This window comes from Silene latifolia, chromosome 3, assembly GCF_048544455.1.
Source record: "Silene latifolia isolate original U9 population chromosome 3, ASM4854445v1, whole genome shotgun sequence".
Classification (NCBI taxonomy): domain Eukaryota; kingdom Viridiplantae; phylum Streptophyta; class Magnoliopsida; order Caryophyllales; family Caryophyllaceae; genus Silene; species Silene latifolia.
The window spans coordinates 15,626,577-15,698,665 of record NC_133528.1 but is presented as its reverse complement, the minus strand read 5'-3'; the positions used below and the strand labels follow the sequence as shown (position 1 = coordinate 15,698,665).

Below are 72,089 nucleotides of genomic sequence, written 5' to 3'. Positions count from 1 at the left end.
ATCAACCAATTACACCAATTACAACACAATCACCACACATTATGTAAGTAATACTGAGTAGGGAAACCCTACCTGGAAAGCACAATAATCAGACGATCTCACAGCTGATATCAAAAAGCTTCCTCTACGAATCCTCCTCCTAATTATACAAACACATAATCACTACTATGCATATGACACAACAAAATCCCCAATTCCCAATATTAGGGTTTAACTAACTTTGGAGAAATATAATAAAAACGGAATAAAGGTCTTACCCTCGACGCAAGGATCACAACGATGTAAAGAAAGGTGAAATCCGACCTTCCAAGCTCCGGGATTTGCTAACAATGCGATTAAGGTGATGAACGTACTTGCTTTCTCTCTTTGACAGTAAATTAGGTTTTTGAAAAGTGTTTAGAATGATGACGGAAAAGATTATATACCTTAATCGCATAATTAACAAAACCCGAGAAAACAGCCCCCGTAAACCGGCTACTCGATCGAGTAGCTAAGGTACTCGATCGAGTGCCCCCTTACTCGATCGAGTACCCTAGTTACTCGATCGAGTACCCAACAGGTCAGAAACTATTTTATTTCGCAAAACTCCCTTACTCGACAGAGTAAGGCCTACTCGATAGAGTACCCCAAGACTCATAAATACGTAGTATTACGGTCTTCCCTCCTTAAAAAGAACTTCGTCCCCGAAGTTCAAACCACAACAAAACAAAGACACACACTACGCATTCCCGACTCAACAACCAAAACAAAACTCAACATAAAACATGTCTCTAACCCAAACTCAACCCGACTCAACGGTATCAACCATGCCGACACAACATAAAAAGGGTATAGGACTCATAAAAACTCTTTGCGATCATCTCCTACCCCCTAAAAGAAACAAGGTTACGTCCCCGTAACCATACATACCTGATCAAAAAGGAAAGGGTAGCGCTCTCTCATGCTATCCTCTGCCTCCCATGTAGCTTCCTCAGTCCCGTGGTTAGACCAAAGGATCTTAAGCAAAACTGTCTCACCATTCCTAGTCTTCCTAACCTTCCGGTCAAGAATCTGCTTAGGTACCTCAAGATATGATAAAGACTCATCGAGCTCTAAACTCTCTGCCTCTAACACATGTGACGGGTCACTCACATACTTCCGCAGCTGCGATACATGAAACACATTATGCACTTTCTCCAATGCAGCAGGTAAAGCCAGACGATAAGCAACTTCCCCAACTCGCTCTAAGATATCATAAGGACCGATGAACTTCTGACTCAGTTTGCCTTTCTTTCCGAATCTCATAACCCCACGCATAGGAGACACTTTCAGAAGAACCTTATCCCCAACCTGAAACTCTATATCCCGACGATGTAGATCTGCATAACTCTTTTGTCTATCTGTCTTTGCTCTCATCCGTTCCCTGATCATCTTAATCTCTTCAACCATCTCATGTACCATCTCTGGTCCTAGAACCACTTTGCCTCAAAGACTGTCGTCCCAACAAATCGGACTCCTGCATCTCCTCCCATATAAAGCCTCAAACGGTGCCATGCCAATACTAGTGTGATAGCTGTTGTTGTAAGAAAACTCTATCAAATCCAACCTCTGTTCCCAGCTACCACCAAAGTCCATCACACAAGCTCGTAACATATCTTCAAGAGTTTTGATTGTTCTCTCGATCGACCGTCTGTCATTGCGGGATGAAAAGTCAGTACTCATCTTCAAAGTTGTTCCCAAAGATTCCTGCAACTCTTTCCAAAACCGTGATATAAACCTCGCATCTCTGTCAGACACTATGTCCTTAGGGACTCCATGTAACTTTAGCACATCTTTCGATAAGCCATAGCCAATTGTGCTTTAGTCCATGTATCTTTCATTGGAACAAAATGAGCTGACTTGGTCAGTCGATCCACTATCACCCATATCATGTTATTACCCTGTTGACTCTTTGGTAAACCCAAGATAAAATCCATAGAAATTGATTCCCACTTCCACTCAGGTACCTCTAAAGACTGAATCTTACCTTGTGGTCGTCGCTGTTCCCCTTTAACTCTCTGGCATGTCAAACAACGGGCCACAAACTTAGCTGTTTCTTTCTTCATCCCAGGCCACCAAAACGTGTTCTTCAAATCCTTGTATAGCTTGTCACCACCTGGATGTACTGAATACGGTGTACAATGTGCCTCTGTCATGATTGTCTTTTTCAGCTCCTCATCATTAGGGACACACCACCTACCATCGAACCTCAAACTACCATCTGTATGAATAGAGAATCGAGACACTGTCCTTTTCTCTACTCCAGCTCTCAACTCAACCATCTTAGGATCTAAAGCCTGTTTACCTCGAATATCATCATAAAGATCAGGCTGCACTGTCAAATCTCCCACGGCATCTCCTCTCTGCATCATATGTATCCCAAACTTCCCCACCTCGTCTCTCAGCCTCATCAAAGATAGAGCTGTACACAGGGAGTGTACACTCTTCCTACTCAAAGCATCTGCAACGACATTGACTTTCCCTTCATGGTAGATAATATCCATGTCATAATCGCCAATCAGCTCCATCCACCTCCTCTGTCTCATGTTCAACTCCTTTTGAGTGAAGATGTACTTGAGACTCTTGTGATCTGAAAATACCTTAAAGGTCGCCCCATAAAGGTAATGTCTCCAAATCTTGAGAGCAAACACCACCGCACCCAACTCTAGATCATGTGTAAAGTAGTTCTCCTCATACGGCTTCAATTGCCTAGAAGCATAGGCAATCACCTTACCGTTCTGCATCAACACACATCCCAACCCATTCTTTGAGGCATCTGTATAAACCTCAAAGTTCTCAATCCCTTCAGGCAATGCTAAGATAGGAGTTGTGGTCAAACGCTCCTTTAATGTTTGGAATACTTTCTCACAACTCTCATCCCAACGAAACCTGTTCTCTTTCCTCATCAAAGCTGTCATAGGTCTAGCTATCTTGGAGAAATCTTTCACGAACCATCTGTAGTATCCAGCTAAACCCAAGAAACTTCTAATCTCAGCGACATTCTTTGGTGCTTCCCATTTTGTCACTGCCTCAATCTTTGCCGGATCCACAGCTACTCCCTCCTTAGAGATCACATGCCCCAGAAAAGCAACTTTCTCTAACCAGAACTCACCCTTGGACAGCTTAGCATACAACTCATGCTCCCTCAAAGTCTGCAACACGATCCTCAGATGCTCATCATGCTCTTCCTTAGTCTTAGAGTAGACTAAGATGTCATCGATAAACACTACCACAAACTTGTCCAAAAACTGTCTGAAGATTTTGTTCATCAAATCCATAAACACGGCCGGTGCGTTAGATAACCCAAACGACATCGCCACATACTCATAATGACCATACCTCGACGTGAAAGCTGTCTTTGGTATGTCCACCTCTCTAATCTTCACCTGATGGTACCCCGATCTCAAATCAATCTTAGAAAAGACTGATGCACCACTCAACTGATCAAACAGGTCAACTATCCTTGGCAAAGGATACTTGTTCTTCACCGTCACTCGGTTCAGCTCTCTGTAATCTATGCATAACCTCAAACTCCCATCTTTCTTCTTCACGAAAAGAACCGGTGCTCCCCACGGCGATACACTAGGTCTAATGTATCCCTTCTCTATCAGATCATCTAACTGTTTCCTGAGCTCCTCCATCTCTTTAGGACCCATCCGGTACGGTGCCTTATAGATTGGCCCCGTCCCCGGTTTCAACTCAACGGTGAAGTCTATCTCCCTCTTCGGTGGCAACCCCAGAATCTCCTCTGGAAAAACATCTGCAAACTCTCCCACCACCGGTATTTGATCAACTGTCGGACTCTCTATCCGGTCATCTCTCACATGGCACAAGATCAAAGGACATCCCTTCCTCAGATAAGACTTCAAAGTGACAGCTGCAATCAACTTAACTTTGGGTTTGACTAGAAACCCAGATAAGACACACTAACACCCTTAGGCCCTCTCAAAGACACTTTCTTTTGATGACTGTCTATCTTAGCTTTATACTTTCCCAACCAATCCATCCCGACTATCAGCTCAAAACCGTTAAAAGGAAACTCTAGCAAGTCTACAGGTAGATCAACTTGCCCAACTATCATAGACACATCTCTAAACAACCTCCCACAAGATACAGACTCTCCCGAAGGTATAAAAACTTTCTCACTCACAGACTCATATACACTCAAACCCAACCTTTTAACATGACTCGACGATACAAACGACTGGGAAGCCCCCGAATCAAACAAAACAAAGGTATGAATACCGTTAACAAGAAAGGTACCAATGATAACATGTGCATCCTCCTCAGCTGCTTTCTTATCCATCATGAACAGCTTTCCACTGGTCTTCTGACCACCTCCCTGGACAGTACTGGCTGATGTGGTCGGCTTAGCACCCGACCCTTGAGTGTTGTTGTTGTTCGTAGCTGGCTTCTGGTAAGAATTACCGCCATTGTGGTTACCTCCACTCTGATAGCTCTGACTTCCCCGATTAGACCATGACCCAGACGGTCTATTGCTCACATAGCTCTGAGCAGGTCCCTGGGAATAGCTCCCCCGAGCCGATCCCTGAAAAGCTCCAGGCATACTCGTACACTCATGTCTCTTGTGGCCTACTCCGCTACAGCCATAACAGGTCATGCCCCAACTACCACTACTACTCACACGGCCATGCCCAAAGGAAGCCCCAGCACTGAACCCTGACCCAGAAGAAAACCCTTTAGTTTGGTTGTGGTTGCCTTTCTTGTGACTAGATTGGCCACCACCCTCGCTCTCAGCCTTTGTTTTCTCAACACCTGCTCTCTCCTGAGCCATCTCTACTAACCTCTCAGCTCTCCCAGCTCTCTCATAAGCTTCCTTAACATCAGTAAGGACTCCTACAGGTAGCTTATCCATGATCTTAGGGGTCAACCCCCTCTTAAACCTCAGCGCTAGGTTCTCCTCACTCAAACCCATATCCTCAGCATACCTCGACTTCTCATTAAACTGCTTGTAGTACTCAGCCACAGACATGTCAGATGTCATCTTATACCCATCGAACTCTTCTCTCAGCTTACTTCTTACATGCTCCGGCACAAACTCTTTCCTCATGGCCCTACGGAACTCATCCCAAGGTATAACAGGTAAGCCTTGGTAGGCATACATCTCTCTAGCACTCACCTTCACCTTATCCCACCACTCACCAGCTGCTTCCCTCAGGTAGAACGCAGCTTGCTCTACTCTCATCTCATCAGGACAGTGAACCAGGTCTAGTATGTTCTCCATCTCACGATGCCAGTTGTCAAGAAGGTTTGGTTCCCCGGTCCCCTTGTACTCTTTTGGGTTGAACCTATCTATGTAAAGGCTGATCTTAGAGTGATCAACCTCCTTATCCTTATTCACTTTCTTTAAGGCCTCAGTAAGAGCATCTTGGTGCTCCAACATCTTAACAATATCATCTATATGTAACATTCCGTTTTGATGGTTGATCTTCTTTTGTGGATTGTCTTGGTATTGAGTGCTACTGAGTGTTATGGAAGTGAGACAAGATTGAAAACATTATTTTGTGGTTATTCGATAATGTTATGGAGTCTATACCGAGAGGATATGTTATCTAGTAAGCGTGGTTAGTGGAGCTGGTGTTAGGTGTCCATGTTTTATAGGTTGGGTTGGAACTTCGGGGACGAAGTTCTTTTTAAGGGGGGAAGATTGTAACACTACGGATTTTGTTAAGTTGTATACTCGACCGAGTAGAGCCTACTCGGCCGAGTAGTGTTAATTGTGGAGTCTGTTTTGATTCTGCCGAGTAATACTCGGCCGAGTATGGAGAATACTCGACCGAGTAGATGATACTCGGCCGAGTATAGCTTTACTCGACCGAGTATCCGGTCTGGCGAATGTTATTTTATCGGTTTGATTAGGGAATGTTAGGGTTATTTTATATTCGACGTCGGTTTTAAAACATCACTTCCAACCCTAATCATTCTACGATCTCTCCCTAATCACTCTCTAATCATCCTCATATCTCGTTGTGTGTGCAAATCGTCGTGATCCTTGCGTGTAGTCTCTTATTCTCTTTGTTGGTAAGTTTCATTCCCTTGTCATTTGTATTCTTTTGGGGTTACTGTATATATGGAATTGGGGAAAATGGGATTGTGCAATGTGTAATTGTATTATGTGATTATTGTTGTAGGTGACGATGTGATATTTGTTATGCATTTGTATGGTTGATTGCAGCATAGCGGATTGCGAAAAGGTAGGGTTTCCCCCCTACTCAGTACTGTTAATTGATTGAGATTACTATTGTATTGTAATTGTTGTTATCTGCTAATCATCGGAGTATGGGTGTTGTGGTGACGGTGGTGAGGTGATTGTGTTGTGACGGTTGTGGTGTTGTGACAACTGTGATGCTGTGGTTTGTGTGATTGTGGTGGAGTCACTTGCGGGAGTGGCTTCACACCCTAGTTCGCCCTCCGTGGAACCCGCCATGGGAGGGGATGTGCACATTAAGGGACAGGGGTTGTTAGTCGCTCGTTGATGAGCTGGACTAGGTGGGGATGGGCTGCGGTCACCCACTGGCGGCGAGGATTACCTGTTGCGATGGGTAATCTGGCAGGGCTACACACTTCGGTGTGTAGTCGGTTACTGTGCGTGAGATCGATGATCAGCTGGTGGTAATGTTTGTTGTCTTATATTGATTGAGTAGTACTGACCCCGTGTTGTTGTTTTGTAAAACCTGCGGTGATCCATTCGGGGATGGTGAGCAGATTGTGATAGGTGATACATTTATTGAGCTTGGGGGCAGTCATGGGAGAGTCACCACGCTGGATTAGATGACACCATCACGAGCTTTAGTTATTGTTTTGGTAGTTGTTGCCCTTTTGGATATTTCGTTTATTAGATTTTGGAGACTATGTAACTTTTATAATTACCGTACATTAATAAATGTGTTTGGACTGTTGCTTTTGATATATATACTAACCTCGGGCAACCGAGATGGTAACAACCTTTCATGCTGGGGTAGTCCTGGTAAGGTACCTTGGTATGAGGGGGTGTTACAAAGTGGTATCAGAGCCGACGATTCCGGAACCTAAAACAAATGAACCCAATGAACTTAGGGAGTCTAAATAAAATGAACCCGGGGAGAGTTGTTTGGGGCTGCCGCAAAGACTTGGGAGACGTCCCGAAGTCGCATTAAGGCCCTTACGATCTCAAGCCGGTCACATGGGGGGAAATTGTTGTATGTTGAGTCATGTGTGTTTGATACCTATAGTTTGAATCTTGTGCATGGTTGGATGAAATGATGAAAGAAGTGGAATGTGATGGTTGTCGAAAGATGTATCGAGGATTTGTTGATGTTAAACTTTGAGCATGGAATATGTTGGCATGTTAAGTGTTGAAAAACGGTAAAAATATGAAGGGTGAATTGTGAATTGTATCTGGTTGATATTGAGCATGAAGAATGTGATCATGTTACCTGTTTAATACAATGTTGAACATGAAGTATGGTAGTGGTACATGTGCATATGAACATGATGATTTTAATGCTTGATTGTTGGTAGAAGCATGTGATTAAGGTCATGCATCTATATATGTGAATGTCGTGTTTAATTTTCATGTGAGTATGATAAGAGTTCACTTGTGTACTGGTTTCTTGGAGTTTTGAGTTGTTGTTGTTGCTTGATGCATGTTCCAATTGTTTTGGTTTAAGAAATTTGATTAGTATGAAGATCGATTACGGAAGGGTTGTCTTAAAACTGTCATAAGTCGAGTTCTAGAAAAGATATTATTGTGATTCTAAGTTGAGGTGATAGCTTGTCCTCTTACGATTCTAACGATAGGTCACACGCCCAAAATGACCAAGTAACGAGTGAGATATGACTGTTTTACGAAAACTGGACGGTGCTGAGAACTGCGCCGATACTCGACCGAGTAGTCCCTACTCGGCCGAGTGTCTTTTATACTCGACCGAGTATTCCATATTCGGCCGAGTAATCTCTCTGTGATAATACTGTTTAGCGTCTGGAGTTGTGAACTCGGCCGAGTATTCTCATACTCGACCGAGTAAGGTCTACTCGGCCGAGTATTCCCAATACTCGACCGAGTAATCCTTCTGCGACAATTGAGTTTGCTTCTGAGTCGAAAACTCGACCTAGTAATATAGTTACTCGACCGAGTACCTTGTACTCGACCTAGTATGTTATGTACTCGACTGAGTACCTCATTGGGCGGCCACTTTGAGTCGGTGGCTATGTTCTTACTTTTGTTTTGAGTCGGTGGCTATGTTCTTACTTTTGTTTTGAGCCGGTGGCTATGTTTTTACATTGTTTTGAGTCGTAGGGTATATACACATGTATGTTTTGAGTCTTAACGCATTCTTTTATATGTGAGACGGTCTTGATACGTAAGTTACCGGAAGTTATGACATGGAGAATGACGGCTTATGAGAGACATGTGTTGGGTAAGGAAGACATGTGTTAATGTGGTTGTGAAGGATAGTGAAAAAAAAAAAAAAAAAAAAAAAGGGAAGAATGATGAGCTAATCGAGGTAAAGAGCATGTTTTGTGAGATATGACGAGTGATATAGTCGTGTGTTGAGTAGTATAAAAGTAAGTGTATATGGGCAAGGGTGATGTAAGTGTAAAGAAGCATGAGAATGAAAAATTGAGATAAGGGATACGAATAGTGGCATATTTGGATGTGTAAGGATTTATGGAGGAAGACAGCTAGGATAGAGTTGCTTAAGGATATATGTAATGGAAAGTTGTTGTAAAAAGATAGGAAAGAGAGGTATATAGTGAACTTAAAGGAAGTTATGTCGCGATGTGGATTTGTAGATAGTGGCTAAGTTTGGGAAGTTGGAATATCAAGGGGTGAGCCCAGTGTGTAATTCTTTGGACAAACGGTATGAAGTGAATGTTGGTTTCTAGAGATGCGAAAGGGAGATACGACTAATTGAGGAGTAATCGCTAGTGCGTGGACTTGATGGTGACAAGGGTGAGGGTGAAGCAAGATGAGAGATGATGAATGATAAGAAGAATGATAAGATATTGATATGAATTAATGGAATTAGAGTTGTGGAGCTATGGAAAATAAACAAATGACTAAGAGTTAGGTAGAAAGAGAAAGGAGATGACTTATTAATTGGCATTATTGAGTAAAAGGAGGGAAAGAGGGATGGAAGTAAGTTGAGAGAACGTTGACCGGAGTTAAGGAGCATGAAGGTAGGAAATTATGAAATGTACGATATCCCCACTAGAGGGTGTGAGTTAATGGTTATATAGGAGAGCAGGACGACGTGTTAGCCGTGAGTTTCGAGGTATTAAGGGAATAAGCGACTTGTGGAGTGTTGCAAGATCTGAGATTTTAGTGGAGAGTTAGGTAGCGATATGATAAAGGATAGAATTGGGAATAATGTTGAGGTATGTTTTGTTGATGGATTGGATGTTCGTATTTGGGATGATAACCAAAGAGAGGAAACAAATTGTTATATTAAGAAGTGATAGTAAGAGAGTAGTCACATGAAGGATGTTGGTGTCATAGTAGTGTCACTAGTGGCTGAGAATGATGTTACTTTAGAGAAGTTAGTTGTTCTAATGAGGTTGATTTTGTGGAAGTGGTTAGTATGTTTGGTTGTGAGGAAGTATAAGATGTGGATATACGAGGTGTTCGCTGGAAGTTGGGTACTGATGTTATGGCTACATTTGCTTGGATGAGTGATAATTGTGTGTATGAGAGGATATGTTATGAAAGGCACCTGAGTTAAGTCCGGATGAGAGGTATTCATTGTCAAGTGGTAACTTACGTGATCAGGATTGACTAGTTGGATGTGATTACGGGTCTATGATATGTGTAAATGTTTGTGTGAGGTTCTGACCTCACAAGAAGTGGTATGGTGTGATAATTATAAAGTTGTTATATGAATGTTTTGTAATTTATGTTGGGTGCGGTATACTAATGGAATGAGATTCAAAAGGTAATAATTTGATTGATCTGGCATGAATAGTTAAAATTGTATGTCATGTTATCCCGTGAAATGGTAAGGATGATGTTCATGAGATTCTTGTCAGTTTATTCCGTATAATATGATGTGTTATAATCTAGTAAAACGGTTTTGAATGAGTTTTCTTGTTCGATATGTCATACTGAGTCAGTGTTTATGGGAATTATATGTGGTTGTGATGTTTATCGATGTGGTTGTTGTGCCTCGGGTGGTGATCCGGGCATGGTACTTCGTATTGTGATGCTTTGGCATTTTTCGCTGCTGTGCGCGGCTGTTGGTTGCGGTGTTGCGATGCCGTCACCGTTTGTGGGTGAGTATACGGGGTGGTTACGATTTGAGTTTCGAAAGTCTGAGACCGTTATGCACAGATTGTTGTTTTGTTCTTTGTTGTTTCTTGTGAGTTTCGGTTAGACATGTAGACTCGTTATTTTGTTTGTTGATGTTTCTTACCGATTTCGGTTTGGGAATGAGGGTAGAGGATGATATAAAAGAGAGTTGTATATGTTTTCGTTGTTATCATGGTATAGTGATATTCATTGATGGGACACAGTTGTGATAGGTTGTTCTGATAATTTTCATCTTGTTCTAGATGAGGCTGTGGTAGACATGGTAATGATCTGATATATGCAAGTGATTCGTAGAACATGTGTGGTAATGATCTGATATATGCAGATGGTTCATAATCCTTTGTTGAGACAGTGAGTGTAGGGTGTTGGGTATTTAGTGTCGTGTTAAGCTATGTATGAGTCTTGCGGTAATGAAAGAAAGGAATTTGAGGATCTAGTGTGAGTGTACGTAACAAGTGTGGATCGTGAATTATGCTCTTGGCGATAAGAGTTTTATATAGTTATATAGAGAGGTATGTCGTGTTGCGGTAATGTGGAAGAGTTAGAGTGTTTGTCGTGATCAGGATTGTGTGGTATTGGTTAGATGGAGTGCAGAATGAGTTGAGGTATGAGAATTGTTTAAGTAAGAGAGCCTTGGATATAGTAAGTGTTTAGATTATAGGCGGGTATCTTGCACATGTGGTAGTGATGGGGATAATGAGAGGTATAGCTAAGGTTCTAGTATTAGTGAGTTATGAGGACGTAACATGTGTCTTAAGAGGAGTAGGATGCGGCAAAGAGCGTTTGAGGGTCGTGCATGTCGTAATATTATTGGACGTAGAGTGTTGGTGTAGCATAAGGAATGGATGAGTGCTATAGTGGTTGATAGTGTTAAAAGGCCATGGATGTGCTTGTAGTAGTTCGATGTTTAGGGAGTGTGAGAATTTTTCGATAGTGTTGATAAAAGTGGATGATGATATTTATGAGTTCGAGAGTTTTGGCAGCTGGATGATGATGTTGATGAGTGTGAGTAAACTTCGAGGACGAAGTTCCTTTTTAAGAGTGGTAGAATGTAACATTCCGTTTTGATGGTTGATCTTCTTTTGTGGATTGTCTTGGTATTGAGTGCTACTGAGTGTTATGGAAGTGAGACAAGATTGAAAACATTATTTTGTGGTTATTCGATAATGTTATGGAGTCTATACCGAGAGGATATGTTATCTAGTAAGCGTGGTTAGTGGAGCTGGTGTTAGGTGTCCATGTTTTATAGGTTGGGTTGGAACTTCGGGGACGAAGTTCTTTTTAAGGGGGGAAGATTGTAACACTACGGATTTTGTCAAGTTGTATACTCGACCGAGTAGAGCCTACTCGGCCGAGTAGTGTTAATTGTGGAGTCTGTTTTGATTCTGCCGAGTAATACTCGGCCGAGTATGGAGAATACTCGACCGAGTAGATGATACTCGGCCGAGTATAGCTTTACTCGACCGAGTATCCGGTCTGGCGAATGTTATTTTATCGGTTTGATTAGGGAATGTTAGGGTTATTTTATATTCGACGTCAGTTTTTAAAACATCACTTCCAACCCTAATCATTCTACGATCTCTCCCTAATCACTCTCTAATCATCCTCATATCTCGTTGTGTGTGCAAATCGTCGTGATCCTTGCGTGTAGTCTCTTATTCTCTTTTGTTGGTAAGTTTCATTCCCTTGTCATTTGTATTCTTTTGGGGTTACTGTATATATGGAATTGGGGAAAATGGGATTGTGCAATGTGTAATTGTATTATGTGATTATTGTTGTAGGTGACGATGTGATATTTGTTATGCATTTGTATGGTTGATTGCAGCATAGCGGATTGCGAAAAGGTAGGGTTTCCCCCTACTCAGTACTGTTAATTGATTGAGATTACTATTGTATTGTAATTGTTGTTATCTGCTGATCATCGGAGTATGGGTGTTGTGGTGACGGTGGTGAGGTGATTGTGTTGTGACGGTTGTGGTGTTGTGACAGCTGTGATGCTGTGGTTTGTGTGATTGTGGTGGAGTCACTTGCGGGAGTGGCTTCACACCCTAGTTCGCCCTCCGTGGAACCCGCCATGGGAGGGGATGTGCACATTAAGGGACAGGGATTGTTAGTCGCTCGTTGATGAGCTGGACTAGGTGGGGATGGGCTGCGGTCACCCATCGCGGCGAGGATTACCTTGCGATGGGTAATCTGGCGGGCTACACACTTCGGTGTGTAGTCGGTTCTTCGTGCGTGAGATCGATGATCAGCTGGTGGTAATGTTTGTTGTCTTATATTGATTGAGTAGTACTGACCCCGTGTTGTTGTTTTGTAAAACCTGCGGTGATCCATTCGGGGATGGTGAGCAGATTGTGACAGGTGATACATTTATTGAGCTTGGGGGCAGTCATGGGAGAGTCACCACGCTGGATTAGATGACACCATCACGAGCTTTAGTTATTGTTTTGGTAGTTGTTGCCCTTTTGGATATTTCGTTTATTAGATTTTGGAGACTATGTAACTTTTATAATTACCGTACATTAATAAATGTGTTTGGACTGTTGCTTTTGATATATATACTAACCTCGGGCAACCGAGATGGTAACAACCTTTCATGCTGGGGTAGTCCTGGTAAGGTACCTTGGTATGAGGGGGTGTTACACCATATTCATGGTTTCAGCTCTCGCATAGTACGCGTTTCTCTTGGGCGGCATCTTAAAGCTATATATAAGAAAGGGTAGACGTAAACACACGCATTAAACCTCAAAACACGAAAACAGGGTGCCCAGGTGACACTCGATCGAGTACCCCGAACCTACTTGATCGAGTAAGAGGCTACTCGATCGAGTGCCCAACATACTCGATCGAGTGCCTCGACTCCAGAACCCAAACAGACCTTCTGACCTCCAACATACTCGACCGAGTAGCCAGGCTACTCGATCGAGTGACCCCCTACTCGATCGAGTACCCCTACTCGATCGAGTACCCTAAAACTCGATTCTGGTTGCAAAATCGTCAATTACCCACTCGATCGAGTTAAACCCACTCGACCGAGTATCTCACCTACTCGATCGAGTACCCCCCTACTCGATCGAGTCATGCTAACTCGCATAAACTACCCGCATGTTATTCCACATCTCCCAACATAATAAACAACATGACAAACGCAACATGTGATATAACTAAGCATGCAATTCTATTAAGCTTTTCATATAATCAACGAAACATTGACGTCATATTATCAAACGCCACATAGTAATCATCCAACATGCTTTTCTATTCCAACAACAATTCTATACATCTCATCTATCTTTCATTCATATATCAATCCTCTACTCCAAACATCCAACAATTTCAAAATACTTCATCACATCCACACACACAAGTTGACAAACAACACATACGACTCAACATACAACCCCCATGTGACCGGTTCAAAATTGTAGGGCGATTTCGCGACTTTAGGACGTCTCCCAAGCCTTTGCATTAGCTCCTACAACCTTTACCCCGGGTTCATTTTAATTGACTCCCTATATTAATTGGGTTCATTGGTTACAGGTTTCAGGATCGTCGCTCTGATACCATTTTGTAACACCCCCATACTCCAAATGCCTTACCAGGACCACCCAGGTATAAGGACGTTACCATCTCGGTTACCCGAGGCAATGATAATCAAATAAACAATGAAGAAACAACATTTAAATAGAAATACTTAGTGAAAGGTTACAAACTCGAAACCAAAACCAAAAGTACAAATACATGTTCTCAAACTGACTGTTTACTGTTCTAACTGAAATGCTATGGAAATACTAAGCTACAGCGGAAGACTTCTATCATCATATCGTGGCAATCCCAGCTATCCCAGTACTCATCTCATACCTGCTCAATATCTGCTCACCATCCCCGAATGGATCACCGCAGGTTTTAAAAACATTAAACCGGGGTCAATACTATTTACACAAGTTATATAATCAACAGTACATCAACCAACACAGCTCAGGCAATCATACACAATCAGGCACTCCACTCCATCTCCGTCACCGACTGTCCACTGGACCAGCCCTACCAGTGGGGGACCGCAACCGTACCCACCAAATCCCCGCTCATCATACCGAGCGATAACCTTGTCCCATTAATGTGCACATCCCCTTCCGTGGCGGGTTCCACGAAGGGCAAAACTAGGGCGTGAAGCCACTCCCGTAAGTGACTCCACTCAGCCGAGAACGCATCTCGAGAACACAGACAAACAATCACAATCACAATATCAACAACCGTCTGAATCAACCAATTACACTAATTACAGCATAATCACCACACATTATATAAGTAATACTGAGTAGCGAAACCCTACCTGGAAAGCACAATAATCAGACGATCTCACAGCTGATATCAAAAAGCTTCCTCTACGAATCCTCCTCCCAATTATACAAACACATAATCACTACTATGCATATGACACAACAAAATCCCCAATTCCCAATATTAGGGTTTAACTAACTTTGGAGAAATATAATAAAAACGGTATAAAGGTCTTACCCTCGACGCAAGGATCACAACGATGTAAAGAAAGGTGAAATCTGACCTTCCAAGCTCCGGGATTTGCTAACAATGCGATTAAGGTGATGAACGTACTTGCTTTCTCTCTTTGACAGTAAATTAGGTTTTTGAAAAGTGTTTAGAATGATGACGGAAAAGAGTATATACCTTAATCGCATAATTAACAAAACCCAAGAAAACAGCCCCCGTAAACCGGCTACTCGAACGAGTAGCTAAGGTACTCGATCGAGTGCCTCCTTACTCGATCTAGTACCCTAGTTACTCGATCAAGTACCCAACAGGTCAGAAACTATTTTATTTCGCAAAACTCCCTTACTCGACAAAGTAAGGCCTACTCGATAGAGTACCCCAAGACTCATAAATACGTAGTATTACAACGGGTCTTATTAAGGATGGGCTTCGACGGACAATGGGTACAGAGGGCGATGGCTTGCATCTCTTCCGTCTCGTTTTCTGTGCTTATTAATGGAGCTCCTTCGACGGAATTTCGGCCATCCTGGGGACTGAGACAAGGTGATCTGCTTTCTCCATATCTATTTATTTTATGTGCGGAAGCCTTGTCCAACATGTTGCGAAGGGCTACCGAACGGAATGCTCTCCATGGGATTCAAATTGCCAATGGGGCACCTCCTATATCTCATCTCCTTTTTGCGGATGATAGCATCTTTTTTGTTAAAGCGACACTTGATGAGGCAGCTGTAGTGAATAGTATTCTATGAAAATAATATGAAAATGCTTCTGGGAAAATGGCAAATTTGGATAAGACTACGGTGTCGTTTAGTAAGGGCGTGTCAAAGGAGAGGAGAAGGGTGGTGGCGGGCTGTCTTGGGGTAACGGTTGTAGAGAAACAAGCTCGATATCTTAGGCTACTAATGGTTGTAGGGAGGTTTAAGAAGGTTTTGACGGATATCATTCGCGATAAAATTTACAAAAGACTACAACGCTGGCGTGGGAAGTTGTTGTCGAGGGCTGATAAGGAGATTCTTATAAAGGCGGTTGCCAATTCACTCCCTACCTATGTGATGAGTGTGTTTAAAATTCGTGCGAACTTTTGCAATGAACTTCGCTCGATGGTATCTCGTTTTTGGTGGGGACATGAGGAGGGGAAGAGGGGCCTGTCATGGGTTTCGTGGAGGTCTATGAGACGTCCGAAGGCTATGGTTGGACTTGGTTTTCGCGATTTTCAAGACTTCAATCTCGCAGTGCTTGGCAAACAAGCTTTTGGCGGCTGGTGGTTAACACGGATAGCTTATGGGTCCGTCTTATGCGAGCAAAATACTTCCTTGAGGGGGAATTCATAATGGTATCCATGGGACACACCCCGAGCTATACCTGCAGGGGTATTATGGAGGCAAGGATTGTGATGGAATGAGGTTTGCGAAGACGGATTGGCAATGGGCTGACCACGAAAATATGGGGTCATGCTTGGATTCCGGGCACGCAGTCCGGAAAGGTTATATCACCATGTGGACCGGGGAGGGAAAACATGGTTGTGGGGGATCTTATTTTTTTTTTTTTTTAGCAGCTAATTGCCGAGAGCTTCAACAGTCCCAAACAAAAAACGATTTGATAAAACCAATTGCAATTTAAACCTAATCCGTATAGAATTAAAACTACAATTGTCAAAACCAAAACATATTGCTAAAAAGATCAATTATAATAACAATATGCATAATCAAATCGAAAACAAAAAAAAAAAACAAAAGACCGTCTGATCAGACAGTAAGCCGTATGCACGGCTTCCAATGCACAAAAAAAGAAAAACAGCTGTGTAAAAAAATACCAGCCGCACGGTTTTTTTTTTTTTTTTTTTTTTTTATGCAAAATCAAAATCGATTCAAATCGTTTTATGAAAATCACAATGAAAAATTTACGTGGCCTCGCTCTGATACCACTTGTAGGGAAATATCCGTAAAATTCCCTTAAATTTTAGGACTATAACGTATCTTTAACATGTGATTATTGTCATAAACGAAAAACAAGAGAAAAACGATAAGAGAATAGAATCAACCTTGGGTCCTTTGTGAATTCGGCCTAAGAACAGAAATCAAAGTAGATTTCCTCCTAATTGTCGCACCCAAGACCGTCTGAGACTATGCCCCTTGTGCTAGAATTGCTCTCTAATTGCCTTGCAATATTGAGAGAGCCTTTTGTGAAGTTTTGATGAGAGATCTAGGATTTTCAGAGAAAAATGCTCCCAAAACCCTAATTTTCTTTCAAATGAATGAATTAGGTCAAAAGGAGAGAAAACTCTCCTTTTGTTCTCATGGGTTCGGCCGTGGGTATGCATGGGGAGGAAGTGGGCTTTCCACTTTCTCCTTATTCTTAACTCGTGGTCCGACTCGATTTTCGCTAAATGTATATGACGGGATTTTATTATAAATCGTCATCGGTTATCGGTTATTAAAATATCGACTAGTAACATAGATTAGTCGACATATTAATATTTGTCCGACAAAGACAATATTGTATAATTAATTCAATATACATCAATTAAATATAATCGTTTATATTCAATTTACGAATTAACCTCTTAATTCGTCTTAGCCATTATTATTTAATCCGTATTAAATAATTATCTCAACATCGCGTTTGACTAATTACTAGTCAATAACTCCGACTAACTGCTTAGTCAAATTAGGCATCAACATGACTGTATTTTCATACCGTCACATCTCTCAAACGTATCCTATAGGTGTGACTTTTAGGGACCAGTTGATCACCGCCATCTGTATGACAATAACGTCAAACTTATCTAGCAAGCCAACCGTTATTGATAAACGTGGACCAACTGATAATAATACAAAAGTATGCCCTTTGATCCTTTTAGAGATTTATATGTTATTGCACTAACTGTGAGGACACCAGCCCCAACAAGCTCCCACTTGTCCGTACAAGTGTATGTGCAATAACGTTATCCGCACTAACTGGAGGACACCGGCTCCAACACATTTATATAATTCTTGAGGGAGGTCAATTGTATAGATGCTTGAGTCTTCGAGTTATGACATTAGTTCATTAGACTTAAAATCAAAACGATGCACATGCTTATTATTTTTATTCTTCTTCTCAAAGTGTAGAACACGTTTATTTTGATAATACTGTTACAACAAAATGTCTGGAAATAACGCAATCCAAATGCCTAGTGCCACACTTGGACGCGAGTCCTGGCTGGAAATATTCATGGTCCAAATGAATCAGTTCACACGTCTGAAAAACGACGGGTCCAACTTTGCGGACTGGGAGGCAGCACTACGGAATGCTGCCATTGCGACGGTAAGCTCGGTACTTAACTGAGCCAATACCGATAAACCCAGGCCCCAATGCAGGAGTCAACGAGTCACTCGATTATAGTGACTTCGTTATGGAAGCGGGTGCGATAAAGAACGTACTCATCTTTGCAATGGAAACCAATTTGCAAAGACGCTTCATTGCCCACGGTGCGAACAATATTTTCACCACGCTCACTAACGAGTTCTCAAAAGCACCGAGAATCGTTACATATGAGTATACATGTCGCTTCTTTGATGCGAAACTCCAGAAGGGCCAACCGGTTAGCCCACACATTTTTTACATGATTGAGAATGTCGAGAAGCTGGAGGCACTTGATTGTAAAATCAGTCAGAGCATTGTCATTGACCGAATGCTTCATTCTCTTCATGATGGTTTTGCCCTTTTCAGGGCAAATTACTACATGAATGACATGAAAAAAAGTCCTCATGAGCTACACTCACTTCTCGTACAGACCGAGAAGGATATGAAATTGAGTGGGAGCATGAGCAAGATGTTCTCATGATTTCCAACAAGGGTAAAGGTAAGGGCAAGGCTCATGGCGACCTAGCTGTAGGTAAGCCAAAGTTTAAAAAGCCAGGAAACGGTAAGAGTGGGCCTGGTGAGACTAGTGGCTCACAGGGCAAGGCAAAGAGCAAGGGCGGTGACATAGAGTGCCACCATTGTCACAAGACTGGACATTGGAGGAGGAACTGTCCCGTCTACCGTGAGGACATCAAAGCAGGCCGCGTCGTTCCTGTTGGTATGCCATCTTATATTCATATGATTGAGATTAACCATGCAAGTTTCGGAACTTGGTTACTTGATACTGGTTGTGGTTCTCATCTGTGAAATCATTTGTAGGGCCTAAAGAACATCATACCTCTCGAAAAAAGTGATGTGGACCTGCGGGTCGGGAATGGAGCACGAGTTGCTACGGTCTCGAAGGGAACATATGTAATCCAACTCCCTAGTGGTTTTGAGTTGTTTTAAATAATTGGTACTATGCACCCAGTTTGTCTAAGAACATTATTTCTGTTTCCGTACTTGCTAAAGACGGTTTTGCATTTTCAATAAAGGATAATAGCTGTACTTTCTCTTTTAATAAAGAATAATAGCTGTACTTTCTCTTTCAATCGTTCTACAATTAACTCCACCTAGAACACCTCAATTAAATAGTGTATCCGAACGGAGAAATCAAACCTTACTTGATATGGTTCGATCCATGATGAGTCACACGGTAGTGCGTGATTCATTAAGGGGTTTTGCTCTTTTGTCAGCTGCTCTTATACTTAACCGAAGTCCGACTAAAGCTGTCGACAAGACTCCATATGAAATGTGGAAGGGAACGGTCCCTAACTTGTCCTTTATTCGGGTTTGGGGCTGCGAGGCTTATGTCAAGTGGAGGCACGAGGATAAGCTCGGCCCGTGATCGGTCAAGACATACTTTATTGGTTATCCAAAAGGAATGTTTGGTCATTACTTCTATTCGCCTACTGAACATCGAGTTTTTGTTGCGGCTAGTGCAACGTTCTTAGAGAAAGAATTTCTCGAGAACAATACAAGTAATAGAACCTTCAAGCTGTCGGAGATTCCAGAACCAACAACCGAGGAACAGATAGAGGAAGTTGTTCCTCCAACTGTTGATATGGTTAATATTCCCGAGGAACCTAGGAGGTCGGGTAGAGTCTCTTATCCTCCGGACAGATACATTGGTATGGTCGAGGAGAATGACGTTTTACTCCTAGAGAGTAATGAACCCGCTACCTATAAAGGTGCCATGACCTGTTCCGACTCAAAGCTATGGCTCGAAGCCATGCAATCCGAGATGGACTCCATGTATGAGAATAGCGTATGGGATCTAGTTGATTTACCTAATAAGGTAAAACCTCTACAGTGCAAATGGCTTTACAAGATAAAGCATTCTGTAGACGCGCAACCAGATACCTATAAGGCACGACTAGTGGCAAAAGGTTTCACTCAAGTGCACGGATTGCATTATGATGAAAGTTTTGCACCTGTAGTCATGCTACGTTCCATTCGGATAATCTTAGCGATTGCCGCTTTTCATGATTATGAAATTTGGCAGATGGATGTGAAAACCGCCTTCTTAAACGGTTATTTGGAGGAAGAGTTTTACATGGTGCAACCCGAAGGTTTCATAGATCCTGAACATCCTAAGAAAGTATGCAAGCTTAAGCGTTCCATTTATGGACTTAAGCAAGCTTCTCGGAGTTGGAATCATCGTTTCGACCAGGTGATAAAAGAGTATGGTTTCACTTGATCGGTCGAAGAACCATGCTTATATATCAAGTCGAGTGGGAGCAAGATTATATTCTTGATATTGTATGTCGATGACATACTCTTGATTGGGAATGACATTCCTCTCCTATCATCGGTTAAAGAATGGTTGAAGAACCATTTCCAGATGAAAAATCTGGGTGAGGCACAACGCATTTTGGGAATCCGTATCTACCGAGATAGATCAGGACGGACGTTATCACTTAGTCAGGAGTCTTATTTGGATAAGATTCTTGAGAGGTTCAGCATGACCAACTCCAAGAAGGGGAACCTTCCTATGACGTCTGGGATGCAGTTGAGCAAGTCTCAGTCACCCACGATGCCTGAAGGGATTGAGCACATGAGTCGTGTTCCTTATGCATCTGCAATATGATCAATCATGTATGTCATGATATGCTCACGTCCAGACGTGGTATATGCATTGAGTATGACGAGTCGATACCAAAAGACTCCAGGTGAAACACATTGAATAGCTGTCAAAAACATCCTCAAGTACCTACGGAGGACTAAGGATTGGGTATTGACTTATGGAGGAGATACTAAGCTATGTGCAATTGGTTACGCAGATGCTAGCTTCCAAACGGATCGAGATGACTCAAAAATCTAAGTCCGGGTTCCTCTTCACTCTTAATGGTGCAGCGGTCAGCTGGAAGTGTTCCAAACAGAGTGTTGCAGCAGATTCTACTACTGAATCCGATTACTGTGCCGCTTCGGAGGCAGCAAAGGAAGCGATATGGATGCGTCAATTCTTACAAGGACTTACGGTAGTTCATAGTTCGAATGACCCGATCACCATCTATTGTGACAATAGAGGTGCCATCTTCCAGGCTAAGGAGCCTAACTCTAGCAACAAATCTAGACATGTACATCGGAAAGCTCACCTGATCCGTGATTATGTGGAGCAAGAGGAGATAGTGATTGACATGATTGCGACGGATGATAACATCGCGGATCCTCTCACTAAACCGTTGAATTATGATAAGCATGTAGGGCACGTTATTTCCATGGGAATTAAACGTGTTTCTGAGTTGTAGTAGTTGATTATGGATTTGATACATTATCTTTTTCATATACTATTTATAACTTCATCGTTTTTATATAATATTTTGTTTTTCATGTGGATTGTACTGACAACATTGAACGCCACAAAGTGAACTGAATTACATTATATTAGTTTTGGTCCGTAATCGCCTCCAAGAGCTGATAACTCTGGCTATTATATTGTGCAGTCGATTGATGGTGGGTTCAACGAGCCATAAGTCAAACAGTTGACTGATCGATCACAGATGCGAGATTATAACGATACCTCGTAGGACAAAATTTTGGTGACAACGTAATGGAGTCCTAAATGTTTAATAACATTCGGTGCCAGGTCGTGGATAGTGTTGAGTTTATCGATCCGGTACTTAAGAGGGGGAGGGGGTGAATTAAGTACCCTTTTAAAAAATTAAACTTTAAAGCGGAAGGATAGTTCTCGTTCGCTACTGAAACAGTAAACAGGCAAATTGAACAGTCTCGGTGACTGTTCAAACAATAAGAATTGTGCTGTACTGTTCTGTTCGTATGCATGAAACAAGATCTATAAGAATGAACGAGAAATAAAACAAATAAAGAGAAAAGGCACGAGACACAAGATTTTTAACGTGGTTCGACCTACTCTCTAAAGGTCTACGTCCACCCTCTCTCTTATTAATATTTTCTTTATAACCAAACCCGATTACAAAGAAAACCCCCACGATCAACCCCGATCGTGCGACTCGAGTACAACCCCGTACCCCAAAAACACTCTCTCACAAAAGAGAAAATTACAACACAAATTGTCTCCTTATAAGGTTCAACAATTGGAACGATGGAGAACAAAAAAGTCTTAATGAGTATAAAGCCTTTAAGTACTTGAAGACGATTTAAGAGACATGGCCAGTGTAGTTTTTGCAAAAGAAAAACAATTGAAATTTCCCAAACAAACTTTGCTAAACTACAAAGACTTTTTAAAGCTTCTGCACGATTGAAATGAATTTCTAAGACAATGAAGCCTTTTTTTGCTCTTCTAATCGATGGTCAACTGATTGCCAAAGCCCTAATATTTATAGAAGAGATTTGTTATGATCACTCCTATAAGTTAGGCAACAAAAAGATTCTTTCAATAAAATATAACTCCAAATATTTGATAAGATATTTTCAAAACAATTTCTTAACAACTTTAGAAGATCTTATATAAAAATAAGGAAATTGTTTTGAACAAAGCAAGTGCATATCATAAAGAATATTTGCCGAGAATATTTAGCACCTTGAAAATCTTTTAGAGTCAAACAAACTTTAAAAAGATTTTTTGCCATGTCTAATAAAACGTCAAGTCGTATCTTTAAGTATTTATACTCTTACACTTAGCTAGACATGGACCATGCCTTGACTGAAACTTCATCCGTCTTTCGAGCAGAAATAATCTCCGTGTAAACCTGCCATACAACTTCCTCACAAGCATAAGATAAGAGGGAACAAAAAGATGAAGGACTTGTCATCATCAACATACATAATGCAACAAATTCCCCCTTTGATGATGACAAGTTCCTTAGAAAAATATTTCCCCCTCAACAAAAGAATACTATTTCATATAAGCACAAATAGAAAGAGGAAACATTAAGATCAGTATATAAATTAAACCACAAGTTTCCGGAACGCAAAAAGAAAAACACCATAGTCAAAGGTCTAAATCCAAGTAGCTTCTAAGCACTATAAGTCCGCCAATCTTTCCCCCTCTTGACATCATCAAAAGGAGAATGAAGGTCAACAAGAGTCAATGCATCCATCCACTGTCAAAGAGACAAAGAAGTAGCTACCGGACACAGTCAGATAAACATCATCATAATAAGTACAAGACAATCTATGAGAGTACCGACAGAAAACATATTCAACAAAATGATGTAGGCAAAATAAAAAGGGGCAAGGCAAGGTAAGGATAAGGTTAAGGTAAACAGGCTAGGATATGTGAATGGAGGTAAGTTGGGCAAGTTTGTTGTTGGGCAAGTTTGTTGTGGATAGCCACCATTTATTTCACAATCATCCCGAGGCCACGAGCCACTTCCTCCGAGAGAACCAACCGAGAACAAACAATGTTAATAGTCCCATGAGATGCATCATAATCCTGTCCACGCAAGCCAATCAATAACTCGAATATCCAGCGTAAATAGAGCAATTTCCCTTAGAATACACCCAGGAGTAATGGTACGATGAATGCAATGGAACACAAATTGGTAAGTACCATCAAGGATCCGGGAACGAATGGATGATACAAGCATTTGGGTCAAGGCCTTTCACAAGTTTCAAGCCCACCCTTTTCACTTTCCTCCTTTTTTTTTTTTTTTTTTTTTTTGCTTATTTTTTTTCGAAGCTCTTTTTTTTTTTTTTTGAAGCTTTTTTTTTTTTTTTTTTTTTTGTTTCTCCTCGTCAGCCACAAGTTTCTCAATCACAAGATTCACAACCCCTTTATGACTTTGGCAAGCAAATCTTAGAGGCATCAGAATGTGTGTCACGATTTTAGGGCCCCTCGATTTCTGTAGCCAGTTGCTCGGGAATGGTTGCATATGGGGTATAGATGGTGGTTGGCTAGGTGATGGGTGTGTAAAGGAAATGGATTTTGGGTTGAGCTGTTGGGTTTGGTTGTATTTGGTAGGGTGTCATAGTGTTGGATTTGTTGGTGGTTTTGGATTTTGGGAGTGTTTGAGTTTGGGTCGATAATTGGGAAAGTAAGAGGGAGGCTTAATATAGGTATTAAGGTCGGTGGATATGGAGATATGGGTAAGGCTAATAAGGAGATGGTTATATTTATTTTGCCAAATTTGCACATGAATATGTAATCATAGTAACAACCTAAAAGACATGTCAACTTATTACTAGTCTATTTGAAAGAATTAAACGACTAGAGTAAGTAGACTACAACCAAGCTCAATAACGAAAAGGAGAATTTACCAACTCAATATCACAACTACTCCATTCTAGTCAATCATCGAGGAATTAATTTTAGGACAAAATTGACTATGAGCCACTATTCAATAGACCTAATTCTAATCGGATTTTCTCAAATTGTTCCTTAGCCAATGGTTTAGTGAAAATATCGAATAACTGATCTTCAGTTTTCCAAAATTTTAAGAATATGCTCCCTTTTTCTATATGATCATGAAAAAAGTGATGAGCGGGATATTTGAAAAAAGATAAAGGCACTCGTGTTATCATATGAAAAATCATGCATTAATAATCATACCTCAATCCCGTAATTGTTGTCTTACCCATAGGATTTAAGAACCACAATGTGTAGATGCATTCACTTCCTTTGGTGGCTATGGTTGAACTCTTCTGATTGATATTGGTCGAGATGTTATCCAAAGGATGCGAGCTTTGATGCTTCATACGTCGAGGAACAAATATCTCTGGTTCAGGCGTAGATTGAACAGTACTGGTGTCTGTTCGATTCTGCTCAGCTTCCCTGTTTGTGGTTCCTATTCGCCTGAGCCACTGGTTGTCTGGTTTGTATCTGCATTAAACCGTATGTCTGTCTGTTCATAATCAGCTATTCTCGTAGATTTCTCTTGATTAAACAGTTCCAAGTTCTGTTCAGTTCCCCCTGAATTTGTGGACTCTTCAGCGCATGTTCCATCTAATGATGACGAAGGCTCTTCTTCTAAATCAAGGGAATCATCATCTACCAATCCAATCTCGAAATCATCATCATCCTGTAATTGATCATTAAGAACATTAGTTTCATCAAAGATTATATGCACACTCTATTCAAAGCAAATGGTTCTCTTATTGTAAGCTTTATAATCCTTGCTTTATTTTGAATATCCTATGGAAACCGCCTTATCGCTTCTTGGATCAAAAATTTCCAAATTATTTTAGCCATTATTGTGAACGAAACATTTTGATTTAAAGCAGCGGAAATGTGATATGTTTGGATTTCGCTCATAAAGAAGCTCATAAGACGTTTTCTTAAGGATAACTCTAATAGAGGCACGATAATGAATATAACAAGTGTTCACGGCTTCTGCCTAGAATTGAGCCTTTTTCATGATAGAAACAGTTCAGAAGTCTGTTCTATTTCCAATTTCTTGAGAACGATGTTATCTAAACAGTTCAGCGGTCTGTCTGACAGGCTTCGATCTGGTTTAACTCATCCTCGTAGGCTTTCTCTTCCTCTTCTTCTTCATCTGCACATATGCTTAATGATGTTAGATATATATTTATAACCAAGATGAAGAATACAACATAATAGGTAGTAAGCCAAGAGTTTAAGAATATACATACCAACTACCCTTTTATACTTCCAATGATATTTGCTTAAAACAAGATTAAGAGTTGAGAAGTTCTTACCATCCTTACTTGAAGTGTGAATAAACTTGAAACACCATACCAATTCATGTTTCACACCTCCACTTTGTAGGCTCTATGTGAGAGGCAAGAAAAAAAATATTGTCCCATATGCACCTTGAGCAACGAAAGTTATTATGATCAAAGCATGTTGCTCCCTCTCACTTTGGCCTGCAAAACGAACTATACTTTGGACTTGGGCACCCAAATTAATTTGGGTCCCTTTTGGTTAGTCACTTGTGCTAATAAGTCCTTTCGAATCCACATTTTCTTGACAATCTTAAAATTTTGTTCCACGTGACCTAACCGCTTCTTACAAGCATTAAATACATGTCCTGTTTTACCACAAAATTTGCACATGATGTACTCAGGTAGACCCACATACTTACGCTTGCGAAAGTCTCTTTCATTGGGTTCAGGTCTTTTAAAGCCAGCAGTACAAGAGTCATTTTATTTTGAACAGTCCGGAGGTATGTTTACTTTCTGTTCTGGGACCCAAATAGTACGGTGTTGTGAATTGTTTTGTTTGAAGTCAGAACGAGAGTCATAACCTAATCCAAGTTTATTAGTGTTCTTAGATTGGTTAACAAGAAAGTTTAGCACAGTACCACTACCTTCCCATTTAGCAACCACATTTCGGGCATTACTCAAATCGGTCTCCAAATTCCTAACTTTTACAAGTAATTTCTTATTCTTATCAAGGAGAGCGTCATAATCAACATTGAGTCTATCAAATTTGGAACGAATTTCAGAATAAGTGGTTGAACTAGTAACATGTACTCTTTTAATCTCGTCAAGTTCCTTAGTTAAATCATGAATCTTATTAACAAGAGACTCGTTATTGGCAGTAAGTTCAGAATGAACAGTCTGGTCGACTGTTCGTTTAGTTATGTCCTTCAGATCACGTTTTAACTGAAAATTCTCCTCCGCTATACTTTCTATTTCAGATTGCATTGCATCAAGATGCCTTTTTTGTTCATAACTAGTGTCCAAGGTCTCATCAAGTAATCTCAAAATTTTGTTTTTAGATAAAGACCTAATTTGAACTTTAAGATTTGAGAGACTTACCTCGTCATCAGATTCGCTATCCGATGCTTCAGAATTAGCCATGGGGCACTTGAAGGAGTCAACATACTTCTTACGTTGTGTCCTTGGTTTGTAAGTAGATCTGAGACAGAACTTTTCTTCTGATTCTTTGATGGGTTCATCGTCTTCTGAATCAGACTCACCCCAAACTGCAGCAACCATTGCACGTTTGAACTCTTGCTTAGATTTTTCACGTCTATCCTTAGAACTCTCCTCTTTCCATTTGGGACAATTTCGAACTTGATGATTTTGATCACCACATCCAAAACAACCCATTTTAGACTTGGTCGTGGTGAAGAAGACGAAGAAACAGATTTTTTCGACTTATAACTTTCGAACTTTCCTTGATTTTGCTTTCTAATTATTTTAGCAATTCGTTTAGATAGCGAGGCAACTTCCTCCTCAAGATCACTTTCATTATCACTTGAGATGGCATTCAAGGCTAGTCCCTTAGCTTTGGGTTTCTCATCGGCATCATTATCAAGAGTTATTTCGTGTGCCATAAGAGATCCCATTAAAGCTTCATAGGTGAGAGTGGTTAAATACCTACACTCTTCAATGGCCGTGACCTTTTGTCGCCATTTCTTGGTAAGACTTCTTAAAATTTTACGGACAATGTCCTCAGTTTCAAATTGTCGACCAAGATTTGAAAGTTCGTTAGTTATAGCTGAAAAGCGTGAAGACATACTCTTTATTGGTTCATCCTCGTGCATTTTAAAGGATTCGTATTGTTGCATTAAGAGATCAATACGTTGTTTCTTTACTTGCACGGTCCCCTCATAGGCTAGTGCTAGACTATCCCATATTTGTTTGGCCGTTTTACATCCTGCAATCCGACTAGTTTCTGATTCGCCAATTCCGGATTGCAGGAGTGATATGGCCCTAGCATTCTTCTCCGCCTTTTTGTAATCATCGGATGTGTAGTCCTTAGGCGCTTTTGCACTAGACACACCATTAGCATTGGTGGTAGTGATAGCTAGGGGACCATTTTCGATGATTACCCAACATTCGTAATCTGTTCCTTGTATGAAATGCATCATACGATTTTTCCACCAGCCATAGTCCGTGCCATCAAAGACAGGACATTTGACAAATTTGGAATTCATGAGAAAATAAAAAATAAAAAGATAAACTCAAAAAGGATCAAACTCTTTGCTGTAAGGCAATCAAGAGCACGAGGCTCTGATACCAATTGTTGAGTTTATCGATCCGGTACTTAAGAGGGGGAGGGGGTGAATTAAGTACCCTTTTAAAAAATTAAACTTTAAAGCGGAAGGATAGTTCTCGTTCGCTACTGAAACAGTACACAGGCAAATTGAACAGTCTCGGTGACTGTTCAAACAATAAGAATTGTGCTGTACTGTTCTGTTCGTATGCGTGAAACAAGATCTATAAGAATGAACGAGAAATAAAACAAATAAAGAGAAAAGGCACGAGACACAAGATTTTTAACGTGGTTCGACCTACTCTCTAAAGGTCTACGTCCACCCTCTCTCTTATTAATATTTTCTTTATAACCAAACCCGATTACAAAGAAAACCCCCACGATCAACCCCGATCGTGCGACTCGAGTACAACCCCGTACCCCAAAAACACTCTCTCACAAAAGAGAAAATTACAACACAAATTGTCTCCTTATAAGGTTCAACAATTGGAACGATGGAGAACAAAAAAGTCTTAATGAGTATAAAGCCTTTAAGTACTTGAAGACGATTTAAGAGACATGGCCAGTGTAGTTTTTGCAAAAGAAAAACAATTGAAATTTCCCAAATAAACTTTGCTAAACTACAAAGACTTTTTAAAGCTTCTGCACGATTGAAATGAATTTCTAAGACAATGAAGCCTTTTTTTGCTCTTCTAATCGATGGTCAACTGATTGCCAAAGCCCTAATATTTATAGAAGAGATTTGTTATGATCACTCCTATAAATTAGGCAACAAAAAGATTCTTTCAATAAAATATAACTCCAAATATTTGATAAGATATTTTCAAAACAATTTCTTAACAACTTTAGAAGATCTTATATAAAAATAAGGAAATTGCTTTGAACAAAGCAAGTGCATATCATAAAGAATATTTGCCGAGAATATTTAGCACCTTGAAAATCTTTTAGAGTCAAACAAACTTTAAAAAGATTTTTTGCCATGTCTAATAAAACGTCAAGTCGTATCTTTAAGCATTTATACTCTTACACTTAGCTAGACATGGACCATGGCTTGACTGAAACTTCATCCGTCTTTCGAGCAGAAATAATCTCCGTGTAAACCTGCCATACAACTTCCTCACAAGCATAAGATAAGAGGGAACAAAAAGATGAAGGACTTGTCATCATCAACATACATAATGCAACAGATAGGACGTCCATTGTGTTCCTAGAGTCGATTCTTTTGACTATCGACTGTCTCTTGAGATTAAGGCAGTTTTTGGGTGACTTTGGTTTCTTTCTCACGGTCTGCCGTAACTGGAGGCTAAGTAGATTTTTTCTGGGTCATTTTATACTGTGCTTACATCTGCAGGATTCGAGTTGAGGAAAATATCCAACCCTTATCAGGTATAGTAATTTCTCAAGGCCACTCGAGGAGTTGTAACTGAAATGCATGGCCATGCTCGAATGATGATTCGTTTATCAGTTAAGTTACTCTCTAGTCGGGGAAACTACTCTTGATACAGATCGCTTGTAAAATACGACCTTTGTGAATACAGATTTTGCAAATTGTTTTACATTGAGTGGGAGAAATTTTAGGATATGAGAATCGGTTATCGCACATACACTTGTGAGGACAAGTGGGAGTTTGTTGGAGTTTGTGTCCTCCACAAATTAGTGTGATAACATTTGTAAATCTCTTACAGGTTCATAAGGGTATACTTCGTATTTTAATCAGTTGATTAACGATTATCTAATAACGGTTGACTTGCTAGAAAGTTTGACGTTATTATCATACAGATGGCGGTGATCAACTGGTCCCTAAAGGTCACACCTAAAGGATGTGTTTGAGAGATGTGATTATGGAAATGTAATCACATTGATGCCTTATATGACTAAACAGTTAGTCAATGTGTTGATGAGACAATTATTTAATGCCGATTAAATAATATTAGTTGAGACGAATTAACTGTCAATTCGTAAATTGAATATAATAAGTTATATTTAATTAATGTGTATAATGTTAGCTTGGACGAATTAATATGTTAATTCATAATTAAATGTAATCAGTTATATTTAATTAGCAAGTTATTGTATATATTATACGATATTGTCACAGACCGGCATTAATAAATCCACTGCAAGCTGTTGTGTGTAGACTTATTAATACGGAATGATATAAATGACAATTTATAAATAATACGTTTTATGCATGGTCGATCGACCGGGTGTGTCAGTCGACCGACTGACATGCCTGTTTCGGTCATATTGGGCCAGAAAATAAAAAGGAAAAATCGACCCTCATCACTCCTGATACACGGTTTAAAGGGAGTGAAGGGGAGAATTTTCTAACCTAATTTTTCTGAAGTCATTCTTGCCTCTCATCTAAAAACATAAAAACGAGAAACCTTAAGCAATTTACAGAAATTAAGGGATTGATTCTAGCAACAAGTTAAGGGCATATCTCATATCGTCTTGGGTGCAACTGATAGGTGAATATCATTGCGATATTGTTCTTAGGCCGATATTGCTAGGACCGAAGGTTGATTTCTTCATCTTTTACCTTTTGTTTATGTAATTTATTTTATGACTAGCATTCATCATTATATATTCGTTATAATCCTTAAAATTAAAGGGATGCATACAGATAAATCCTACAAAGTACACAGGCCCAAGGTACAAAATCTCCCTAACCAAGTGAATGGTCAGATAAATCATGATAGTGAAGAAAAAGGGTGGAAAATACATTTCCAACTAACAAAGAGAGGTAACAACGAGGTCCTGCAAAGAATTCGCGTCATCGGGAACGATGACTTTCTCGCTTATGGACTGGAAGAAGAGACGGAATCTAGTTATAGCATATCTTACCTTTTCAGGTAAAATGGAATGAATAGCCACAGGTAGTAATTGTTGCATCAAAGTGTGACAATCTTGTGACTTTAACCCGGTGAGTTTTAGGTCTTGCATCGACACTAGGCTTTTGATGTTCGACGAATAACCATGTGGCACTTTAATTTCATTCAAGCATGCACATAACTCTTTTTTCTCATTCCGTAAAAGGGTATAAGCTGCTGGCGGTAAAAATATACGATTACCTCTCTTCTGTGGTGCCAACTCTAGCCTAATACCCATCATTTTCATAAGTTCCCTAGCTGCGGCGTTATCCTTTGTTTTACCGTGAACATTCAGAAGGGTATTGATAATATTATCACAGACATTTTTCTCAATGTGCATGAAATCGAGGCAATGCCTGACCTCCAGGTCAGGCCAATATGGAAGTTTATCAAAAAATATGGATCTTTTCTTATACCCACGAGTAGACAATTTAGAGCCGCTCTTCTTCCCATAATCTATCTCAATATGTTTTACTTTCTGATAAACTTCATGCCCACTCAAAATTCTAGGAGGTTGACGAAGTTCTTGTCTTCCATTGAATGTTTTCTGCATATTGCGATAACAATGGTCATGATACAAGAACCTCCTATTTCCCATATATACATACTTACGAGAAGACTTCAAGTATTCAGACTCGATATCCTCCCCACACAATGGACAAGCCTCTTTCCCATGAACTGTGTGCCCAGAAAGGTCGCCATAAGCTGGATAGTCAGATATTGTACACAATAACATTGCTCTCAAATTGAAAGTTTCGTTCTTATATGCATCAAATACTTTTATCCCACTATCCCACAACATTCGCAGATCATCTAGAAGAGGTTCCAAATAGACATCTATATCGTTTCTAGGTTGTTTAGGGCCGGAAATTAACAACGACAACATCAAATACTTTCTTTTCATGCACACATATGGAGGTAAGTTATAAATAGCCAACACTACTGGCCAAGTACTATGTTGGCTACTCATGTTTCCGTGTGGGTTCATTCCATCAGTGGACAGCGCTAGACGTAAATTTCTAGGTTCATTGCCGAACTCGGGATACTTAGCGTCGAACGATTTCCATTGTATATCATCTGCCGGGTGTCTTAGCTTTCCATCATTTATTCTTCCTGTTTCATACCAAGTTAACATTTTTGAATCATCCGGATTCGCATAAATCCTTATGACTCTTGGTATCAATGGAAAATACCACAACACCTTAGCCGGGATCCCTTCCTTATCCTTATAACGTCACTCCAAACATTTAGGGCAATTGGTTAAGTTTTGATATAATTTCCGATACAATATGCAATCATTTGGACATGCATGTATTTTCTCATATTTCATACCCACTCCTCTTATTAGTTTTTTCACCTCATATGTCTTAACAGGTAGAACATTACCATCTGGAAGCAACTCCTTTATCAAGGCTAAAAAACTAGTGAAACACGTGTCACTCACCCTATTTGCCCCCTTGATATTACACAACTTCACCACAAATTGACATTTTTGTGAACTTACAACCAGGATACGAGAGGTGCTTCAGACTCACACAACTTCTCATACATGTTGTTAAGGTCATCCCAATTAATAGTGTCATCACCTACATCTTCAAAAGCATTCGACTCATCATCATTCTCTTCATTATCTATAGACCCAACATTCAACTTCGCTGCTTCCAACTCTTTCAACTCAAAAAACTCGGCAAACTTGGGATCATCAGTTGGCCTTTCGTGTACCTCAACATCATCTTCTTCAAAGCTATTCTCGCCCTCTAATGGTTCTCCATGAAAAATCCAACGTGTATAGGATCGACTAAATCTCCACTTTTCTAGGTGTATTTTAACGTCCGGAAAAGCCATATACCTAACATTACCACATCTTTCACAAGGACATGCAATACTATAAGAACCTTTCAAATTGTTCGAAACGACTTCATAAAATTCAGTTAAACCATCCTTATAGTTGCGGTCACTCATATTTGCATCAATCATCCAAGTTCGAGTCATTTTTCTACATTCGTAATATATAGGCAACTAATTCAAAAAATCCAATAATAGGCAAACAAATAAACGAAATTCAGGAAAGCAATTAAGCTAAGTTATCAACAAATTAGATAATAACCCAAAAAATTCACAAATACAAAAATAATCGACATTCATAGGCCAGGAAATTGAACATACAATCCTATATCTATAAGCGTTGCTAAGAAACATATATATCTGATTGACAAACACAATGAGGGAGAGAAGACAGTGACAACAGTGACGGAGATGAAGACAAAGAGACGATCAGGGAGGAATGGAGGATGATATTAGTGTATAGTAGCAGTATTAGCTTGTGTTTGTGTTTTGTAGCGTATAGCAGAATACAGAAATCTGTTGTTTTTAAGATTTGCATAACATTAATAACAACGGGTATTCAATCTACAACCGTTGTTACAACCTAATAACAACGGGTTCTAAAAAAACCGTTGTAATTACTTTTCACTAATTTTGCGCCAAATTATTAACAACGGTTAAAATGTATTACAGATTCAACCGTTTTTATTATTTTTAATATTAACAACGGCTTTTAAAGTATGACCCGTTGTTAAAACCAATAACAACGGTTAACAACATAGAACCGTTGTAATTAAGTTTGGTAAAATTCGCGCCATCCATTCTACAACGTCTTATGGTGATTTTCAGGAATAAGCATTATTAAAGGGCCGTTGTAGTTGCCTGTATTTGTAGTAGTGAACGCGCCACAATTAGGTCCTATTTCTATCATACACTATGCAACTTAGCAATTACACACACCTACTTCAACATGATTGCACATAATATATCGTATCTCCATTAAAATTGATTCACAAATCTATCATATCACGCACGCACAATGTAACACCCCAATACCCCAAGTGCCTTACCAGGACCACTTAAGGCATGGAAATGCTACCATCTCGGTTACCCGAGGCAATGATGATCAAAAGACAATAAAGAAACAACATTTAAATGGTATAAAGTTTAAAGTGGGTACAATCCAAAACCAAACTGCCAAAATACGGATTACATGTTCATAAACCAACTGTCTAAACAACTAATCAAATGTCTGATAAACTACTCAAGCTACAGCGAAAGACTCTATCATCTGAAGGTGACACATCCCAGCTAGCCCATATGTCTCGACTCATACCTGCTCAACAACTGCTCACCATCCCCAAATGGATCACCACAGTTTTTAAAACAATAAAACGGGGTTAGTACTATTCACACAATCATACATATGCAATTACTATAAGACAGAAACCAATATATCTCAACCGTCACATAACCCAAACTCCACAATCAACTCCTCAACTCTGACTACACACTAAAGTGTGTAGTCCTGCCAGAGTACCCGTCGCAACAGGTTACTCCACTCCGCCAGTGGGGGACCGCAGTCGTTCCCACCTAAGGCCCGCTCATACCATAGAGAGAATAACCCAAATCCATTAATGTGCATATCCCTTCTGTGGCGGGTTCCACAGAAGCCGAATAATGGGCGTGAAGCCACTCCCGCAAGTGACCCCACTCAGCCAGGGACGCACCCCGAAGAACACTGACACATACAATCAAACACAACTACCAGCAGTAATCAATTCCAACAACCGTCACAATACTCGTATGATAATATTCAATAATCATAAATCACAACCAACACATATGTGAATAATACTGAGTAGGGAAACCCTACCTGGAATGCAAAACAATCAGACGATCTCAACAGCTGTTATCAAAAAGCCTCCTCTAGGAATTCTCCTCCTAACATATGATCACATAATTACTAACAATCACAAAACCAAATAAACCCCCAAATCCCCAAATTAGGGCTTAACCAAACTTAATAAAATACTATAAAATCGGTACGTAGATCTTACCCTCGACGCAAGGATCACAAGGATGTAAAGAACGATAGATTCCGACCTGCCAAGCTCCGGGACTTGTCAATAATGCGAACGATGCGAAGTACGTAGGTTGAAATCTCTTTTGCAGTGATTAGGTTTTATAAAGTGTATTATGAAAGTGACGGAAAGGTTTATATATTAATTCGCATTATTAACAATACCCGACAAAATATTACCCGTAAACCGAGCCACTCGATCAAGTAGCTGACGTACTCGATCGAGTGCCCCCTACTCGATCGAGTACCAAGGCTACTCGATCGAGTACCCTACAGACAGCAACTTTTTCTAAAAACCAAAACACCCTTACTCAACACAGTAAGGCCCACTCGATAGAGTACCCATAGGCTCATAAAACAGTAGTATTACACACAATACAACTCAAACTTGAATGAATTACCAACGATATCGTATGCATACAAATATTCACTCAATTACACCATGAAACAATACCACATGTCATTCACACATAATATAAACAGACCAAGCATCATACCGTAGACATCCTCTAGCGACACTTGTACGATACTATCACGCATAGAATCCAAAGCCAACCAGCGCAAGCTCGTACACGTACACATCCGCATATCATTCCCTTATATCATAATTGTTCCAGCTTTCATAACAAAATGTAATGCAAAAAACAAGTTGACCACACATCACACAACACACACACACAATCCTAAACTTTTACCCCACGCGGCGTTGTTGGCTTAAGCATGTTAGGGAAACTAACACAATCCAGTATCAGTAATACCAACAACACCATCTCCCGACAATGGCTCCACAATACAATATCAGTAATACCAACAACACCATCGTCACCATCTTAATATTGTAACTAAACTAACATAACAAGGTACTCATAACAATGATAATCGCATAACACGATTAACAAACAACCATAACTGAAATTGAGTAGGAAAACCCTACCTTTTTGCTATTCCATAGATATGCATCAATCATATCACACCTAGAAAAAATCCGCATCTTACCCTTCAACCACGATTACGTCCTACCACTAAACTATTAAGATTGACTAAACGATAAATGAATACCCACAAACTCACCTTGAAGAACAATCAGATGTCGGCGGCGGCAATGACCCGACTCGATGGCTCCATGCATAAGCTATCTCCCTCCCCGGATTACGGTTCATGGCTAAATCATGATTGGGTAGTGAGAGATGGGAGGATTGAGAGGGAGAGAGTTAGATTTTAGAAGTGATGAAACGTATCGCGGAAATGAATTAAATCGCAACCTCCATGTTATATAATAACACAGTGTCAGAACGCGTACTCAGTCGAGTATGGAACGTACTCGGCCGAGTACACTGCACTCGATCGAGTACCAATGCTACTCGGCCGAGTGACCCTTACTAGGTCGAGTATTTAGTAAAGAATGTAATATAACTCCCTCTTCTATCTCCACTAAGGGTCTCACATGGTCAACAAGTCAGTCAACGGGTCCCTAACAGGACGGGTATTACAGGTGTAGTGATTCACTGGCCGCACTTGCATTTGCAAGAATATATACTCTCGTTTTTGGTTGATTTTAATACAAATACTAGGAAAAGAGCAGCAAGCCAATTATTAGATGACAAGTTGACTAAATTGAGTGTAGAAGATCATGTTGTCCATTAAAGTTATTCCTAAAATAAAATAAAAAGTAAACAATTGATTTAGACACCCAAAATACAATAGGTAAACAAATGGCTGCAACCGAAGGAGCAGAATTTATTTACATATAGGAATAAGGATTTACTAGTCGAGTGGTTGAGACTTAATGAGCATTTGTTTGTTGTAAGAGGTCATGAGTTTGACTTATGTATCTAGCATTTTATGAATGCATTAAATGTTTTGCTAAATGTCTTTAATACAATAACTAAAAGTAAACAAGAATTTAACCTTTTTTCCCAATTAAGTGTTTTTCAATAGTTCATAATAAATTTTAACCCACATTGTTGATTACATCCTAATATGTTACAAAACTTGAAAATTACCCCCTAATAATTTTTTTTTAAAACTTACCCCCTAATATGTCTTTTTTTCTTCAGTATCAACACTTTTAGTTTTTTCCGGTGAGAAAATTTTTTAGGTCCGATATGCCCTTGCCTTATATCCATTACCCATTCCAACTTAATCCTAATTTACTCATTATTTTTACCCGACACTTTCACTATTCATCACCAAGGCTTTCACCATTCATATTCAATTTGTACTGTTGTGTGCTTCTGTTGCGTGTGTCGTCATCATCACTATCATCATCTTAATTTCAGTAAATTTACTCTATTTACTTAACCATCAATGCATAGTTGTTTTACTTTGATTTATTTTCATCTAAACCCTAATTCCAGACTCAATGGCAATGGGTACAAATTGATGTCACATAAAATTGCTTGTTTCATTCCAATTTGATTTAATATTAACCCATGAAAAGTAATTGCAACCACGAATTTGTTTCCTTGGGTTGAAAATGGAGCATGCTTCAAATCTTCTTTCAGGATCCTTGTTCGCCCAAGAGGTTAGTCGCTTCACTTCTTTACCCCATTGCTGGGTAAACTTAATATAAAATGAAGAGAAGGGAGAGAGAGAAGAAGAAGAATAACAGAGAAAATGAAAAGAAAAAGGATGAATGGTAACGAGTGAATTGAAATACATAATAAAGGGTTTAGTACATAATAAAAGGGTATAATAGTCAAGTAACATCTCTTTTGGATAGAATAGAACAAGTTCAGCAGAATTTGTCACCGGAATCCAGTTCTGGTGTTGATATTGAAGAAAAAAAGACATATTAGGTGGTAAGTTTTAAAAAAAAAATATTAGGGAGTAATTTTCAAGTTTTGTAACATATTAGGGTGTAATCAACAATTTGGGCTAAATTTTAGACTCCTATTTAGAGGTTAACGAACCGAGACGAGTCCGAGCTTGGCCTTATTCGACTTGTGCTAACTCAATCTCGAGCTTACCCGAGCTTGTGAAGAATGTACTCGTTATCAAGCTTGCGAGCTTTAACGCGAGTTCAAGCCAAAATCGAGATTAAATCGAGCTTATATATAATTGTTAATTTTTTGATTTTTTTTTCTTTCGATATTTTCAATAATAAGGCTTAAAGGTTATATGTAAAACTATTGGGCAAACCAGTGAGACATTTGATGTGTGATACAAAGATATAAATATATAATCATGAGAAAATATTTTTACAAAATATGAACAATATCTTATCTAGTCACACAAGTTTGAGCCGCTCGCGAACTTTTTGAGTCGAGCCGGCGTTTGCTCGGCTTGACTCTTTATGCTCTCAAGCCGAGCCCAAGCCGAGCTTTAACCGAACCGTTGTCGAGTTGCTCGCGGATTGTCTTGTCTCATTATCACCCGTACTCCCACCTATTCTATCTGTTATTCCCCATTTTCTTATTCACACTCTAGTTGGATTTTCTTCCCTTTTTTCTTTTTTTGCAAACTTTTTAAGTCGTAAAATGACCAAGTGGTCCTTGTCTCTAGAGTAATAAGAATACTCAAGCTACTAAGAGAGGGCACGGAGGCCTTAGCCTCAAGTGAGGTCTCGACCATTCACCGGTATTATACTAACTTAGGCATCAAAGAGGGATCCTTTGGGAACCCTATTTTCTACATGTGCATGTGCAGGTATCTTCCGAGAAGAGTGAGTATCAACCCGAGATATAATCTGAGAGGAGCGTGTTGACCTAACTCGAATTCGAGCAACGCTGACTTGATTATTTTCACCCGAAACAGAAACAGGATCGATTTCAAAAATTCCAGTATGACGGACATATCCGTCTTAACTTAAAGACGGATCAAGTAGTACATATAAGACAATAACAAAATGAATTTTCATAACAAAAGATTTGTCCCATCTACGCAACTGTAGACCTTGCAAAATTGACCCGACTCAAGTACCCAACACCCGTGCTTGACCCGGAACCTGAATTGAACCGATCCGAATGTTTATTGTTGCAAACTGATTGTGATCCATGATAAACTTGATATTAGTTGACCAGAAAATAATTCGGTCCCGAAATAACCCAACCCAACCCGAAGGCAGTAAACCGAAATTGACCCGGCTGGCACGAACGAATCCGACCCAATTGACCTAATTATCAAATCTATTCAAGTAGAATGTTATTTAACCTGTTTTATTTTTAAGACGGACTTAAAAACAAGTACCGTTTATCATTAATCACCTACTCACGTTAATTTCATGAAGGCCATTAGACGCAGGAACACGCACGTTAGGTAGAACAGAGAGCGTTACGTGGGCCTACTAATCGGAATTCTTTATGACACTATGGCCATATAAAATGGTCACATTTGGAAGACTTTCTTATACAAAAATACAAAACATCATACACGAATACATTCTTAAAGTTTAATAGTTCTAGGACTTCTATCAACAACCGGAGTTAATAGGTATGTACAGAGTAATATACGTATTTCTGAATATTTAGTATTTTTGATTAATTGCATTTTATTGCATGGGACATGTTACTATAAGCCTTCCACTTTATAGTAGATACTTTTGTCTTTTGTTCCGGTGAATTGTTTACGTTCGACTGACACTAACGAATTTACATATGTGTCCTAAGACAATTTGTCCCCTCTAAGATACTCAAGCTAAATGAACAATTGCCTCCCATGATAGAACAAGTTGCGTTTCTCATATTGCCCCCCTTCACTTAGGCACGACTTGTTTGACACGATACGAGCAAAAACATAATGATTGGAATTCCTTATTTAAGTTATATTCCCTCCATTCCGATCAATTGTTATCCTTTTATTTTAGCCCAAAGACCAAGTAAGAAGGATTGAACCAATTATTAAATGACAAGTGAAACAAATTAAATGTGAATGATCAAATTGTTCATCAACTTCATTCTTAAAATAGAAAGGACAACAATTCACTGAGACACCCCAATATGGAAAAGAACAACAAATAACCGGAACAGAGGGAGTATTAAAATATCTACTAACAGTTATATTGTGGGGGTCTCTGAGCTAACACGGCTTAGCACCACCATGGTCCATGGACAACTGAATTCCAAGTCGGGCCGACCCAAGTGCACGAGGTCGATCTTTGTAACCAATATTTTAATAATAAGGGACATGCAAAGTTCGGCACGGACTACAGTAGTCTAGTTGACAGTTCAATTGGTACGACTTGTTTGACACAATCCATTTGATCCGGTTATCACGACCAGGGTGGCACGACTCGTGAGTAACTGAGTTTTAGCAAAATAAATTTAAAAAATAATACTCCCTCCGTCCTGGTCAATTGTTGTCCTTTCGTTTTGGCACAAAGACTAAGGAAAGAGGAGAGGGCCAATAACTAAATGACAAGTGGAACAAATTGAATGAGAATGATCAAATTACTCATCAAGTTCATTCTTAAAATAGAAAGGACAACAAATGATCGGACATAATCTATATGGAAAAGGACAACAAAATAAAACGAATTACAGAGGAGTATTTAATTGATAGGAGTATAATTTTTCATTCAATTATGTTAATTTTTTCAGTATAACTTAGGTAACAACAAAATGAAGTCCTGGCTAATGGTGACAATGACATGGACCATCCTTCAATCATCGGCTTTGATAGCAAATGCAATCGCATTGAATCTCGCTAATCCCACCCAAGCTGGATATATGGCTTTTCTCTCCAGTATTCAGACGTATGTGAAGGATCCGAAGCTTAATTATGGTGATACCGGTATACCCGTAGTAGGTAAACCCACAGGCCACAGACACATATTTTAGGATGGACCTGACAGTTTCAAAAGGAACCGTCTCACTTGGCCTAAAACGTAATGACTTGTATGTGGTCGCTTATCTAGCTAAGAACGATAAAAATAAATTTCGGGCATATTACTTCAATGGTCAGATTACCTCGGCTCAATTAGACAAGCTTTTCCAAGATGGTACTCGATCATTTACCAGGTGCGTTTACTCCAGACATTAATGTTGTTTTATTGGAGAGGAATTGGAAAAGGATATCAGAAGCAATAAAAGGTTCTAAGAAGGGAGCGTTTAAGCCGCCCCTTGTCTTAGAGGCTCCAAAGGTAACGACCACTTGGACGGTGAGCAATGTCGCAGAGCTAAATATGAGACTCCTCAAGTATCTAGGATAATAAGCACTGTCGGAGTCATCCATCTTTTGAACAGTATTGCTCTTGATGTTTCACTTCTCATTCATCTGTTTTTATATACTCCGATCCGTACCATACAATAATATGTACTAATAAGCATCCTATTTCTCCAAGAATTCTTAACAAGTTGCAGTTGTTCGTTTATGAGGTCGATTAAATCCATTTGATAGTCATTAAATCCTATGTATGTAAAAGGCATATATGAGGTTGATCCTTATTTTCACAGCAAATATACCTATTTTCGTCGTACATGTTTGCAACTGTGCCAGGCCAATGCATAAAATTGAAACTGAGTTGAGAGCAATGACTATACGACTTTACCTAGCAAACCCATTAGAGCTAGGAACTAGGAAGTTTTGGAGAATGATCGACGAATACCTAAAACTTCGACCATATTTGCTTCGATAATACTCCCTAGTCCCTCCAATCTAATCCAAACTACCCACTTGCTTTTTGGAGGTCAAACTTTGAAAAGTTTGACCGTTAATTCACAGAAAAATATAAAACTTTGAACGATAAAATTTATATATTTAGTTGTATTATGAAAATATCTTTCATAAATTATATTTTTTGCGGTCAAAGTGTCGCACTACGTGCCGAGTAGGGAGAGGTTTACAAATTACAATCCAAAGGACATTTGTGTGATGGGGCATATTAGAATTTATAAAAGCGATCTTGTGACTCCAAGTCCCCAATCTCATGCTTAAATTTCTGGTTGAGATGATTTCTTCAAGCATTTAAATGGCTATATGTTATACACCCATGACTGATGACCCAACTGTGGAAAATATTACATGTAGTAGTTTAGAAACTTTATAGTCGTATACATGAGCATTACGTTATAATTTAAGAACTAAAAACATTGTCATATATATAGTTGCTTACTACTTTTGAAATTACGTTAAATGTATCATGAAACATGAGCATTCCAACTAGTACATATTGAAAGAGTTTAATTGCCTGAGTATTATTAATCAAGAGTGCATAATATATAATATGAAATATTCTGTTTGTTATATCTTTGTATATTTCCCTTATTTGTAGATTACGTATCCTTAATTATAGCCTTTAGTTATGATAGCTAGGGTTTCCAGAATGTTGTATGACTGTATATATTATGCACTCTTGATTAATAATACTCAGGCAATTAAACTCTTTCATGGTATCAGAGCTATCATAACTAAAGGCTATAATTAAGGATACGTAATCTACAAATAAGGGAAATATACAAAGATATAACAAACAGAATATTTCATATTCTAATACATATATTATGTGGAGATCAGTATTGGCATGGCATCTACTGTTACTGATTAGCCCTATAAAAGGATGGCTTTGGAAGGCATATCAGTACAACTACACAAGAATTAATTGTATTATTATCTCCTCTTAAATTAAAGCATAAACACAGTATAACTCGTTTAAGATTATCAGCAGTCAGCACCAAGATACAACCGGTATTTCTCCAACTTGATTTCGGATTTTCTATATTTAAAATTAATAATTTTTTCTATGACATATCTTAAGATTGTGATGAAATAAATTATAAGACAAATTCAGTACTCCCGCTATTAATATTTTACTTAAATCAATTGATTAGCTAATTGTTAATATATATACTTTCTTTGTTGTTAGAATTGTTAATTTTATTACATTCGTTATTACTACCATTACTTTCACTACTCCCGTCTTAATTATTGTCACTTTGACTACTGCCGCATTAATATTGATAATTTCACTACCGTTGTTACTTCTAAATTATTTTCACTATTCCCGCTCGCGACTAGTATTGTTACTTTGACTATTCAAATGAGCAGTCCATAGACTATACATCTGAAGTAGTACCTCTTATTGTTTATTTTCTATGTTTTATTTTAAAGTTTTTTATTTCTGCTTTAGTATAAAGTTTTTGAGCACATTTACTAAAACATTACACTAAAAAATATAATATTGTTCAAAAACTATATTTATAAATGGTAATATGCTCACAAAAAATGTGTATATGCTCAAAAACTACAAGGTCTGAGGTACTACCTCAGATGCGGAATCCTTTTTTCTCTTCAAATGAGTGATTACTGTCAATGTTATTACAATTCTTTTCACTACTAACAGAATTACTTATACTATTTAGGCGTACAATTTTAAGAGGCGTATATTTATATAAATATATTACTTATATGCATTAAAACAAATCAAAATAATTATGGAATATTATATTTTTTTTTTTTGGAAATCTAGCTTGATTTTTTTATCTTTTAATAGTTTCCAAAATATAACATACTTGTATTATATTTGTGGATATTAAATAATCAACATCTTTATACTAATTAATACTCCCTCCACTTTCCTATTTTCACCCCATTTCCCCTTTTTGGCAAATTACCTATCTTCACCCCATTTCTATTCTTTCCTTATTTAGTAAAGTAAATGACTAAAGTGTCCTTGTCCAACTTATGATATTACAAAATATGCCATTGCTTTATGGGCCTAATTTTCTGATTAATACACTAACCCATTAAGACTAACCCAACCCAAATCTAATTAGCCTAATTACTCCCTCCATATTACCCAACCCATTACAAATTTCCCTCGTAAAAACCCTATATTCCCATCTCTAGAATGTTCCGCCATTATTCAATGACCCCTGCCTCCCTCTCTCACTAAAAAACCCTAACTCTCCCTATTCTCTCTCAATGCCGCCTCTACTTCTTTTTCATTGAGATCTAATCTGGTTTTCTCATTCCCTCACTTCCTCTCCTACTGTATTCTCTATTTTTCCTTTATTAATGTCGAAAAAAAATCCTCTTATACATTATTCTGATCTTCATGGTTATATTGTTCAAGATACGGAGGATGGGTTTGATGGTTGTGATGTTGATCCTTCCGAGTTGTTCAAGATCGAATATAATGAAGTACTTAATCAATCCTTTTGTCTGCAATATTCAATACATAAGAACAAGGTTAGGTGACCTTTTTCCTTCTTTTTTTTTTAGATCTGAATACGAGATCCTTAATGCTGGGATTTTTTCTGGAATTTTTTGTTGATATTTCGTGTATTTTGATTATAATCGGACTTTTTGATGAAAGATTGATTGATTTTTCGGCATTTTGATAATATCAGTTGTGCGCTTTTTTTAGTTTATGTTGATTGATGATTGATTTTTGGTGAATATGTTGATGATGTACGAGGAATTAAGGAACTCAGTAGTTTATCCTTTGATTTTGTGTTTCTTACATTGATTTTTTGGTGAATATGTTCTGTATTTTTGGTGAATATGTTCTGTATTTTTGGTGAATATGTTCTGTATTTTTTTGGTGAATATGTTCTTTTTTTCTAGATCTATTATGAATACTAAAAGTTTTTGTGTGACTCTATTTTTTTGTACAGTATTAATGGTCGTGACTTTTTTTTTTTGTTGCATGCAAATTAAAGGCGAAAAAGAGAAAGAAGGAGGACTTAGAGGAAGATAACCAGAAAGGGCCTTTGAAAGAAATAAAAGAGATCGGTAATGACATGGAGGAGAAAGGGAGTCGGGTTGAAGAGACGGAGGTTGAGGAACCTACTCATAGCTCCCTAGATCCGGTTGATTTAGGTTGTTATGTTGAAGAGACGGAGTTTGATGAACACGATGAATATGTGGGGATAGACGTCTCTGGTATTGGTATACTTCTGAATTACTTACTTTTACTGTTATTATCATAATTTCAGTTGAACAATATTGTACTCCGTATAATGCTGCTGGGATTTGTCTGCTGTTAGTTTAATTGGTAGTAGAATTTTGTGTTGGTATTGAATATGCTTCATTTGAATAAATTACAATGATTGAATAAATTGTTAGTAGTTCATCTTAGTTGAAAAATACTGTATAATGTTGCTGGGATTTGTCTGCTGTTAGTTTAATTGGTAGTAGAATTTTGTGTTGGTATTGAATATGCTTCATTTGAATAAATTACAATGATTGAATAAATTGTTAGTAGTTCATCTTAGTTGAAAAATACTGTATAATGTTGCTGGGATTTGTCTGCTGTTAGTTTAATTGGTAGTAGAATTTTCGGTTGCTACTGAATTTGCTTCTGTTGAGTAAATTACAATGACTGAATTTTCTGTTACTAGTTTGCTCAATGATGATATAGCTTAATGCTTTGAGAGCAGTTAGGTTTTTAAAGACACTTGAATGGTAAGTGGCCAATAACTACAAGTAATTAAGCCACCACGTGCTGTACAATTGAATGGGTGTGTGTGCTCGTTTATGTCAAATATAGATGGTATAGCTCTATGATGAACGTTCCTTAATGGTTTGAGAGCTTTCTTTGTTGCCTTACTTACTGATGCTACTACTCTATTTGACGAGCATGGTCTACCAGAATATTGTGTGTGTGTGTGAAGTAGGCTTTATTACTTGACACATCTCAATGATGAGGCCATTCTTAGCCCTGAGAGTTGATGTCTCATTGCATAAATATGAAGCTTAATGAAATTTTTCAGCTGACATTTAAACTGAACACTCCATAAATATGAAGCTCAGTGATAATAAAGCTTAATGCTTTGAGAGCTTCCATGTCATTCTGTTTTCATATAAGAATTGATTCCACCATATATTCTGTGTATATGGCTTCAGGAGACATTTCTTGTGTGGACATAAAGCTCAGTGATAAAAATGCTTACTGTTTTGAGAGCTTAATCATTTTCATTTCAAACATTGCTCATCACAAAATACATAGTCTATTAGCACAAAATAAATCCAAACCCTAATGATGTTTATGCCTTAAACATTGTATGTTTACAATGTTTAAGTTATAAACACTCATCTAAATGGGATTAGTTAAGGCAAGAGGCACACTTATTTCATCTAAGTTTGCATCCTTGCCATTTACATGTAAATGAGTAATACATTCCCTAATTATTGCTTCATCTGCAACTAAATTTCTTGGTAAGGTTCCAGCCAATCTTTGTGCTTTTTTCTTCAGATGTGGTACCTTATAATTATTGTGTCCTTTTAGCTTAATAATCTCCAACATACATGCTTGTAGACTAAGCCAAACATCACTTAAGCATTGTGCTGGTTCTTCATCCCAAGCTTCCAACACATTAGACACTAACTTATCAACTGTGCTTGCTCTCTTTTTTGCTTGCAATGACTGTATAGAGTTAAAAAAACCCAAGTCTAACACATTGAGATCTGGTGAATTTGGTGGTTGTTGTGTCAAACTAATGTTGAAACCATTTGAGTTGGCTGCCATTAAAAAGTCAAGGTCATTACCCTTTATATGTGGCTTTGCATTGTCCTGCTGGATGATGATTTCCTTGCTCATTGATGCTGGCCATTTACTGTGAATGGCTGGGATCACCTTATTTATTAGCATGTCCTTAGTCACTTGTTTGTTTATTGAAGCCACTGATTTGGTTTCAAGAGTTCCAAAGAGTCTGTTTTTGACCTCCTTTTAGCTGGATCTTGGAAAGTAAATGGGAATATCCCTATTTTACCATCAAACAAAAGGTTACCATCTCCATCATAAATGGGTCTTGAAACTGCAGCCATAAACATGACTTTAGTGATGAAATTTTTGCTTTGACAATGTCTATAAGGATCAATTTCTTCACTTAATAGAAAAAACTTAGCTCCATCTTGAGTGATATAGAACCATTTCTCATCAATATGGACTATATTTCCCATGTCCTTAAACTTCAAAGAGTTTGATATCCTATCATAACTTAACTTTGAAAGTGAAAATATCAACCTGTTGAACATGTTCTCATCATTCAGACTTGAGTGCAATGCTGATGTATGGCTTCGAAGTTTACCTTGTTTAACCCAGTTGAAAATTGTTGTTGCTGAGACACCAATTGCTTCACCAAATGCCATTAGTGATCCCCTTTCTCCCATTGGTGTAGCTAATATTCTATCTATTGGTACTTCAAGTGTTTCCCTCCCTTTTTTACCCTTAATTCTGGAATTCAGCTGCAAAGAATCACCATTTTCTCTTTGACGTTTAGCAACCCTCCATACTTCGAAGATTGTTTTCCTGTCTACTTGATATTTTGCTGAAAGAAAGTTCATTGAACCTCTTACTGGCTTGCCATCCTTGCTATTCTCGAATAAATAGCATCCTATTCTATGTCTATCATCATTTGATAGATTTGGACCTCGCATTTTTTTATTAATGTTGGTAAGTGTATTCTGTTTACAGCTTTTTTATTGTTGATATTTTTTCATTCAACTTGTGACTAACGGTTTTTGAAGTGCAGATTATGGCATAGAAAAAGAAGAGAAGATGAATAGAGAAGAAGAAGAATTGAGAAGAAGAAGAAGAATATGGAAAAGAAGAATATGGAAGTGAAGTTGTAAATTATTGTAGTCTTATTGTACTGATTTGTACTCCTATATTCTGTGTAATAGTTTAGGAAACCAAGGTTTTTGGGGGGAATATTTATGAGACTTTAAATTTCCCTCTCATTGTATTTTGGAGGGAAATGAAAACTTTAAAGTGTACTTAATTAACTCCATAATTCTATTAAGCTTTCAGTTTATATGCTCTAATCAAGCTCCACTTGCTTTTTTATGAATACTTTTTCATTCTTTATTCAACACCCTTAATTCTTGTGCAAAATGAATTGGGGTGAACATAGATAAGTGGAGGGAGTATGTGAGACATGTTTATTTTAAGGAAAATCACCATATTCTGGTGTTCTCTAAATTTGTACTTTAACCAAAATTATAATATTTATATTGAAACCCCTCGGTCAGGTCTATTACACGGCGCTATCGATTAAAAAATATATAGTATAATTAATTTGTATAAACTTATTTAGTTACATTGAAATCCCTTGATTTTCGGATTATTTATATAGTATTGAAATGCCCGATCCGATTCGTCGAGCCTTTAAAATCTGTTCAGTCAAAGCTCGGCAGGTTGACCAAATCCTAGCAGCTCTCGAGCTCAACAGGACTCAAATCTATCAAAAACTTGTTTGGGCTTGTTTTTTATTCTTTTGTATATTTTTAACATTTTAATTTTTTTTTCCGTATGTTATTTTGGCTGTTATAGCTTATCAGTATATACGAAGTATCTATATATCTATATAAAAGAGAGTTTTTTCGAGCGATCTGAGAGCGTCCACATCATCAAAAATCAATTTAGGAAAGTATAATTTTTGATGTAAAAAATAAAGTGGAAAATCTTTTAATTATTATAATATGTAAATTTCCTAAATTATATTCAAGTGATATTTCCAATTTTTATATCAAACTTTTACATTTCATTTGGCAAAAAAATATCGTTAAAAAAATTATGAAAATAATATAATTAGCTTTGTGTTAAAAAATGCTATCATTAGAGTATAAATTTCATATTATTTGCACATATTAAAGATGGTGTACTTCTTAATACGTAAAATTGTGTACTTTTTAGTATGTTTTGTCCCACATTGGAAAATAAGTAGGTGTGGTGAATATACTACATATAAATAGTAGAATTGTCCCACACCGAAAGATTAGTATAAGGTGATGTGATCCTATGATTATAAATAGGATGCATATTTGGAACTTATGTATCCACCCAAAAATTTTTGAGACTCATAAATATTGTTTTAAAGAGCTCTTACGATTTTTTATCATTATCTACGATATGATATAAAAAATAAAGTGAAAATCGTTGGGAACTACCCGGGAAAGAGTTAAAAACATGAACAAGAAAAACAAAAAAATAACTAAAGGTTTTACTAATGGTAATCTCCTGACACAATACAAAACTAAAGATTTTACTAATGGTTGCCTTCTGAATGCAGTAATAGAGCGTTAATGAGTCGCTTAAGTATTGTCTTGGAGAGCTCTTAAAAGTTTATATCATTATATTTTCTACCTATAGATTTTATATGTCCCATATTGAAAAATAATGTAGGTGTGGTAAATATACTATGTTTAAATAATATAATTAGAATTGTGTTAAAAAATATTCTATCATTAGAGTATAAGTTCTTATCATTTGCACATATTTTAATTATGATAAAAAAAATAGAAAACAAACGTCCATGGTAGCATGTGTAATCTATCAAAGTTCAAGGTTACCATGAGAAATTCCCAATATTATAATGATATAGTTAATAAAATTTGCATTTAAAAGAGAGATATCCGTACCAATAAAACAATAAAGGGGGTATTATTTTTTAATTGTTATTTTATTGTCACGCCATCAAACTTAACGTCCATTTAACAGCCTTTACATTAGGGAGTACCATGGACAAAAGAATGGAACCTCAAGGGTACTATAGGCAGATTTTTTAAAGTAAGGGTAACATGGAAAATCTAACAAAATTAAGTGGAACCACGGGAAATTTCCGTATCTCAATTATGTTCAATTTTTTTTGAAGAAAAACAACGTACAAATATTAATGGAGAGTACTTGATCATATTATTAAATTTAAATATAACTATTAGATATAATGAGCAGCAATTATCTGTATTCCGTATTCGAGATCTGGTTGGATGTCGAACTAAGTACAAAAAAGATGGAGTAATTCTGAGTATGTTATTTGTCCCACATTGAAAAATAATGCGGGTTTGATAAATATATATTACGTATAAATATTATAATTGTCCCACATCAGAAAAAAAATCCAATTTTTGTGAATATATTACTTATAAATAGTAGAATTGTCCCACATCGAAAGATTAGTATAAGGTGGGTGATTATATGATTATAAATAAGAGTTAACCCACGTATATATTAATCTTTTTTTTTTTTTTGAAAGAGATATTTTAATAATATGTAAACAAATCATTAGACATATAATGTAAACATTAAACACTTATAACAATTTTTTATTTTTTGTATTATAAATAAGCTAATTACCCCGTTGCAACGCACGGGCATTCAAACTAGTAATTTAATATACTTTAGTATTTTATAACTTTATTTGTTTCTACAATTTTTTTTTTTTTTTGAAAAAAAATCATTACGGCTTATGTATATCATATAACTTAAATCATGATTCGCAACATCAACAAATATTTATTTTTAGTTAGACTCAAAAACTAAGAAAATAAAAAGAACATTAGCAAATCGAGCTTGCTGATGTGTGCTTGAGTTTTTTTTTTTTACGGTCGAGCTCAATTGGCCCGTGGCGATAATCTCAATTATCGCCTAATTTTAGATATTTGGCGACTAAACAAATCAGCCGGCAAAAATGATTGGTAAAGTTATATTACCTGCTGATTTTCTTTAGTCGGTAAATAACCCGTTATTGTCAAAATTTAGGTAGGCTCAAGATCTTGGGCCAATGTCGAGCCCATTCAAGCTGGAGCTTAGATAGGCTCAATAATTACACTTAGCCGAAAAATTGATCGAGATCTACCCGAAAATAACCTTATTTTTAACTTGAACTCGAAAACTATTTAACCAGATAAATAGGTAATTAAATTTACGGAAAATTTGAATTTAAAAAAAAATAGAATAATGTACTAGGATAAAAATGATATAATTTTCAAAATTTTGAAATATAATATACTTATACTTTTATTTTAATATAATTTTGGCGTATGATTAATTACTCAAATGATTACCATATAGATCTAGTCATTGCTCATGTACGTGTAACAACTTATCAGTCCAATACTTCGTATGACATTGCGATATTGAATATATTAAACAAAAAAAATTGTGTTCTTACTAATACCATACCATATACTCCTATTAGTAACACAAAAACTTTGGAGAGACGGTTTTTATTGAGTAATTAGTTGGGTTAAATTGTATAATTAGGAATATACTAACTTTGAAAAATGTGAAACAGAAATGAAGTCCTGGCTAATAGTCACATTAACATGGACCATCCTTGTATCATCAGCTTTGATAGCAAATGGAATCACTTTGGATCTTGTAAATAAGACCAAAGCTGGATACTCAACTTTCCTTGCCGCTATTCGAGACGATGTGAAGGATCCAAAGCTCAACTACGGTGGTACTGGTATACCGGTAATAGGCGCACCCACAACCACATTTCTTAGGATTGATCTCGCAACTTCAAATGGAACTGTCTCGCTTGGCCTGGAACGTAGCAGCTTGTATGTGATTACATTTCTTGTTAAGAACAACAACAGTAAATCTGAAGCATATTACTTTAAAGACAAAATTACTTCGGCTCAATTAGACAAACTATTCCCAGAAGCAAAGGCAGAAAGTGATAGAAGAGTATGAGGAAAATTATGCATCACTTGAAAAGGCAGCCCGTAAAAGTAGGAAAAGTGCTGGGTTAGGAATTGACAAACTTATCGGTTACATTAAAAAAGTAAACGGCTGGAAGAAGCGCGAGGTTCAAGATGAAGCAATCAAAGATTCGACTAACGGGGTGTTTAAAAGGTCACTGATTTTGACAAATCTGCCCGTGGTTGCGACCACTTGGACGGTCAAGGATGCGATTGAGCTAAACATGAAACTCCTCAAGTTTCTGGGTCGCAAAGGTCCACCAGAATCGTCTTTTCAGGCTAATCATACTAATCATGGAACTGTTGCCGTCATCTGAGACGGCTTCTTGGCTGATATTATCATATAATAAAAATGTATCAGTACTACTACTAATATATTTAAAATATGAATAATGTTCTGGTGTTGGACTAGCCAACTGAAGGTTCTGTGTATTTGTTCCGTTGATCGTCATGATCTTAATGTCCTATGTATTATGCCTTCCTTATGTATTATACTCATTTGTCCCGAACTCCCGGTCAATAGTTATCAATGGATTTTCTCTTCTTTTTCTTATTAGGCAGATTTCAAACAACCATAGTTATTCACCAAAACGGAGGGAACAAATATTAAAAGGGTGTGTAATATGTTGAACGTTTTCTGATCTCAATTGATAGTTTATTTTCAACTCGACTCTATTACAAGTATTATGTGGGGTGACCTAGAGTCGGGAAAGTATCATATGATCTCTATGCTCGGAAGCCTCTATTGGAAAAACAAACAAATGAAACATACTTTCTACTCCCTCTGTTCGGTCATTTGTAATAAAAGAGTACAATGAAAATTATGCATCACTAGAAAAGGCAGCCAAAGAAACTAGAAAACAAGCTAGGTTAGGGATCGACAAACTTGTTACTTACCTTGGAGAGCTAAACGAGAAGGTGCGTAACGTACTGCTCACCACCTTGCAAGAAGGTTGATACACTGTAACACCTCATGTTAATTGAAGAGGTTCAGTGATAGGCTTAAATGACTCGTGTTTAAAGGGATTGGAAGTACTACTCGTATCAACAAAGTGCACTTTCTTTTATGGTCATCCATGCAAAAGAACTCCATGATAGAATATATTCCCATAACTTGTTAATGTGTCAGGATACAATATATATACGGAGTACAACTAGGGTTTACAGTATGAACGCAATCACAACTATATACGTAAATATATCGGTACAATATTATTTACTAATACACCCCCTCAGTCGAAGCGGGAGGAAGACGGACGTTGAGGCTGGCACGGAACTGATTAAACAGCTGACGAGGAAGTCCCTTTGTGAAGATATCTGCGTATTGAAACGAGGACGGGACGTGAAGTACGCGAACCGTACCAAGCTGCACCTGTTCACGCACAAAGTGGATATCAATCTCGATGTGTTTAGTGCGCTGGTGCTGAACTGGATTGCCCGACAAATAGACAGCTGAAATGTTATCACAGTAAACAAGAGTGGCATGGCGAATTGGCATGTGAAGTTCAAGAAGTAAATTACGCAGCCATGTCGTTTCAGCTACAGCATTGGCAACACCCCTATACTCAGCCTCTGCACTAGAACGGGAGACGGTTGCTTATCGCTTGGAGGACCAAGAGATCAAGTTGTCACCTAAGAAAACACAATACCCAGATGTAGAGCGGCGAGAATTAGGACACCCGCCCCAGTCGGCATCAGAATATACAATAAGTTTATGAGACTTGGAGACGGAGAGCGATAGACCATGCTCCAACGTGCCCTTAATATAACGCAAAATGCGTTTCAAAAAATGCATATGGGGCACTCGTGGGTCGTGCATAAAGAGGCAAACCTGCTGAACCGCATAAGAAATATCAGGACGAGTAATGGTAAGATATTGTAGTGCACCTGCAAGGCTACGATAAAGAGCGGGGTCAGCAACGGGAGGGCCATCCGTGGCACTCAATTTAGACGAGGTATCAACCGGGGTGGTTGAGGAATTGCAACCCGTCATAGCAGCTCGGGCGAGAATGGACTTGGCGTAATGGACTTGGCGTATTGTCCCTGTGACAAGAAAAGACCATGTTTGGAGCGTGTGACAGATATGCCAAGGAAGTGATGGAGAGCACCCAAGTCTTTCATAGCAAATTCACGAGACAGGGAGGCAATGATTTGCTGCAAAAAAATAGTCGTGGAAGCGGTAATAACAATATCATCAACGTATAGTAATAAGTAAGCGGTGGCAGAACCTTGTTGATATATGAACAAAGATGCATCACAACTACTGCTACGGAACCCCTGCGAAATGATGAAGGTAGCAAAGCGTTGGTACCACGCACGTGGTGCCTGTTTGAGACCGTATAATGATTTTCGTAATCTGCAGACATGGTGAGGACGGGTACGGTCAACAAACCCAGGGGGTTGATGCATAAAAACGGTCTCGTGGAGGTCACCGTGTAAGAAGGCATTCTTGACATCCAACTGATGGATAGGCCAAGAGCGTGAAACAGCAAGACTTAGCACGGTCCTAATCGTGGTAGGCTTAACAACTGGGCTAAAAGTCTCATCACAGTCGATGCCCACTTGTTGAGTTTTGCCATTAACAACAAGGCGCGCTTTGTGGCGCTCAAGACTACCATCGGAACGAAATTTATGGCGAAAGAGCCACATACACCTAATCACATGAGCATCCGAGGGACGGGGCACCAAATCCCAGGTATGGTTATCAATAAGAGCACGATATTCGGTGTTCATAGCGGCATTCCATTGCGGGTCACGAAGGGCGTCATGAGGTGATTTGGGCAATGGGGAGGGCGTTTGGGCGAGTAAGTTGATCCTATCAATGGGTTTGAAGATGCCGTGGTGAGCACGAGTGCGCATGGGATGAGTAGTGAGAGGTGGTGGGGGTGGAGGTGGAGTTGGAATGTTGGGGGTGGCAGTTGTTGTAGGGGACGGTTGGGTTGGGGTAGAGGTAGGTGTGGTAGGGGGAGAGTGAGGTGGTGGGGTGGGGTTAGATAAAGGGGAAGAGGGCTGGGTAGATGGGGTAGCTGGTTGGGCAGGGGTGGTTGGTTCGGTGTCGGGAACAGAGGAGGGGGAAGGCTGGTCGTGGTCAGGTGGTGATGTGGGGTAGGCGAAAGAGTCAGCGGGTAATGGGGGGGCAAGGAATTTATAGGTGTCGGGTGTGACTGGTGCATGGTCTGCGAAGGGGAAGACGTGCTCATCAAACGTGACATGTCGAGACAACAAAATTTTACCTGTAGCGAGCTCAAGACACCGGTACCCTCGATAATTGGCGGGATAGCCTAAGAAGACACACTTGGTGGATTTGGGTTGTAGTTTGTGTTTGCGGGTGGAAGAAGTGTTAGGATAGCATAAGCATCCAAACACGCGGAGGTGGTTGTACGTGGGATGTCGAAGATAGAGTGCGGAAGCGGGAGAGCGATAAGAGAGGAGTTTACATGGGAGGATGTTATGAAGATAGGTGGATGTGTGCAGGGCATCGACCCAAAACGTGGGGGGTAGGGACGCATGAAGAAGCATGGTAAGGGTCATTTCGTTAAGACGACGAATCATCCTTTCGGCTTTACCGTTTTGTGAGGACGTGTGGGGGCACGAGAAGCGAAGGGTGAGCCCGTGTTGTTGGGCGAGGTTATGGAATGCGGAGTTGTCAAATTCTCGTCCCATATCGCATTGAAAACTCTTAATTTCTTTAGAGAATTGTGTTTTAATTAAAGCTCGAAGAGTTAAAAATTTAGAGAAGGCTTCAGATTTAAATTTTAGGGGATAGACCCAAACATATTGAGAGTAATTATCAATGAGAACCATGTAGTATTTAAAGCCGGTTTTACTAAGGATGGGGGATGTCCACAGATCGCAATGTATGATGTCAAACGGGGAAATAGAAACAGAAGTAGAATCGTTAAATGGAAGACGTTTGTGTTTGCCAATTTGACATGAATGACAGAGTTTAGAGCGACGCTCTTTATTACAATGAATAAAATTCTTAGTACGAAGAAAATCAATAATGTTAAATCCTGGATGGCCTAGGCGAGGGTGCCATAGGTCCGGTGCTGACTCGGCTAGAACAGTGATGGGCGGCTCTTTATTTGACGTGGCTGACACGGGGTAGAGAGTACCGGTACTATTGCTCCTCATTATCGTTGTCCCAGTCCGAATATCCTTCACAGAAAAACCATGCGGGTCAAATTCAACAGTTACATTATTATCCTTGGTAAATTGGCGCACGGATATGAGATTTTTAATGATATTTGGGGTGTAAAGGACGTTTTTGAGGGAAAGGGTACGGTGAGGAAGGGTAAGGGTGGCGTGACCGGACCCGTGAACGGGTATGGATTTACCGTTACCGACATAAATAGACCGAATACGACTCAAATTGAAAGGAGGATTAAGTGTACCTTGCTCGGATGTCAAATGAGACGAGGCGCCTGTGTCCATAAACCAATTTGCAGCATCAGGTGGATAAAGAGACATCGTTTGAAAGGCTTGACCAAGGGTCGATGGTTCATACGATGGCGGGGCAGCAGGAGCAGCAAAGAAGGCCTGCCCGTAGGCAGGAGTAGCAGGAAAACGCGGTGGGGCCTGGTTGGGTTGGCGTGGTGGCTGCGGCTGCCACGGGGAGACCCACCCTTGCTGAGTTGGGTAGGGACAAGGAGGGAGACCCCAGGGAGCAGGCCACGAAGCACCTGGCCACACGGGAACAGTGACCGTGGTTGGGGACGGTTGTTGGGTATAACCGGATTTACCACCCCCTGAATTTCCATTCCCTTTGTCGCCTGAATTTCGCCAAACGCCGTTGCGACCGCCTTTCTGCTTGGAATTGCGCTGCTTGTTGTTCCAATTGTTACCACCACGAGAAGACGAGGCAGGTTCCGATGGTTCCACTGGTGCGGCAGGTGCTGCGAGTGCAGTGGGAGCAGAATCAGAGCGAGCCGACTTCCTCTGTTCTTCCAATTGGAGCATGCTGCGGGCTGTGTCGAATGTTGGAAGCGTTTGATTGATATACGCGCCAACGGTATCATATTCTCCTGGTAACCCTCGTACAAGTTGAAGGACTAGGCGTTGATCATCAACCTTACCACCCACGTCGTTGAGTTGTGTGGCAAGATCCTTGAGATGCTGACAGTAGTCATCAAGGGACGAGGATTTTTCGAGAGAAGCATGGGTGAATTCATGTTCGAGGGCGGCGGCGCGAGATCCCTTATTATTATGGAAATGATTTTTGAGTCGTAACCACGCCTCATGGGCCGTGGAATCCGTCTCAAGGATGCGGAGGAGGAGATCGTCAGAGATGGACCCGTAGATCCACTGAAGAACATGAGCATCGATCTCGCTCCATTGAGCATAATTGGGGTCTTGCGCGGCTGGAGGTTCTGTGCCATCGATATGATGCAAAACCTTGTAACCCTTGGCATGGAGGGTGAAGAGTTTCACCCACGTGGAGTAATTCACCTTTACTCCGTCGAGCATGCGAACTTTGTTGAGAATATTTGTAACAGAGAACACCGGGTGGAGTGTGGACTTGCCAGAGGTGGTTCCATCACCGGTTGATTTGTCGCCTTTCGTCATGGCACTTAGCAGATGAAGAAGGTCGACGGCAGGAAAGAGGATGGATCGATTTGTGAGAGGAGAAAAACCCTAGATCACTGATACCATGATAGAATATATTCCCATAACTTGTTAATGTGTCAGGATACAATATATATACGGAGTACAACTAGGGTTTACAGTATGAACGCAATCACAACTATATACGTAAATATATCGGTACAATATTATTTACTAATACTCCACAGTTAAGCGTGCTTGGCTGGGAGTAGTCTTAGGATGGGTGACCTCCTAGGAAGGTTTCCAGGATACGCATGAGTGAGAACAAAATGCGTTATAAAGGACCCGTGTTGATCTGTGGGCCATGTACACAGCCTGGTGAGCTATCATAAGTAACCGCTCCTGACCCGGTTTGGGTCGGAGTGTTACATACACACCCTGCTATAACCAGTCCAAAAACCTAGCTTTATTTTCATAGACGTTTATCCGACTTTGACAACTGAATAAGGTCCCTTGGGCTAGTTTATCTGGAACCATCTAACTATCCCAAAATATAGACTCATTTCGTGGTTAGCTACGCTGCCTACTTTATGATATATGATTAAGAACCCATTTTCCTTGTAAACGTTTGCAGCAGTGCCAGGCCAGTGCTTGGAGCCAGTAAAAACCTCCAAATTCATGAAGATATTAAAAATGGTTGGAAGCATAACACAGTGGCTGAGCCAAGCTTTGGTGTCGGAGAGTGTCGTTGGAATGGCCAAAATATAAGATTGCATAAAATAAGTATTTGCTAACAGAGAGCATCATTATTCAACTGAATTTAAAAAGTTCTGCCATACAAAGGAAAGATGCACAAATTGAGGAAATACAGACCGACCATCTACATCAGTACAGGGTTTACAGAGTAATCCTGCACTCCAGCAAAGTGATGCAAGAAATTAAAAGAGTTGTGAACGACGACTATACGACTTTACCTTAAGCAAACCCATAAGAGCTAGGACGCGTTAGAGAATGAAGAATGCCTAAACATCTACGACATTTGCTTCAATTTCCTCACCTTCATTGGACTCGGTCTTATGCTTGATCGAAACAAGACTTTCCATGTAAGCAAATATTCCTTGACACGACAAATCTCTCTCAAATCCAAGATCCTTTATTTCCTGTGTACTTGGATCACATAGGGCTAGTTTACGACCTTCGCACTCTAACAAAACCTTATTACCGTTCCAGTGACCAACAGGATTCTGAACTTCCGGAAAAGGTCCTATGCTGAATTTCTTGGTCCATATACCCTGATTCAAGGTCCATACATCCAAATTCTTCTCATCGTCATGGACGCTGAAGAAAGCAAGAGAGTCATCAAACATTCCAAGACACTTAGAAGCCGGTTGCTGATAGTCGGGAACATGTATCTCTTGAAATGAATCAGTAGCCATGTCAAAAGAAATGATCGCCTCACTATTTTCATCATCTTGGGAATATGATTCCGTCCAAAAACAACATCCCTTGACAAAAACATAACACTTATTGTTCTCCAAATTGTATTCTCGAGCCAAATCACCACAATATTTCCAAGTATTGGTCTTTAAGGAGTAAACAAGGACCGACAAAGGGTAGCTGACATCTTCGTCATTAGTACTCCAATAACCCTTAATAACAACCACCTTGTAATCTCCGGTTTTTGGATCAACCCCAAACCCATAAACCTCACTCTTAGCATAGGTAGTGTTAGCGGGAGGGTCGGGTTTTTCAATTATTGGGGGTAAAGTTTTAAGCTCATTGATAGCCGGATTCCACAAAGCACGACCACTAAAGTCATACTCATATAGATAATACAACCCATCACAAGGACCACAGACATAAGATCCATACATAGGCATGCCATAAAGCACCTCATGACCTAAAACTCGAAGACCTTCATCCACCAACAACTCGAACAATTGAAGCTCAGCATGGCTCACATAGTATTGAGCAAGAAGGCAGTTCTCATCATAAACTCGGTTATTTTTCAGATGTTTGGAAATAAATTGAGGGCTTGAAATAATAGCATACCATGATTTGCAAACACTCTTATACTGTAACACATCTTTCACAGGCAACCATGATAAAATCTCAATTAAGAGATTTTCAGGCAAACGATCTCCATTCTTGATTGCAATCGAAACTAGCTTTGATCTTTCCAACCCTTTTTTTATTCTGCAGAATCACAATAACATAATCCTAAAAAAGCCAAATAAGTGATTGATTCTTACATCAGATTTAAAATCCCTCATCCCCAGAAAACCCATCAAACAAATGATTGCGACAGACGGAGTAATTATTTTTCTTTTTTTTTTCTAAGTCGGTAAGTATTAAATTTACACTTAGCTGATCCTAATAAATTTCAATTTTACACAGTAATTTCTAACAACCCAGAAGACTGATCAGCACAGTGAGTTCATAAGAGTAATTTATTTACCTCTGATTAAAATACCGCTTACAAAGAATAAAAAAATTTTAACAGATGATCGAGACATAGGGACTACAGTACAATAGAACATCATAATCTACATCTAACCCAGAAATCCAATCAAATAATTAGTTAAATAAACACAAATAAATTGATAAAATGAAGCAAGAGAATTGATTGACCAAAATAAACAGTAAAAAGATGTAAGGATTTTACCTTTCTTTTAGTAAAGGATGCAATCCGCTGCTGAAATCTGACCAAGTGTAACGTTGGAGTGAAAGAGCCATAGCTACTGCAAATCTGCAATTGATTATAAAAAAAATACAGAAGAAATTAGCAAATGATGTTGATCATAAATAAAAGAGGTCAACTTTTATAAATGATTCAATGAATGATGATTATAAATTTATAATCAAATCAACTGGTGGAGTATGACACAATAATTGTCATGTAAGTCCGTCTCACAGTGTCATACGGATAAAAGAGTGTTTACCAAATAAATGGACCGTCTCACACGGTAAAGCGGAATTAATCAATTAATTTGAAGAGCAAGAAGATGAGTTGGTATGGTACCTTGAAAAAGGGATGTGAAGACAAGAAACGTAAAAGCGAGGAAAATGAAGTAACAAAGATAGTACGTACAAACCTCGTGCATCAACAAGGATACTAGGTGGATTGCATCCAATCATTCATGTGATCATGTCGGCATATTCTCACGGTCGTTAAGACTTCGTTTTGACACTTCACACTTCATTAAACTTATTTGACCAAAAAGTAGGCTTTTCGACCAAAATTTCAAATTCACCGATTTTTTTGCAAGTGTTTGGTATTTGACCAAAGTAGCTTATTTGACCAAAATTTCAGCTACCTGATTTTTTTGCAAGTGTTTGGTAAATAGCTTGTTTGGCCAAATAAGGTACCTGAAATGAAATGCTACCTCAGGTAGCATTTGAGAAATCAGGTGACTTATTTTCCATTTTTTACCCATTTATTCTATAATATTAAATAATTTTCATATCCTTTTACGTCATTTTTCCAAAATCATCTACCTTTTCAGCTAGTTTGTCAAACACATTTTTGTATAATCAGTTACCTTATCAGCTCCTAATTTTCAAATACCTTTTTTCGTTTTCGATTAGCTTTTTCGATTTTTCGACATTTTCGTTTCAAATACCTTTTCAGGTAGTTTTGCCAAACAGAGCCTAAGTTTTCACGTTTTTTTTTGTTGTCCTCTCATGATACCCGAATTTTCGATTGTGAAACGGATATATCCGTCTTAAATTTAACCGCAAATTAAATTTAACCGCAAATCTTACTTATGACTGATTTGTTTGATTTGAAAAGATTATCTAAGATGAAAATTTGTGTAAATTTGAAACTGTTCAAATAATATAAGTAGTTGAGACAAAAGCTTTACACTAAAACTTGGAAGAGACGGTTTCTCGCTAAGTTATTGAGAGATCAATCTTTCGTATCCTTTTATTTGTATTTTGCACCCCTTTTGTTGTTGATTGTAACATAGTAATTTCGTACCTATTTACATAATAAATATACTCATTTTATCATTAATCATGATTTGTACCTAATTTATTACCTTTAGTATCATTTTTTCTTAAAATTGTACAATGGTCTCTCAATAAAGCTTATTAAGAGAATGTCTCCCCGGAGACTTACTCAAAGCTTTAACAGATAATTCACGTGATACCCCTAAAATTTGCCACTTTGCATGAAATACCCAAATTTTTGATCCAGAAATTTTAAAGAGGTCATAAATCGTGTTTACGTGTTCCAAAAGTGACGAATTTTTTTTCCAAATCACTCATCTTTCCGAGAACTACAATTTGAAAAAAAAAAATTGTCGCATTTGGATTCCTCTACTAGGATTTATTCTGCGTCAAAGTTTTTTCGACCAAACAAACTTTGAGTGAGCATATCTCCTAGTCACGAGCTCCAAACTCGTCAAACGTTTTTTTTCAAATCGTAGTACTCGGAAAGATGGTCGATTTGAAAAAAAATATTCACTTTCTGAGTTCGTAAACACGAGTTATGGCCTCTTTAAGTTTTTCGGATCAAAATTTGGGGTATTTTGTGTAAAGTGGCCAACTTTAAGGGTACCGCGTGAATTATCCGAAGCTTTTAATTGTCTAGGAATAACAAAGCGCTTGTCAGTGTTATTTGATTCGTTAAATCTTCAGATAAATATTATCTTTTTAAAAAGACCAACTGTAATTAATAAGATTCACATTTTTGGGTCGTTTGGTTTAATGCTTAGGAATGGAACGGATTGAAATGAGAAATCATAGAAGTACGAGGTTCAAATTCCATACCTTTTAAAACATGTTTGGTTCACTAGAAAAATAAACATAAAAAATGGAGTTTGAATTCATGGGGAGGGGGTGCGTATGGGATTACAAGTGATTGGGTGGAATTAGACTTCATTCCAAAATGCCACAACCAGACACTTAAAATGACTAGAATCCATTCTATTTCATTCCAAACCTCACAATCAATCAAACACCCCATTTATATATTCTTTATTTGTTCGGCTACTTATGATTTTATAATTTCACATACTTTTCGGTTTCTAAGGTATAAAAAATACATTAAGATATTGTATTTTATCTTATTATTTTTTCCCTTGAATAAAGAATGGTAACTACGTTATGATATTATATTTTTTCTTATTTATTTTTTTCTCTTGAATAAACATAAAAAAAAATGGAGTTTAAGACTTGTTAACTAAATTCCACCCTTTTATTTCGTTTTTTTTCTCTTATTTCTGAATAATGAAGCTTGAAAAATTAACTAAAAATGAAGTATTTTGGAAACATCCCTTATTAAGAAAATAAAAATTCTTAATAGTTTTTCTTTCAAAAGGAATATGCATAGTTTTTCTTTCAAAAGGAATATGGCTAGACTTGACAAAAGCAACCCGGGCCGATTGACCCGACCCGAAAAGACTGACCCGAGACCCGAAGTGACCCGAACTACATCACCCGAATGTAACCCGAAAACCCGAATTGACCCAACCTGGCCCGAACATGACCGAGCTTTCTTGACCCCTAACTGACCCGACCCGAAAATGACCCGATCTCAAACCACCAAACCCAAAAATGACCCGGCAAAATATAACTCTAATTGAACCGAAAAAACTTGAAATGACTATTTCTCTATTATTCATTGACCCGAAAACGACCCGACCGAAACAACCCGACCCGCTTGACCCGAAACAAACCCGACCAACAAACCCGAAACAGACTCGAAACCCGAAATGACCCCTCCTGATCCGAATTAAACTGAAATCAATAAGAGACCCGAACTGACCCGACCCGTTTTGTCAAGTCTAAAAATGGCTAAATAAGGAAACAAGACTATTTTTATTAAATTATTATCTTTTCTAATTAAGACATTATCTTTAATCATTATAATCTTTTTTTTAACTAAATTATAATCTTTTAATTTAAAAATAAAATAAAACAGATATTATAATCTTTAATCATTCAACTAAAATTCGTATATATGAAAAACCGAAAAAATTGATATTATTAATTTCGCATAAAAAAAACCTACCATGTATTTAATTTGTATAAAAAAATTATGAACTGATATTATTAATTTCGTGACAAAAAAATCTGTAAAATTATTTGAGAAAATTTATAAATGGAAACCATTAGCTTTGTGGTAAAAAATTTCATTAAATACACATTTCAAGACTTTGCTCACTTCTTTTAATTAGTTTTCCAATTCAATTTTTTATCCTCATATTAAAATATGAAAAATTCATAATATGTCAATTTTAAATATTAAATAATCCGTACATTATAAACTAAAGAATTTATTAGAATATGTAAATATTCCTAGTGATATTATTGTTATTCTTTACATTATTTTGTAATTATTTTCTCCTAATTTGTAGCCTTTAGTTATGGTAACAAACAAGATCTAGAATGTTGTATTGACTGTATATATTGTGCACTTTTGATTAATGACACTCAAGGATTCAAACTCTTTCATGATATCACCCTAATTCGATCCTCTTCATCTTCTTATATTCTTCTTCTACTTCTACCCATTCGAGTCCCCATTTTTAAATCCTTCATCATGCCTGGCGAATCTGATGCACCCAAATCTACCCCGTTTCACCCTGCTTTTTCCGTATCCAACATCAAAAATCATGTCCAAATTACCCTCGAGACGGAAAATGTTCACTACGCATCTTGAGCAGAGTTGTTTCCCAATACCGCTCAGGCGTTTGACGATGTGGCTGACCACATCGTCCCACCTAAGGGTGCCGCCACTGTCAAAGATGCCAAATGGACTTGGCTCGATGCGATCGTCAAGCAATGGATCTATAGCACGATTTCCCTCGATCTCCTTCCTACGATCCTCAAGTCTGGTTCTACGGCGCAAGAAGCTTGGGACCGTCTCAAGGATATTTTCAATGATAATAAAAATTCCCGTGTTGTATATCTCGAACAAGAGTTTTCGCAAATTCATATGGACAACTACCCTAATGCACCGTCTTACTGCCAAGCTCTAAAGATGTTGGTTGATCAACTCGCCAATGTCGGGGCTCCTATCACCGAGGAACGTCTTGTCCTCCGTCTCGTTGATGGTCTCTCTAAGGGCTATGATAGCGTTGCTACGGTCATCCAACAACGCGATCCATTACCGCCTTTCTATAAAGCGCGCTCTATGATAACCCTTGAAGAAGCTCGCCAAAATAAGGTTCCTGACTCTGCTTTCCTTGCTACTCAACCCGACAGCCGCAATGACAATACAGCTCGCAACTCTGATAATTCCTCCTCGTGAAATAATTAAGGCAACAACAATCGCAATAAAGGGGGTCACGGCAAGAACTATCGTGGCAAGAACAACGGGGGTGGAGGGTCGTCCCCTAATCGGTCGTCTTAACACCGGGAAAAATGGCAAGCAGCAACAACAAAAATCCCAAGGCACGTGTTCCTCCTGGAAGTGGGTCCCCCTCAACCCACCTCCTTGGCAGCAGCAGGCGTGGGCTGCTCCGCCTTGCCATTACCCAACCACGAGTTTGGCTCCTCCTTCCAACCGCGGACCTGGTGTTCTAGGACCACGCCCTCAAGCTTTTCTCGCTCAATCCCCCATGGTTGGGGCCCTCAAGGAGCTATGGTACCAACGGAACTCGCTGCCACAATGCAGTTTCTCACGTTGTAGCCCTCGGATGATAATTGGTATATGGATACGGGCGCATCGTCTCACATGACGTCGAACGAAGGTACCCTCTCTTCTTATTTTAATTTGAACGGTAATCGTAAGATTATTGTTGGTAATTGCACTGAAATTCCCATTATGGGTTGTGGTGCGAAAACACTATCGTCTCCCCTTCCTCCACTTGTTCTAAAAAATGTCCTCCATGCACCAAACATTATTAAAAATCTGGTTTCTGTACGCAAACTCACCACCGATAATAATGTTTATGTCGAATTTGATAAGTTTTATTTGATTGTGAATGACTTGCAGACAGGGAAGCCACTTATGAGACGCAGTAATACGGAAGATCTTTACTCTTTACTTACCTCGCCTCCCACAAAAAAAAACGCCTCACCTCAAGCATTCACTGCCATTTCTGCACCTACGTGGCACGGTCGCCTAGCACACCCCAGAGTCGAACCGACTATTTTTTCTATTCTTCGCAATAATAATACTATTTCTTGTCGTGCTTTGAAAAACAATTTTTGTCATTCATGTCAGCTCGGTAAGTATATTAAACTGCCTTTCTCTACATCTACATCTAATACAGTTTTCTGTTTGATATCGTGCATAGTGATTTGTGGACATCTCCCGTATTAAGTTCTATGGGTCACCGGTTTTATGTTTTAATTCTCGATGATTACACTAATTATCTTTGGACGTTTCCAATGAAACATAAATCTGAAATGTTTTCAATATTTAAACAATTTCATTCTCTAATTCAAACTCAATTTCACAGACCCATTAAAACTCTACAATGCGACAACGGTCGTGAATTCGACAACTCATCTTTCCAGTATTTCTTTAAATAAAACGGTATGCTCTTCCGTCTATCTTGCCTACACACGTCTCCCCAAAACGGTAAGGCTGAGAGAAAAATCTGCACCATCAATAATATGGTCTGAACCCTCCTTCTATATGCTAACCTTCCCCCGTCAATGTGGCACTACGCCCTTTCGATGACAACATACCTTCACAATATACTTCCGAGCAAGGCCAACAATTTTTCAACGCTTATAACTAGTCTATACCTTAGGACACCGTCTTATTCTCACCTTCGTACATTTGGCTGCTTATGTTACCCTCACCTTCGTACATTTTTTACCCGTCTAATCATCGTGGCTATGTCTGGCTCGATATGTCCTCACGTAAGATTTTTATTGCTCGACATGTTACATTTAACGAGTCTATTTTTCCATTTGCTGAAAAAGATGCGGTACCAGTATCGTCATATTCCTTTTTGGAGAACGATGACACATCCTCTTACACCACACATATCCTCCAATCCCTCCACAATTCGACATCCCCTCCCACCACGACACACACTCCAGTACACACATCAATCACCCTCCCCTGCCGCCCCTACCAATCCCTCGCCACAAATGACAACCCGAGCCCAACATGGCATTTTTAAACCCAAGCAGCTTTTCGATCTCTCCGTCACCACTACCCTATCACCTATACCGAAAAACAAACTCACCGCACTTAACGACCCAAATTGGAAACAGGTCATGACCGACGAATACGATGCTCTCATTAAAAATAAGACTTGGGTCTTGGTCTCTCACCCTAATGACGTTAATGTTACATGGTGTCTATGGCTTTTTAAGCATAAATGCAAAGCTAACAGTGATTTGGAACGATACAAAGCTCGTCTTGTTGTCAATGGCAGGTCTCAGCAGGTCGGAATCGATTTTGATGAAGCATTTAGTCCGGTGGTTAAACCGACTACTATTCGCAATGTCTTAAGCATTGTTGTGTCCAAGAAATGGCCAATACATCAACTTGATGTCAAGAACGCCTTTCTCCACGGTAACCTGGCCGAAACCGTCTACATGCATCAACCCTCCGGGTTTCGTGACCGTGGCTATCCTGAATATGTGTGTCTTCTTAAGAAGTCATTATACGACCTCAAACAAGTACCCTGGGCATGGTACCAAAGGTTTGCTCAATTTGTCTCCACATTCGGATTCAAACATAGTATGTCCGACAATTCTTTATTTATATATCAATGCGGTGCCGATATTTCTTATATTCTTCTTTATGTCAACGACATTATCCTAGATGCGTCATCTAATAATTGATGAGTCATAATTATATGCATATTTATGTCTCCCCTTAATTACTTTTGGTACGGTTTTCGTGCTAGTTTATATTAATTACATGTCTTTTATGTTATAATGTTGTTACTTCCGCTATTTGATGTTTAATGCAGGAATGATGCATTTGAGGAGCAAATGAATGAAATGGGCATCGCGGAGTGGACATGAAGGAATATGATGCGTGCATTTTATATAGACTTATTGTACCATATTTGCACGCATCTCTATGCATTTTGTGTAGTGTTTAGCTACAAATGTCCCACGAATTGTCTACTTTGTTTTTTCTTGTCTTATTTACATGAATGAACCAAAGAGAAGCGGAATCAAGCTTAAAACATGTCCCTATGCATGCATTTAGAAGATTAGTTGAGTCGGAGCTTGGAGACTACTATTTTGAGATGCGCAAAGAAGTAAGATAGCTAGGCGAGCAAAGGAAGAATTTCAAATTACTAGTACCCACTTTAAAGAGCCATATCTCGAGTTCGAAAACTGATTTTCAAGTGATTCCAATTGGAGATGAAATCTTGTCTCTTAGCTTTCCAACGCCACCAAAAACACTATGTTTTCGTAAGTAACGAAGAAATGGCGGCCGTTTGAAGTTCAGTGGGCGAAGCAGGAATTGTGCGCTGGAAATTACTCGATCGAGAACTATCCTGCTTGATCGAGCACCTATTGTCTTCGATCGAATGGCCTCTTTTTGATAGTGTTCGATCGAGTAGGTTTTCTACTCGATCGAGAGGTTTTGCTATAAGTTACTCGATAGAGGAGTTTTAAAGGACTCGATCGAGTACTTTTCTATCTACCGCACGGTTTTAATATCGTATTAGGTTAATATTTATCTTTCCTATAAATAGGAAAGACGTCATTAGGTTTAGGGGGTTCTTTTTTACCTTTCAATACTGCTCGACGTTTTGCTTCTTTTTTCCGGACCTAATTCTTTGTCTCTCTCTCTCTCTCTCTCTCTCTCTCTCTCTCTCTCTCTCTCTCTCTCTCTCTCTTATATTAATTCTCTTTTGCTTTGTTCTTCATCATGCTTGTTCTTGCCTTACTTCTCGCTCTTGTTTTGTTTACTATTATGCTAAGCTAATCCCATAATGCTAGGATTAGGGGAGCCATGGTAGTACATCGATGATGCAATAGTTGGTTTAGGAGGTTTAATGTGAGAATTGTTTCATTAACAATATAATTATAATCGTTTAGTTGAATGCATGCAACTGAATTAGTTAATCTGGTTAAGTTCACACCTAGATCGGAAGATTGGAATGAATAAGACCTGTTATGAACAATAGACTACACTAGTGAGGGTGGAAGCTAAGCTAGTTGTATTTTAGGGCGGATAGCGGATCGGAAGGACCTTTCCTTTACCCTTCTCACATCAGACCGACTGACCTCACTTTTAGCTGATTTGCGTAATACCGTGGTGAACCGATATCTTGGCATATTTCTATTTATCTGCTTAATCTACTTTTTATCCCTTGCTTTTATTAGTTTAGAAATCAACTGAAACCCCCATCTTGTGACCTTAGACAGACTGAATGAACGAGTAGATAGTGACCGCCTCCCTGTGGAGATCGACCCTACTTCCACTAGCTTCTGTTAGTTGTTTTAGGTGTTTATTTTTGGTACTAAACGACGTTATCAAATTTTGGCGCAGTTGTCGGGGAGGCAACTATTTTATTTGCCTGTTTTATTTTTGTCTGTCTTTCACCTCAATGAGGCATTTTTACCTTTTTCCTTTAGTGTTGTTTTGATAGGTCCTACAGGTCCTACATAGACAGGATTCTAGGAGAAAGATCGTCAAAAGGAAGGCTTGAGTACCTTTGATTCTTCTACCAAGATGACTAGCGTCTCCAGAATTATAGCACAATTTGAAGCTCAGAACGCAAGATCTGACAAGCTAGAGAGTAGACGATCTTGGGGTAGTTCGCCTCAGTTCCATACTGTGGCACAACAGGTGATATACTGTGAGAGATGTGGTGCTGCGGGGCACACTGTTGTTATTTGTCTAGCGGGGGACGATGAAGTCTATACGTTTAGGCGGCGTAGACAAGCTAATCAACCTTTTGCTTATGCGTTGCCATATCCATTTCAGCAACAAGGCTATCAAAATGAAGTGAAATTGGAAACAACACCAAGCTCCATTTTCCACGGTTTTGGAACTCGTCATAATTTGAGGTCTAACTCCAAAACCGTTTTAGAAGTCCTGGCTCCAACCGTCCTAATTCTTATCTTGGGTGAGTTTGGGACGTTTTTGTGTTTTTATCTCCTAGAGCTACCATTCAGAAATTATTTGAAGAATCTTTGCAAAGGTACAAGGGGACCCGGTTTTGAACAATGAGCTAAATATCGCTATCAATCTTTCCTCTTTTGTTCCAACAAAGCTCAAGAGACTTTTTGGGTGCAGCATAGGAGTCATACACGGTTCCACAAGCCTCCAATCAGTCCATATAATCATAAATAAGAAGTTGAGCTACAAACAAGGAAGATTGGACTATTAGTTTACTTTATAATTTCTTTGCTTTATGTCATTTTCAATTTCAGCATTGTAAGACCTTGGTTGCCGTTTTTTATGTCCTTTAGCTGCTCATTTTTTGGCTCTTAGATGTAGTTTGTAATCAAGGGTCAAGATTGTAAGGCTTGGTCTATATAAACCAAGCAAACCTAATGAGAATTTCAGATTTGAGTAAATTAAAATATGAGCTTGAAACTGAAGTTTTCAATCAATTTTCTTCTTGCTTAGTGTAGAAAACCCCTCATTACTTAGTGTGTGAAGCGGAATTAGCTCTTGTTTCGTGATCTTGAGTTTAATTCCAAGGCTTAAACCTGCTTCGTGATCTAGTTTAAGTCAGATCCCGGTTACTTGTTCTTGTTTTCGTGTCAAAACAGTCACAAAGTTTATGTTTTCGTTGCTTTAAGTCATTGTGGAAATTGTTATTTGAATGTTTAGTTCATCAACATTTAAATTACAATCTTATTTTCATTGTTTTCATTCAAATTACTCAAGTTAATTAAGATCTTATTTCCGTCCAAAATAGGCTGTTTCGTGCCTTGTTTTGGTTGAGTCGTTTGTTAGCTTTTAAAACTGTCCTTGTGTTGTTTGTTGGTCCTTAAAACAGTCCATTCAAGTGTCCAAGTCAAGTCCTTAGAGTTTCTGTCCAAAGCTTTGTTATTTGTGTTTGTTTTAATCTCTTCTTAAGCACACAAAATAATCCATTAAACTGTTAAAATCGAGTCCTAAGTTTGTCCTAAAATCGAGTCCTAAAAGTTTTACTCCAAAGTGGTAATCAAAGCAAGGTTATAACACAATTCCATCTTGTGTTAGTCTTGGGTTTTGAGTTCATTACATACCTTAACCACCTTCAAAAACACAAAAAACAACCATGAGTGAAGAGAGGCTTACCGGAATTGAAACACAAGTCACTCAACTTTCTGAAAAATGTGACTTGTTGTTGGATTCCTTCAATGCTATCATGGCTAATATTCCAACACCACCAAGAGGAAGAGGACAACCACCACGGAGCAGAGGTAGAGGTCGTGCTTACATGGGTGGAAGAGGAGGCTGAGGTATCCAAGAAGAGGAGCCATTTTCAGATTCGGAGGACTCCATGGTCGGGGCTTTTTAACAAGAGCACAACAAGGATGTAAAGGTAGAAATCCCTGATTTTTATGGTATTCTAAACCCCGAGGATTTGTTAGATTGGCTTTGAACTGTTGAAAGAGTTTTTGAGTTTAAAGATTATTCGGATAGCAAATCTTTCAAAGTTGCAATCTTGAAACTCAAAGGCTATGCTTCTCTTTGGTATGAAAACTTGAAAAATCAGAGGAGAAGAGATGGTAAAGAGGCTATTAAGTCATGGTCTAAGTTGAAAAAGAAACTTAAGGATAAGTTTGTGCCTAGAGACTACACTCAAGACATGTTTATTAGGCTCACTCAACTTAAAAAAGACTAACAACCCATTGAGTCTTACCTTAGAGACTTTGAACAATTAACCTTGTAATGTGAAGTCAATGAACAACCCGAACAAAAGATTGCTAGGTTTATTGAGGGTTTGAATGTTAAGATTGCTAGTAAGGTAATAATGCATCAAGTGTTGTCCTTTGAGGAGGTCGTGAACCTATCTTTGAGGGTTGAGAAATTGGGAAAGGCGAAATTCCGTCAGTACTCTCCAAAAAAGCGGAATCCTGACGGTATTTCCGTCAGGACTCTTTTAAATACCGCGACAGCATTCTCATCGTCATTTTACTTTCTCCCCCAAATCGATTTTTTACTTAAATCTCCCCAAATCCGCCGACCACCACCACCACACCACCACCACTCTCTCCTGCCGCCGACCACCACCACCACCACCCAAGGTTTGTCATTTATCTCTTGTTTTTCCTTTTCCTTTTCCTTTTTCCTTTTCTTGTCTGTATTTATGTTATTTGTATAGGTTAACGCCACGCCGCCGCCACCGCCGCCGTCCACCACTGCCGGTCACCGCCGCCGCCGGTTCCATCCACCCCTCCACCTTCTTTCTCATCCTTCCTTTTTAGTTATTAGTAAAATTAATTAGGTATTTTTAATCTCTTTTTAATTAATTTCTTTTGTTTAATTAGTTTAATTATCTTAATTAGTATTAGTTGGTGTTGATGCATGTTGAATTAGGATAGAAGCCATTTTGTTGTAGTTTTTTGTGAATTGTTAAATTTTGTGTAGTAGTTAGTAGTAGCTTAATTAGCTTAATTAGTAATAGTTAGTAGTAGTTTTGTGAAGTGTTAAATTTTGTGTAATGTTAATGTTTTTAAAATGATAATTTGAATTAATGTTAATTAGATTAGATATTTAAAATGAAAAATTAGTCATGTTACTTAGTTTTTGTTAATTGACATTATTAAGAAAGTAGTCATTGTTGTATGTTTTGTTTTTAATATTATTGAAATTAATGTTCGCATTTTAATCATGACACTTCATTTTTGTTTTCTTTTTTATTGGACTACCAATTTGCGGTGTTAATTATTTATTTATTATATTGTTCATGACACTCCAATTTGTACTAACGATTTTTATTCAACTGACAAATTCTGTTGTTTATGATTAGTATATGGCAGGTTTCATTCGAAAGTTGATAGGGAGCAGTAGTGGGGGAAGTCGCCGTAACGAGGAGAACGATGAGATTGATAATGATGATGACGAGGGTGTTGAGATATTTAATCCGGAAAGGATAATATGCAGATAATTCTATCACAACACAAACCAGATGGTAAATGGTAAGTGTTCTAAAATTTATTTTTAGCTTTATGAAATATATATCATTCAAATCATTTTATTTAAATTTTCAATATATGTTTGTTTTAATTTTCAGGTGGAGTGACAAGTGCATAAAAAAATATGTCAGTTGGTCGTTCACAAATAACATTTCAGATGAAGAGTACTTCACCAAATGGACTGAGGCGAGCCAAGTGCAGCGTTTTAAGATGTGGAATTGGTTTAGGGTAATTTAAAAGTTACCTATTATTTAATTTACGTTAATAATTTTTATTTTATTTTTATTAATTAAAGTCATCTTCTATTACTAATTAAACACTTGT

General features: G+C 38.6%; 3 protein-coding genes and 1 long non-coding RNA gene across 7 annotated transcripts; 3 read left to right on the top strand and 1 right to left on the bottom strand.

Moving 5' to 3' along the window:
• The first annotated feature begins 15,612 nt into the window (after positions 1-15,612).
• On the top strand, positions 15,613-16,167 carry LOC141648724 (uncharacterized). The gene has a single exon (XM_074457444.1). It carries the CDS (start codon positions 15,613-15,615, stop codon positions 16,165-16,167), a length of 555 nt encoding a protein of 184 aa, XP_074313545.1.
• Positions 16,168-39,175: 23,008 nt separating this feature from the next.
• Positions 39,176-41,244, top strand: LOC141647288 (uncharacterized). Its single transcript, XR_012545704.1, has 2 exons — positions 39,176-39,260; positions 40,377-41,244. It is a non-coding gene; the product is annotated as an uncharacterized LOC141647288 (long non-coding RNA).
• Positions 41,245-43,706: 2,462 nt separating this feature from the next.
• Positions 43,707-47,524, top strand: LOC141645945 (uncharacterized). The gene is made up of 3 exons (XM_074454086.1): positions 43,707-43,955; positions 44,429-44,657; positions 47,243-47,524. Exons 1-3 carry the CDS (start codon positions 43,782-43,784, stop codon positions 47,332-47,334), a joined length of 495 nt encoding a protein of 164 aa, XP_074310187.1. The 5' UTR covers positions 43,707-43,781; the 3' UTR covers positions 47,335-47,524.
• A 10,003-nt stretch (positions 47,525-57,527) lies between these two features.
• LOC141647287 (F-box protein At3g08750-like) lies at positions 57,528-59,923 on the bottom strand. 4 transcript variants are annotated; one of them, XM_074455418.1, is made up of 3 exons: positions 59,837-59,923; positions 59,407-59,482; positions 57,528-58,937 (listed from the first exon to the last, which is right to left on the bottom strand). In XM_074455418.1, the coding sequence occupies exons 1-3, from the start codon at positions 59,877-59,879 to the stop codon at positions 57,764-57,766; spliced, it is 1,293 nt and encodes a 430-aa protein (XP_074311519.1). In that variant the 5' UTR covers positions 59,880-59,923; the 3' UTR covers positions 57,528-57,763. The 4 variants fall into 4 exon arrangements, with proteins under 4 accessions (XP_074311519.1, XP_074311517.1, XP_074311518.1 ...); XM_074455416.1 differs by having other exon boundaries at positions 59,407-59,490; positions 59,764-59,917; XM_074455417.1 differs by having other exon boundaries at positions 59,764-59,846.
• Between the last annotated feature and the right edge of the window lie 12,166 nt (positions 59,924-72,089).

Coding starts and splice junctions, on each gene's coding strand:
- LOC141647287 (XM_074455416.1), bottom strand. CDS start 59,879: ATGATTGGATGCAATCCACCTAGTATCCTTGTTGATGCACGAGGTTTG. Junction 59,491..59,763: donor CTTCACATCCCTTTTTCAAG/GTACCATACCAA, acceptor AATCAATTGCAG/ATTTGCAGTAGCTATGGCTC. Junction 58,938..59,406: donor CATCCTTTACTAAAAGAAAG/GTAAAATCCTTA, acceptor GTGATTCTGCAG/AATAAAAAAAGGGTTGGAAA.
- LOC141645945 (XM_074454086.1), top strand. CDS start 43,782: ATGTCGAAAAAAAATCCTCTTATACATTATTCTGATCTTCATGGTTAT. Junction 43,956..44,428: donor ATTCAATACATAAGAACAAG/GTTAGGTGACCT, acceptor TGCAAATTAAAG/GCGAAAAAGAGAAAGAAGGA. Junction 44,658..47,242: donor GATAGACGTCTCTGGTATTG/GTATACTTCTGA, acceptor TTTGAAGTGCAG/ATTATGGCATAGAAAAAGAA.
- LOC141648724 (XM_074457444.1), top strand. CDS start 15,613: ATGGCAAATTTGGATAAGACTACGGTGTCGTTTAGTAAGGGCGTGTCA.